At 56.3% G+C, this 62,461-nt stretch overlaps 1 protein-coding gene across 1 annotated transcript; it reads right to left on the bottom strand.

Annotated features, from left to right (window-relative positions):
* Positions 1–2,683: 2,683 nt before the first annotated feature.
* RET (ret proto-oncogene) lies at positions 2,684–58,207 on the bottom strand. The gene is made up of 20 exons (XM_058542895.1): positions 58,024–58,207; positions 31,469–31,732; positions 29,317–29,604; positions 26,860–27,101; positions 25,374–25,569; positions 23,910–24,109; positions 21,565–21,823; positions 20,686–20,811; positions 20,017–20,127; positions 19,307–19,429; positions 18,096–18,352; positions 15,215–15,362; positions 13,388–13,495; positions 12,061–12,275; positions 11,856–11,978; positions 9,627–9,697; positions 8,158–8,295; positions 6,935–7,034; positions 5,192–5,339; positions 2,684–3,840 (listed from the first exon to the last, which is right to left on the bottom strand). The coding sequence occupies exons 1-20, from the start codon at positions 58,088–58,090 to the stop codon at positions 3,683–3,685; spliced, it is 3,342 nt and encodes a 1,113-aa protein (XP_058398878.1). The 5' UTR covers positions 58,091–58,207; the 3' UTR covers positions 2,684–3,682.
* Between the last annotated feature and the right edge of the window lie 4,254 nt (positions 58,208–62,461).

Raw genomic sequence — 62,461 nt, 5'->3', positions numbered from 1 at the left:
TGACACTGACGTCCCTGTAGCTGCCGAGAAGGCCTCCTCGTCACAGCTCCCTGGCCTGGGCTCCCACTGAGAGATCTCAATTGGCCACGTCCTGTGATTTAGCACATCCCAGAAACATCTGCAAAAACATCTTGTCGCTTGACATAGCAATCAAAACCTGAGTTGCAAAGATTAACTGTGATTTCTTTCAGACGTTCACAACATGTGCCTCTTTAACTCTGAGGGTGAAGCTTATTCTCCTAGCTGTCACACAGCCACCCATCCGGCCCAGGCTGCAGGACACGGCAGTGTGCCCCAAACTGAAACGCTCTCTACATACAGGTTCTAGTTTCTCACGATCTCAGCTAAGAATCCTTCATGTGAGTTCCAGCTCCCTAAAGAGGTGGGCGACTTAACAAAGTTCTCACAAGGCCTCCAAGGCTGCCGCCGTGGAGAAGGGAGAGGGCCAGGGCAGGGAGCCTCGGTGGAGAGGGGCGTTTTCTGTCTGTGTGGGCGCAGGAGCAGAGGACAAGCTCTGCACACATTTTCATGCTGAAGATCAGAGGGGTGCGCACCCCCCGCTGCACATGTCCCTCACACCCACCCTTACTACCTCTTTTCCAGGGCCACAGAGGGAAGGATTTCTTAGGCACTTCCTAGAACCACCCTAAATACCACCAGCTAAATATCCTATGTGAATATGGTCGAAGGAGGAGAGGAAACCATTCACTGCTCTGCCGGGGGGAAATTATACTTTCCCTTCTAATTTTCTTTTGTATATAAAGTATTTGTCCAAGCCCTGTTCTCAGACATTACACTCAACTACATTTCCACCCAAATAAGCTGGCCTTATTGATGGGAAGGAATCCTTTGTGGAGGCTAGTGGAGAATGTGCTTTTTAAGAAGAATAAACCAAACACACCCACACAAACACTCCTAATGGAAGTTCTATGCTCTGGAAAAAGGGGCTTTTAGTATTTTACTATTAGCTTTTCTCAGCACGGGTTTCTAAACGTTCAGAGGGAGAGGCGGTAGCAAATAACTGACCCTAGAAATCACATTTATTTCCAGTCCCTGTGGTCCAGGTTGAAGGAGGAAGCCGAGAGCCGAAGCAGGCGCTGAGGGCCAGAAGCTGTGGCACCTCGGGCCTGGGACAGCCCCTGTGTGTGCAGATGCATAGGTATGCACCCAGGAAATGACACGGGCCCTCTGCATCCAATGCACAAGGCAACTGTAAATCAGAATTTATGTTGGTGACAACTTGTGTTTGCCAACTCACTCACCTGCTCCTTGCCAGGCATTTGAGGAGGAGCTCACAGAATTCCTACACAACCCAACAGGAAGACATAAACAGAAGTGTTTAGTATTTTAAGCTTCAGAGTGGTTCAGGGCAAAATTTTTCCTCCAACTTCTAATGGACCCTCAGTCATGACTATGTATTTTACATTCTCTCTCCCACAACAGTCCAACTCCAGCTTCAAGGAATGAGCAGCAAGCAAATTGCTAGAGAACTGCAAATACCTGAACTCGACCTTGGCTGCTGCTCTGGTCTAGGGAAGGAATTCCCCAGTGGCAGAACTAACTGAGTTTTTAACAGTTACTATGAATGTGCCTATTCACATACATATTGTGCAAGACAAATCAACAACATCACCAAAAGCCTCCCAGTCTTTTGGTCCCTATTACTTCCTCAGTGGTTACCACAACAGATTCCCTTGTGATATTTGAATCCTTGTATTGAAACTTCAAAATCAGAAGCCTGATGTTTCCAACTAGGAAGTTAAAAAGAGAAAAGAAGTTTACACATTTTATGATACGTGATTTTATTTACATAAATGAAATTATTTTATTAGTCACCTTGATTACAAAAACAAATTAACATGGTACGGTTTAATAAGCTTTCATAAATAGATTTTACAAATTTTAATAACTGACACATTGCTACTCAGTAATACTTAACACTTAGTAACTTCTGCATATATGCATATGAAAATTCTGTCTGCTAGGACTAATAACTATGAGTACTTTTATAACTCAGGAATACAGAGATTATTAGTCAAGGGTTAATTCCCCGTCACTGGGTCAGCCAGTTGGACCTGGAGTTCTCACCCTGCCGAGAACAAACCTGCTGTAGCAACTCACTTATTGGGTAGGCATTTTTAATAATTTGACAGAGTTTGTCCTTATTTCTGCATTTAATAAGACTATGATTAAGCACATCTGAAAACCAAAAGTTTACCACAACTAGATATTTTTAAAAGAACTTATCACAGTGTATCTGAAAAATGGCCCCAACCTAAAGCCACGTTACATCTCCAGTAAGTGTTTTTCCAGCTCTCTCTCCCGGTGTGTGTACACATTCACACACACACACACACACACACACACACACACACACACACCATGAGGCTCCGACACATCCTCAACCAAGCCTTCTTGGCTACAAAAATGCCATGATCTTACTGCTTTTGTGAAATGCCTGTAAAATACAGTATTTTAATGAGACTACTGTAAGTCCTTTCACAGTGCTTTAAGTCTGAAGACTAGGCAGTGTTTTGGTAACTGACCCTCTCCTGCAAAGTTACAGTGCTGAGACAGACAGAAGCGCTGCTGGGACTTCCCGAAAGCCACCCTCACCAGATGGGAGGAGTGCTGAGTGTCTGTGACCACAAACGAGCTCTGAAGAATGACAAGAAGGTTATGAGTCATGGTCAGACTCTAAGAAACAAAAACGTCTTGCTATAGCAGCATTAAGTTACAGACACAGGAAGAGCGGATACATGGACCTTTTCACACAAGCTCTATAAGAGCCAAAACATTGTCTTTTCCACATCAGAATTGTAAATCAGAGGTGTAGCAATCTTTGGTCATTGTCAATGCTACTTCTAACATAACTAGCTGAACTGCCCCTTTAAACTGAGCACTAGCTCCACCCTCTCCCAGTGTGTGAGATGAGCCACCACCTTTTGGCGCTGGACGTGTGTGGTGTACCAAAGGCAGGCGGGGGTGGGGGTCACAGCAGCTGAGTCTCTGCTGTCAACAATCCTCGGACTGGAGGCCACTCCACTCAAACGCCCCTTTTCTTTGCGCTGTTCTCACCTGTTCACTCAGTGAAGGGGACAAATGTGACTTGGGGCCCTCTCCCCTCACACCGCCGATCTACTAGCAAATATGGCATCCGATCTCTCCATTGTGCTAAATCGAAGAATTATCTTAATCATGATAGAAATCAAATGTCTTCCTAAGAAAAGGTTATGTGATTTTAAAAAACCGTTCCTAGGATCTCAAATGCTGAGCCAAGGCCTGTCGTGCAGTCCCCTCTTCCCCTCCAGCCCCGGCAGGGCTCTGACACCACTATGAGGCCTTGCTGGGCTGTCATTCTGTCGCTTTGGCCAGTTTTTTTCCTGCTGCCTTGTGTGTGTGTGCTTCATGTTTAAATCTTGTTGCCTTGATTGCTGGCAACCAGAAAAATTAAACAGTTCAGGTAGTGAGTCAGGGACCCACATGTGTGAGCACACAGTGTATGGTGGTCACTGATGAACACAGACCAACACTGGGCACTGCCGAGGGCTGAAGAGAAAGGAGTCCCTGATCGCTGGACTCAGAACTCTCGTCCAGGGCGCTACGTCTGCTAGGGGCCGGCAGACTTTCTGTTCTTGGCATGTTTTCCCCTTGTGAGTCCATTACCTTTCACAAAGAAATGTTAACTATCAAACGCGTCCATTAACTGTGCCGCTGAGGGTGAAATCATCCAGTTAGCATATACACTATCATTTGCATATCTCGGACACCCAGTGTTAGTGCCATCGGCTCTCGTGGGTGGTACAGGACTCTCTTCAGGCCAGTTCGGGTCTGACATGCCTAAAAATGAAAACAGATCATTTGTTCTGCACTGAAGAACCAAAACTTCATGTGCAGACAGTAAGGCCTTGGCAAAACTCCCTTTGAGGTTCAAACCAAACTTCTGGTTTCTGCGCCAATTACATGAATGGTTTCTTGCTCCAGGTTTCCAAAACACTGTTATATTTAGGGGAAATATCACATGCTCTCTTGGTAACTGTAATGTAACAGAAACTACCAATTTTGATTTTTATGAGCTTCAAACTCTCAAATATGATAAATATATTTGTTGACCTGTTTAACTCTTTTTCGAAGGCAGCATAAAGCATCAGCACATTGCTGTACTAAATGGCTTACTGCAGCAGGAAGCTTCTATAAAAAGTTCTCTAACTTAAAGAAGCCTACTTGTCTTCCGTCCAAGCCTACCACGGAGGAGAGGATCTTCCAAAAGAAGGGTGCACGCAGGCAAGCCCCACAGCGTCGACATGACACATGGCGTGTAGCCCTAGACCCAAAGCCAGCAAGGAATCCGTGACTCAGGAGGCATGCAAAAGGAACCAGCTCGGCTGAGAAAGGCTTGAAACTTCAAGATTTCAAAACAATCAGTGATAAAGTTAGGAAACAGAAAAAAATTTCAAGTATTTAATCGAAGACAAAAGAAGGAGTTTTGGCAAGAACCGTATTTACTGTCCATTGCAAGACCACAGCACCACAGACTATGTTCTTTCAAAAAGCATTTGCTCTAGCTTTTAGCACTGACTTCATAAGTGACAACCATCATGACAGTGTGTAATGCAAAGGATGTGAAAACAGCAGTCTGCGTGTCCTCCCTGACGGAGGACATGTGGCTGAGGCCAAGGCTGGACCAGCCACTGTTCCCCAGCACCGGTGGCCTCCAAGAGCCGCCTGCCCGCCCAGATGGGATCTAGGGGGACCACGGGCTGTGCTCTCAGTGCAGGCAGGGTGTGCTGACTACTCCTTTCTAAATTAAATGCCTCCCCAGATTGGGTAAATTTATCCCAGTAGTTAAATTAGAGGTACTATGACTTGCTACCCACCCCAGAAATGACTTATTCATCATTTTCTCAATATCCCCTGAGAGGTCTGCCCTGCTCTCTTTCTTCTCCATCATCTTAAATTGCTGGGCAGTGTGGTTATTACACTTATTTTCACATCCTTTTAAAAAAAACATTGTTGCAAAAATGCCTGAATGTAAACAGATGCAAAGTCAGACATTTACAAAGAAAAAGGTTCAGAGCAGACTTTGGTTTCATTCAGACCAGAAACACTCTTAAAAAGCATTACAGAGAGTAAGGATAGTGCAGAGAGGAACAATGTGGCTAGAATCTAGTAAATGCATGTGAAATTCTACCATAGAGTTTGTTTTCAATCCACGTGGAGGGGAGGGTGCGAGGGAGGGGAGCATTATTACAGTCCACCAGGGGCGTCTCCTCCTCCGAGAGGCCGTCGTCGTAGAGCAAGGAGTCAGATGGGGTGGATGCGGCCAGATCCAAGTAGTCCTGGAAGAGAGAGATGGCCGGTCACCACCCTGGCATAGGCCACTACTAGACATGCCTCCGGCCTCTCCTGACCCGAGGGCAGAAGACCTGGCTGAGGCCCATCCCACATCGGCCTACTGGCCTCTCAGGAAGACCTGAGCCCCTCGCCAGAGAGAAGCACTGAGCTCCCCTAGTCCCTGCCTCGCCTGGCCCTGCTCCACAGTCCTCATGGCTCCCCCTAGAAAGTCACCTCGTCGGGGGCAGAAATGTGCTCCTTCACCATCCTAGTCCTACCTCTGCAGCACTGAGTGAGGGCACCATGCTCAGCAGTGGGGAACGAGCCTGTTGACAAAACTCAAGGCTCTGGGAGAGCCAGCTGCAGCCCCATTACTCATGCAGGGGTGCTGAGAAGCATCCCCGATCTGCTGGACACTTTTCAGTTTTCTCCAAGGACCCCTGCCGTTTAGAACATCATGTCAGGACCCAGAAATATGAAGCCATTGATGTGGGTTCTGCACAGGATGCTGCTATAGGCTTCAGCTCCCAAGCGTGACGATTCTCAAGTGTGTACTACTTCCAGTGCCCTGGTTAAATGTGTAAGAGAACAGTGCCAACGTTTTTCTGGCTGTTTCTCAATACTATCCTAGGAAGGCCAGCTCTCTTGGCATCAGCTATTACTTTTTTTAGGACAACCCTGCATTCACAGGATTCAGAGGCTTTGCCCAAGCGATACACTGATGTTAGGTTTTATTACAAGCGGCCTAGACCATGTATCTTGCTTTTTGTGTTTGAAGAAATAACAACTTTTAGTAAATGTGTCAATGTAAGGACGAAACCCTGAGGGCAAGGTCTGTGCCTGTCTTGTTTACTTGTGTCCCCAACATCTAAGACAGAATACGGCATGCAGCAATTGCTCAATAAACATGAGTTAAAACTTTGTCAACTTTCTCATGTAGCTACAGGTTGTAAACTGTAGGCACGTGGCTGAATCTAGCCTCCCGGATGTGTTTTGTTTGGCTCACACCGAGCTTTTGGGAACTTAAATGAGTTGCTAAGATTAAAAACTGGAAACTTAACATAAATATCCCTTAAAATCCAGAAGACCTGGCACGCTGGCACTCATATTCCTATAGGTTACATGCGGCTATAGTGAGGGGTCCTCTAAAGGGAGCTGGTGTGCTCCTGTTTGCCACAGTCCCCACCACTCCCTAGTCCCTTCCCACTCCCAGCCGGGTCCCTCATTAGCATCTGAATTTAGGACACCCATTTCAACTCTACTTTCTCATGTTCCATTACTGAAAATGATTTTAGTTGGCTTTGGAATATTGTCCTCCTACACCTGTCTGTGGAGAGCTCTTCCTAAGCTGCAAACTAAGAATCCTGATTTCTTCATGGTTTGAAAAAAAGCCCCAGGGGCCTGGCTGAAGGAGAAGGGTTTAGTCGCTGGCTGCTCTCCGGGGCCAGCATGACCACCTCCCTCTGCACGGCTTTGCTCTACCCTTGCACTGGAAGCTCCATAGACCTAAAACCATTGCCTTGGGCGGAGGCTGGCATCCGCCCACCGCCACCTTCAGCCAGTGGGTGGCCAGCACCAGGAATCGGCTCCAGGTACTCACTCTGCTCTTAACCATCATCTTCTCCAGGTCTTTACTGATGTCGGCAAACACCGGCCTCTTGTCCGGCTCCTGCTTCCAGCACTGCAGCATCAGACCGTACCTGGTGGGAAGCGCAAACAGGAGGTTATGACCCAGCAAGGACCACCCAATCGTGGCCACCACACCCAGCACAGGGCCCTGAGCCCAGGAGGTCTCTTCCCAGACCCCAAAGCTGTTTCTGCATCGCTGACATCCTTCTCTGAGCTGGGGCAGGGTCTGAGGTGTCACTGGAAGCTCTGGGTGCCCGGTGCTGTGGTCCAGCATCCTGGAAGCTTCCCTTCTCTTGAGAGAGATTTGTTTTCACTTCCCTTTCAGGGACACTGGTAAATAGCTGACGGGATGCTGCGCCCACTGTGGTGGCTGAGGGGGAAATGCCAGTGCTTAAAACTCTTATGAAGGATGAACTGGGTGTGGAAACAAACAAAAACTTTTGCCAATCATACCTCTAGCACAGCTGCAGGGCCTCCAGGGCTGCTGTGCGGCTGCACGCTGGGCCAGCAGATTGTCAGCCCAGGCCACCCAGGGAGGCAGCACCCACTCACCCTTGCATTCCCCCATCTAGCCCTGAGCCTGGCACGTGGCAGGTGCACAACAGACGTTGCAGAATGAATGGACCAGCATGTCTCCGCCTGTGGATGGCCCCTTTCTCATGTGTTCTAAACCTGTCCTCCGAGAATCATCTGATGAACCAGAACCATCCAGAACCACTGTGTGTGAAGATTGATGCCCTCGAAGTCTAGGCTTCCTCTGCCTGCCTTTGTGCTTCCACTTGGGCACTCCCCAGCATGCGCCCCTTGGGCTATTCCGAATTACCTGCCCCTCCCCAAGCGTCCTGTGGGGACAGGTCTCTGGCCTGGGGCTCCAGCGGCTCCCTCAGTCTGAAGTGCCCTCTCATCCTTCATACCTGAGCCCTGCTCCCCCTCATCCTCTTAAGTCCCACTAGGAAGCCCACCCAGCCCCCAGTGGGGTCAGGGTCTCCAGTATCTGCCATCATGTCTAAGGGTGGTTCTCAGACTCCTGCCCCATCATGCTCTGCTCTGTCACTACCCACCACCCAGCTCACCCCGGGCCAGCACCCAGGGCCGCACAGGAGTGGGAAGGAAATGAGCACATGTGTCCCTTCCCCTCCAAAACCCAGTGTGTTCATGGCCGAGGGAGGCTGGGCCAAGGCAAAGCCTGCTCACATCTCCTCGCTGCAGTTGTCCGGCCTCTCCATCCGGTAGCCTGTCTTCAGGAGGTTGAAGAGCCGCTCCGGAGGGATCCCAGGGTAAGGGTTGCCCCCCAGGGTCACAATCTCCCACAGCAAGACACCAAAGGACCACCTGTGGGGAGCAAGGTGACCAGTGAGTGGCTGCACCCGGCTTGTGGCGCCCTCCGTGCAGCCCAGACGTCCGGCCCCCCAGGAGCTGCTGACTCCTTCAGTCCCCAGTACAGAGAGCAGCCCAGGCCCAAGTGCTCACGGGTTTCGGCCTAGGCCCCACTGCACAGATGGATGTGGAATGGAGGTGGGTAAGAGCATCTGCCTGCCCCACCCCCGCCCCTTTGATGCTGAAGCACTGCCAATCCACTGCCCGAGGTTGGCCCCCACACCCACAAGGGGCACGCAGCTGGCCTTGAGGTGACGTGCCAAAGCCCCAGAGATGGCACAGAGCAGCCAAACATGAGGCGAGGACCTAGGCCATGGGGCACAGGGCTTCCTGTGCAATTCCTTCACCTGTTCTGCGTGCTTGGGAATTTTCATAAAATCTTGGGAAAAAAAGCACTGCTACGGAAAAATATTTAACTGTGAGGGAAAATTTACTATGAAGTAGGCACAAAATTATATCACAAAACAGCATTATCATACAAGCCCACTTACAGTAATAAAAAACATCTAGCTGCACACTACGGAAAACACGAGAAGGCCGTGCCTGTGAGGGCCAGCACTAGTTACCTACAGGTGGTGGGATCCAAGTGACTTTTAATCTCTTCATTTTGCTTTTCTCTGCATTTTCCATTGTCTTACAGTCAACTTTTGTAATCAGAAAACAGTTGTTTAAAACTGTTTAAGAACTGCCTTTTCAACCCCTACGTCATTCAAGATATGCACGTCCGTTGATGGCAAAACACTCAGAAACAAGTCTGCTGTGTTTCTGAAAACTATCAAGTTTTGTACTTTGACCTGGAAGACTGAGTTTTGGTTCCTGTCTTTGAGCAGTTTGGGGCCCACCAGCCTAGCAACTCTCTCAAGGCCACTCCCGCCTGTGGGTGGGGCCCAGTCCCCCGGGGGACCTGCCTGAGCCCAGCCCATGCTCAGGCCCACAGGAGGGGAACTGTGTGGCTGGGCCTGTGTGTCACTAAGAAGCCAAGAGAGGAGAGGGAAGGAGAGAGGAGGGAAGGGGACAGGAAGACAGGGGAGGCGAGGGGGATCTGCGGCCACCCGCTCACTGCTCTCACGCATTCCACTGCGGCTCTCAGAACTACTGCCTGGGCCCCGGCCATCTGTTGAATGAATACACAAGGCCCCCTCAGCTCAGGGGGGTCACTGTGGATGGCTGGCATGAGCTGACAGGCACTCAGGGCTAGTGCTGTTCCCCAGCCAAGCTGCCCGAAAGGCACCATGGCTCCCGAAGCATATAATTTCCACCCCAGGAAAGGCAACACCCACACTTACACATCACTTTGGGTGGTGTAGATATGATCGAAAAGGGACTCAATTGCCATCCATTTGACTGGAATCCGACCCTAAAGAGGGAGTAAAAGAAAGGCATTAATGTTGCTCTGACACCCTGGGAACTGGGGGTAGGGGATGTGGAGGAGGGTAGGGCCATGTCCCACCCACTCCCAGCTCTGGGGGAATGCTGAGTAATGACGCCCAGAATGTTCCTGGGTACAGAACTGGCAGCACAGTCTCAGAGGGGCTGTAGCTCCAGCCTGGTCCTCCCAGGCAAGGCTGAGACGCTGAGGGAGTCAGCTGGCCTGCCCACAGCTACACAGGGCACGCTTGTCACACACCACATCCCTGCTGATAAGAAACCCAAGGAATTGAGACCAAGTCCAAGCCAGGTCGCCCTACGACAGCATCTGGGGATCCCTGGGGCACCCTGGGTAGTGCTGCCCAACATGTGGGCCAAGATCTCCCCTGACCTCTGAGGGCAAACGAATTTGGGAAACCAACATCTAGTGTTTCCATCCTGGGGACTTTTGACACACACTAACACACTAAAGGCTCTTCTGAGAAGCTCTGAGGCAAGAAATCTGTTTACACCCCTTGGGGCTGGTGTTTTCCTCTTATTTTATCCAGGGCCCTTTTGCATCCTCTGAAAGAGTGCCCTCCGCCACAGAGGTGCTGGCATCAGACCTAACAAATCCTTTCCAATGCAACTTGAGAATAGCTTTTCAATAGGTTGCGTCTTAAGGAACAAATCAATAAAAAAATGAGTGCATTGGGTTTTAATGCAATATTTATTGTAATTCCTTTTTCTTTAAAGCATTCCTTAGGATTTATATCCTTAAGAAGGTTAAGTTTGTGCATTCCGTTTTGGCAGCCCGGGGTTCGCAGGTTCAGTCCCAGGCGTGGACTGACACACTGCTTGTCAAGCCATGCTGTGGCGGCGTCCCATATAAAGTAGAGGAAGATGGGCACGGATGTTAGCCCAGGGCCAATCTTCCTCTTCAAAAAGAGGAGGATTGGCATCAGATGTTAGCTCAGGGCTAATCTTCCTCACAAAAAAAAAAAAAGAGGCGTGACTGTTTCTGGGGCGTGTGTCTGTAAGAACACTGCCTGTGGCCTGTGCTTTCCAGGGGCTGAGGTGGCCCTTATACTCGGACACCTTGTGCTTCTCTGCGCCGTGACACAGGGCCTTCTTGGAGGACAGTGCGCCCACAGGAAGGCTCTGTCCATGCCCCTCCATGGGAGAGGAGCAGCCCTCTCCACTTCCCTTTCTGCAGTTCTGAGATGTGCTGTCACCACAGAAACCCCAGAAGAAACGAAACATCGTCCTCACAGCCCTTGGCAACACATGGGCTTCTCCTGACTGCTCAGAGTAGAGCTGGAGCGTAAGTGGTTTCTTTTTGTGTTTTTCTTTGTCGAGCAGCATCTGTTCTGACTGCCGGGTCAGCTATGACTCCTGTGCGCTGGCCCTGTCTGGTCTGTCACAGGGAGGCTGCAGGAGAGGGACTGAGAGGGCAACAGAACTAAGAAGGTCAAGACCAATGCCACAGGGAACTGGACAATGCCAGGGAACCAGATGTCCCCAGAAAGGGCCCCTTTCTCTGCACCTACTGCAGAGAAAGCTTCAGAGAACCCTATGCCGCATCTCTGGACCCCATCTCCAGGGCATCCCTCTGTGCCTTCCAAACTCACACAGCCAGGGTTCCTAGGCCCCCAATCCTGGGGAACCCCCACCTGTAAAGCAGTTCATTCCCTTCTGCAAAGAATGATTGCCAAGCTTGGGTTTATGGCATTTTACTCTCCTCTGAGCAAAGAGCTAAAGTTACACAGAAAGGAAACAGTGACCTTTTACTCTGTAGAAGCAAGAGGAACAACCGCGGAGAAGAGAGTCGTTATTTCCGCAGCATTAGGTGACCTTCAAAAGTGATTGTTCTTAAACACAAGAGAGGCTGTGGGGCCCCAGCTCCCTGGCCAGTGGCTCTGGAAGGGCGGATGTGGCCCTCAGGAGGAGAAGGAACAGACCTGGGGATGAGTCCTGAACTGGCTCTCTGGGGACTCAAGATCAGGGAAGGATTTGGGGATGAGGGCTAGAAGTTTATACTCTAAAAATCTGCTGTATCCTCTCCAGAGGTTCTCGGAGTCCCCCCCCTCCCACCCCTGTGGGCACCCTGACTGCTGCCTCCGACCCAGCCCAGGAGCCTCGAGCCAGCACACCCCGGGACCTGGTACCTTGCTCCTCTTCACATAGGAATCCTCCTCATAAACATCTCGGGACAGGCCAAAATCTGAAATCTTCATCTTCCGCCCCTCAGCTACTAGGACATTTCTGGCTGCCAAGTCCCGATGGACAAGCTGCGAGAAAGACAACAGCAGGAACCCCTGACACCTGGGCCCCATTGCAGGCAGTAGGGGGCCGGGCTGGGGTGGCACATACTTTCATCTCGGCCAGGTACTGCATCCCTCGAGAGATCTGCCACGCGAAGGAAATGAGGTCGCCCATGGTCAGGGCCCGCTCCTCGGGGTTGTCCAGGTAGCTGGAGTTGCGGCTGCCTCCACTGCCCACGTAGCCGGGCCCTGCCTTGCGGCTCTCCCGGAGGAAGCCCCGCAGGGAGCCGTACTTGGCGTACTCCACGATGAGGAGCAGCGGCCCTGGGGGCAGACAGCAAGCTGTGGGCTGGCTGCCTGCGGGGTCCTGGGCAGGCAGAAGTCAGGCCAGCTCTGGGCGCTTCCTAGAGCATGGGGGAGGCTGCAGGGCCCCTGGGCAGGCTCTGCACCCTACTAGTAAGTGGGCAGATGGACACAGCCCTGCCCTGGGTGGCAAGTGCCTGGGTTCCAGGCAGCACAAGGACTTGTTTAAGTCCCGGCTCACTCTCACACCACTTGCTCTCCGTGTTGTGCTGCCTGTGCCAAAGCCGACCTTCTCCCGGGGTGCCCACAGCAGACTGCCATTGCGCTCAGTGCTGCCGGGAGAGGCACCCCTGCTGCTAGGATGTCATGCTTTTCTACATCCTTGGTCCTGCTGCAGCACGGGCTGGGGATGGCTGATGGAGGCAGAGAGTCTGGATCCGCACATGGCCATGGCCACCTGCTCCCTGCTCCTGCCGGCTCTCAGCAGCTCTCGGGCTGTAGTCCTGCTCTAGGCCCAGCCCTGAATCCTGCTGGTGCTGATCTGTGTCACTGCTGCTCTCTCTCTGCTTGCTCCCTATCTCCCTTGCACCCTCAATGCACACATGCACACACAACGCGTGCACATACAGCGAGAGGCCCCTGAGTAGCATGGTGGGTTTGGAAAATCAACAGACCAGGCTGTTTTCCTGTGTCCTGTGAGAAATGGTGACATGTCTTTGTCATGCAAGGCTGGAATTGGGGTCACCTGGAGATTATGGCACACTTAGTCCCCATTAGGTGCCCAGGAGGCACTGTCCATTTCTGGAGCCCCCCTGCCCTGGGGGCTCCACCTGGAGCGGGGTGCTGACAATCCGGATGTCACCAGAGACCTCTGAGCAGCCCCGGCAGGCCCAGGAAGTGCTCGGAGCAGAGGCCTCATGTGCGAACTCCTATAGTAGCCCCTCCCAACCCTTTCACTGACACAGGAGGATGCAACCTCCAGGCAGGGGCCAGAGCCAGACACCATGCTTCCAGGAGGATAGAGAACAGGGGCCAGAGAAGGAGAGGACAGGGAAGAGGGAGGAGGAAGAACGGAGCAGCCCAGAGCCCCCTGGCCTGTGCCCGGCAGCTGCCCATCCCTTGGCCGGCCTTACCATCCTGGCTGCAGGCCCCGTACAGCTTGATGACCTGCGGGTGGTTGACCTGCTTCAGGAGGTTGAACTCGGACAGCAGGTCCCGCAGCTCGCTTGGGGAGGCATTCTCTGAAATGCACAGAAACAGAGCAGGTTGCAACTGATCCCTCCTAGAAGCCCCTTCTGTGACCATGCTGAGTTACACGACCCCCACAAGGGGTCTGCACAGACCACAGTTATCTCCTTCACAGACACCCTGCCCAGTTTCAGATCGAGGCCCGCAAAGACTCTGTGTGATGGTTGACAGAGACCTTATCTGCCTCTGGGGAATAAGAACCCTGAAGAGCAAACTTCCAGGTGAGCAGGATCTTTCCACGGAAAGCCTCCCAGGGCTGGGCTGTGTGTGTATGTGGCATTATTTCCCTGCAACTGCCATGTTTTAAAGACAGTGGTGTGCAGAGACCCCCCCCCCAACACCATTAATCCTTCTGGGAAGGTAAGGGGACTCCTTGATGTCCCCAAACATCCGATAACCAAGCACTCAACAGTGGGGGGCGAGGCCTGGAGAAAGGGAAAGACCACGAGACTTCATTGAAGTCCTCTTGCAGCTGAGCACATGTCCTGAGGGCAGGAGGAGTTGTACTCGGGCTCCCACCAGGAGCCTGGGTGTGGAGGTGTCTGGAGTCAGAAGCTGTGGCTAAATAGCCCTCCTGGGTCAGCTGCCACAGAGCCCACTGCCCAGCTGTGCTACGCCACCTCCTCTGGCTGCAGACTTGTCTGGAAATGAGAAGACAGCTGGGAGATGGGGCACTGGGACCCCATGGACCACATGTGGGTGGCCCGGGGCCAGTCTCACTGTGTTCCCTTAGGGCCTGGGGTCTCATAGGCAAGGGGCAACCCCAGTCTGAGGTCCTGGGTAAGCATCCAGAAGCACTCTGCGCTGTGTGGCCCCGACTGCTGCACTAGAACCTGCGTGTGCACCAGCCAACTTGCCCCTACCGCACGACTGCTGGGCCCTCAGTCGGTCCACTTGGGCAGGAGCCCGGCAATGGCAGAGGCCACCCGCCCAGTCTCTGCTGAGAAACATGGGTGAGTGTGTGTGCGTGTGTGTGTGCACACGTGCCCACTCAGAGCCAAACTGTGGCATGACTGGTCACTTGTGACAAGACTTAGGTGGGACAGGCCCACTGGGGGCCACTGGGGATTGGGCAAGGCAGGGCCTAGGGGGCAGGGGCCAGTCCTTACAGGCAGCCTCCTCACAAGGACCCCAATGGATGCTTGGCTGAGAGGAATGAATGGGGCAGACTGGGGTGGAGAGAGCTGGCAGTTCAAAACCAAAAGGGCTTTTAATTTTTTATTTATTTATTTATTTTCCCCCAAAGCCCCAGTAGATAGTTGTATGTCATAGTTGCACATCCTTCTAGTTGCTCTACGTGGGACGCGGCCTCAGCATGGCTGGAGAAGTGGTGCGTCGGTGTGCGCCCGGGATCCGAACCCAGACCACCAGTAGCAGAGCACGTGCACTTAACTGCTAAGCCACGGGGCCAGCCCAAGGGCTTTTAATTTTTTAAAAACTCAGATCTTTACCCAACATTGGTATAGAAGTAGCACCACTCTAGAACCTTCTAAGGGAAGAAACTCCTTGCCCTGCTTCCCATCATCGTAGCCCACGTCATCCATGGTGGGGCTCCCCAGACTTTGGCCACTCAGAACAGCAATAGGAGGCTCTTCGGGAGGTGCAAGGCTGGCTGCCAGGCCCCTGGCTTTTGGGGTGGCTTCATCCACCCCTTGGAGATCCTGAAGGTGGACGTGACAAGAGCCACCTGTGCGCACCACCTGGACAGGTACCTTTCAGCATCTTCACAGCCACGGTCGTGTACCCAGCTTTGCCTTTCAGCCGGAAGGCCGTTGCCTCAACCACTTTTCCAAATTCACCTTCTCCAAGAGTTTTTCCAAGAACCAAGTTCTTCCGAGGAAATTCCCACTTTGGATCCTCCTACATTGGGGTTGAAGGAAGGGAGAGAAGAGGAGAGGGGAGAAAGATAGCAAGAGTAAGAGGCAAGGAAGAGGCAAGACCCATAAACGAGCCTCCGGTGGCCAAGCTCCAGTGTGCAGAGAACTGACTGTCATCTGAACCAGTAGGCGATGGTCACCCACGTCCACCAAGGGGAGAACCCCTAAGGTGCCACTACATGACGAGTCTCCTCAATGGGGAGGCAGGTGTTGCTAATGACTGGTCTGGACTCTGGATGCTCATACTCTTGGTAGTCCTTGGTCTACCGAACACGCGCTGGGCCACCCCAGGCCCCTGTCTTTGTCTCTCAGGGGCTTACTCAGCATCCACAGGTGCTCATGTGGGAGCACGGTCTCTTCACTGGAGTCAGGCCCAAGCCTCTGGGTGCTGTCTCCACTCTGGACACTAGGCCCATAAAGGGGCTGACTGGCCTGCAGCCCAGGCCCTGATATGCCCTCTCCAGAGATCCCCAGGACCCCCAAGAGGACCAAATTGGCCCCAGTGGCCCAAGTTGCCTCCTAGCCCAAGACCCTCAGCTACAGGTGGAAGTGTCCAGGGCAACTTCCCTGCACGGAAGCCCCTGGAAATGCACCACTGTGCTCCTTGGGACCCTCCACCTCGACGTGTGGAAGAGGCTGCTACTTGCACGGGGCCGGCTATCACCCTGAACCAGCACACACCTGCTCACCACTCTCCCCTCCACCTCCTGCCTTCCCATTGAAGTCCCATCCACACACCAGGCCCACTGAAGACCACTCTGGCGCCCGTTCCCAGAACCCCAGCTGGGCTCCGTGTTCTTGAACTCTGACTGGGGATGCCAAAGCCTGTCTGGAACCTCCCCTCCTATGCCAGCAGTGGGCATCCATTTCCCCAAGTCTCCTTGCAGCAGGGCATGGGTGGGGCTTTGGGGTGCTGCTCATGACGTGCCCTGCCAGGCTCACCCAACCCACAGGGATGACACCACTGGGGACCCGCTGCCCCCGGACGATCAGAGCCATGCTTTCTGATGTCTGGGTGCAGAGGCAGCCGCCTCTCAGCACCGTGGCCACGGGCGCTGTCCAGCTAGCTCCTAGGCGTCCTGGTGTTGTCTCAGGTTCCTCCAGAACCCACAGTCAGGGTCAGAGTTGACAACCTCGTCATCTCCACCCTGGGGTCCTCACCGCCACACTGCACTGGATAACTGTTTACTGCACACAGAGACGCACTAAGAATGTGTGAATATCACCGATTTGATCCTCTTAAAAATGTTAAAAATCATTCTCCCCACTTTATGTAAGAGAAAACTGAGACTGAGTGGTTGAGTAATGTGTCCAAGACCTCAGAGCTGCTCAGTGGGGCCCTCAGGCCTCAGGCTGGGCTCTGGCCGCTCTGCCCTCTAGGCCAGCAGCAACACGGGCCAAGGGTGGTACGTGTCCACCCGCCAGCATTGCTCTTCCTGTGCGCCTCACTGCAGACCACCAGGGTATATAAAGAATCAAATGGCTCATCCTAGAGCCCTGCTGTGAAGACTGACATACTGCTGGTGGTGAGGGTTGTAGACCCTCTGCCTGCTGAGGGATTGGAACTAGGAAAGCTGGGAGGGAGGCTACAGTGGCCACCACGTCTGGGAACTGCCTCCACGGCCCAGACCTTCACCGACGGGTGAGCACTCCTTGGGTGGCACCTCCTATGAACTCCAGCCTCCTCCTAGCCTGGGCTGGGGACTGCCCTGTGGCCCCTGGGCGCTGAGCTTCCTGCCTGGAGGTCTCTGCCCAGCTGCACACATTGCAGTGCTCCCTGCCCAGCCTCACGGGTGGAACTTCTGTTCTCACGCACCCTCAGCTCTGAGCACTTTCCTCTGTCCCTCCCAGAACCCAGCTTCCAACTCCTCAGGCAGTTCCCAGTGAGATCGCCAAAGGTAGAGAGGCCTGCCCAGGACGGGAGGCTCTGAGCAGCACAGGCTGACCACAGGCCCAGGCCCTCCCGTGGAGAAGGGGGCTCGGAAAGCCTGCTGGCTCTGGCTGGCACTCTCTGTCAGCCAGCTGGTCACAGAGCCGCTGGGCCTGGCTCCACCTCCACCGCAGGTGCCCCAGAGGCCCCTCAGCGCTCCCTCCCTCCATGCGACAGACTTCCCTCCCGCTGCTGCCATCCTGGCCAAGCCCCCACCTGCTGCCGTCTCTCACCTGGATGGGGACAGCACCTCATCACAAGGCTCCCACTTCTGCACCCCACACAGACTGCCCAGCAGAGTGGCCCACGCAAATGAAGGCAAAACATGGGCTTCTTCTACCCAACTCTCAACCCCCAGGGACCCCACTCTCTGAGAATAAAATCCACATTCTTCCTTAGGGCCTCCCCCTAGCCCTTGGGGTGTCTGTAGGACAGTTCCTCTGTCAGGTACGGCATGGCCTGCCCTCCTGGTATCCCCATGGCCCAAATCTCAGTCCATCTAAATCAGCACCCATCGGTCTCCACCCGCTAAATGGCCTCCACGCTCTCCGCCCCACCTGCCCTCTGCCCTCGCTGGAAGGCAGCCCCGGGAAGGCAGGGGGGTTGCTGGAACGCTTGCGGTGTCCTCCAGGTGGGCGAGGATGCATTAGCCTCTCATGGGCTGCAGGACACATGCAGCGGGAGCCCTGCGTGCCCCCTCCCCTCTGCACCTCCCAGCTGCCAGAGACCAGAGGCCAGCGCCACCTGCAGGGCCTCCGGGAGGGGCTGCCTCCCGTGGAAGCTCACCGGGATCTTGAAGGCGTCCACAGAAACTTGGTTCTCCATGGAGTCCAGCGAGGGCCGGCGGGCACCAGACGAGGAGTAGCTGACCGGGAAGGCCTGGGCGGGTCGGCGGAAGGTCATCTCGGCAGAGGCAATGGGCGGCTTGTGGGCGTTCTTGTGGTAGCGGTGGATGCAGAAGGTGGAGAGCAGCACGGAGACGATGAAGGAGAAGAGCACGGCAGCCGCGATCACCGTGCGGCACAGCTCGTCACACAGCAGGGCTGCGGGCAGGGGCGCGTGAGGGACCACATGCCAGGAGGGGCCCCCAGTGCAGCCAGTCCTCCAGCCTGCCAGGTTCACGGCAGCCTGGTAGTAGTGGCTGTAACAAATTTTGTGCAGCCAGCAAGTGCAGCTGGCGTGAAGGTATGAGAAAAACTGCCAACACTCCAACAGCACTGATGTGTGGCAAGTACTGTCAGGCACAGTTTCCCTATGCGAGATGGCTACCACCCTCTTACAGAAGGACCGAGAGGCACAGAAAGTTTAAGCAGCCTGCCTGAAGTCACACAGCAGAGGCAGTGCACCCACTGCACCGGCCGTGGAAGGCAGCACTACAGCCAGCGGCCCTGGAGGGCAGGCAGGAAGTGAAGTCCTTCCTCTGTGTTCCCCATGTCTTTTGTATTTTCTTCATTAAAAAGGGAGAGTGGAGGAACGTGGCTCAGGGCCATGCAACACCTCAAATACCAGAAAAGTGTCCCTGGGCTCAGGTAGGAGAGCTCCCCGTGAGCTCAGTGGAGCCCACGCCGCCCAGCACTTGCTGCCCCAGAAGAAGCTCCTGGAGGCTCTGGCGGGGGGAGAGGACCCAGTGTGACAGTGCTGTGAGTCCAGCAAAGGCCCTGCACAGGGACAATCTGAGCAGATGCTGAGTTACTTGTTGGAAGAACTAATTTTCCAGCCCAGTTTTTATAGTAGAACTTTGGGCCAGAAGGCACTCTATAGAAGATCCGACCCAGCTCCCTGGCTGCACAGATGCGGGAACCGAGGCCCAAAGGGAAGGAGGAGGGTCTCCCGGGTTTCACTCGCCTTCCTGCAATTTCCTCCTTGGCTCGCTGGGGCTCAGGGAGGTGTGGGGAGCCTTGCCCCGTGCATGGCCCCAGCCGGCGCCCCCCACCCGCTCACCCTGTCTGTCTTCCCCCCATCCTGCTCACCGTCTGTCTTCCCCCCATCCTGCTCACCCTGGCTGTCTTCGGGCTCGCAGAAACACTTCTTCTCCTCGGGGAAGCAGTTGCAGATGCCAAAGCCGGCTTTAATCCCCCGGCGCTCCCCTGGCTCGTGCCCACCAATGATGCTGCCGCCCCCTGGTGACAGAAACAGCCTCTCAGCAGCCCACTCAGCTCCCCAGGGTGACCTGACACGCGAGGACCACTCATACAGGAGTGCGAAAGGCCCCTCCTCGCCTGAGGTCAGCATGCTCAGGCCCAGGGAGGGCAGTGAGCTCAGAAGTCTGGGTCCCCTGGGCAGGAGTCTCAGCACAACCTGTCTCCAAGCCAGTTCCCAGGCTACAGCAGGTGGGAGGAGGAACCACAGGCTGCCCAGGGTCCTTGCTGAGGTCCACACACAGTTACTTTTCAGAAGCAGAGAAGGGGCAGCAGGGGCTGCAGGGAGCCAGTAGAATGGGGGGCAGGGAGCTGCCTCCATGTGAGTTGGCCAGAGTGACAATGGAGAGTGTAGGTCAGGGCACCAGGCTCCACAGTTCTGGGAGTGGGGGGCAGAGCCCTTTGTTCAAATGAAATGTTAGAAAAAAGTTTGGGACATAAAACCCAGGAGCTCGGCCAGTCTGGATGAAGTACAGGTGGGAGCCCAAGCGTCTCCCACTCCCTACCCCCACCCACCCCAAGGCGCGACCCGGCTCAAGTGGACCTTGCAGGCCCAGCAGGCTGCTTACGGAGGCAGTCCTGGGGGCAGATGTTGGCATCTCTGCTCTCCACAGCGTCACAGTGGCCGTCAGGGCAGGTCCTGATGCTGGGGGAGCAGGTGGAGAAGTTCCTGGTGATCCCTACGACACATAGTGGGCTGGTCACCGCCATGTGGGAGTGCCTGCCCTGGTCAGACTCCCAGAGCCACGAGGGTGGCACCCCAGTGCCTCCCGGGCCAACCCTGCCCCTCCAAGGAGCAAACCAAGCAGAGAAACCGTGAGAGGGACCCTTGTGGTGGGCACGGCTTAGAGTTGGCTGCTGTCCACACCCAAGCCAGCTGTGGCCCCTCCTTCCCCTGGGATACATCCTCTGGCCTGGGACCTCCCAGGTAGAGCCTCTCTGTCCCCTACACCTCCTAACTTTGGCCCAGACCTTCCCAAGCCCAAAGGAGTTCAGCCCCGGGCGCCTGTGGCCCCACGGTGATGAACAGCCTGACTGTCCTCATGCTGCCCACACTCTGTGCCCCTGCCCACTGTCTTCCGACACTGGGAGCCACAATGGGGGACAAGGCACTGGGGAACAGACTCTGAGGGGGGAAGGCCATCGCAGAGGCTAGAAGGGCCTGCACATCTCCACTCAGCCATCACCACCCCTCTCGATCGCCTGACCACAGGCCCCTGGCTCTGCACGGGGCCTACCTTTGCCGTCTCCCTGTCTCCACTCGCACCTGCCCATCAGAGCGCCCAGGCCACCACACTCCTCACACTCCGGTCGCCTCTTGCTGACTGCGCAGGACAGGGGACAGCCTGGCTCCTCAGCCATGTCTGGGGGTGGCAGAAAGCGGGTCACAGGGGCCCAGTTTGGGCCCAGTGTCCAGCCAGCACCCACGGACACGGGGCAGCACTGGCTGAGCTGCTCCCACGGGCAGAGCCTAGAGGGGCGAGGGTGACTCAGCACCAGGGAGCAGGGCAGCGATGGGGCCCGCTGGGGGAGGGTGTGGGCACCATAGTCACAGAGTGAGGGCAGCTACTGGACTGGGATAAGTATGGAGGGAGGATGTAAGGTGGCCAGACTCAGCCAGTGACACACAGGACGCCCAGTTAAATCTGAATTTTAAATAAAGAGTGAATACTCGCTTTGTGTCAGTCAGTCCCTAATATTGAGGGGACATGCTTGGAAGTTTGTCTTCTAAGAGAGCCTGCAAAGGTTGCACGGGACATACTGACACCAAGAAATTGCTTGTTGTTTACCTGAAATTCAAATTTAACCCTGGTCCTATATTTCATCTGGCAGCCCTGAAGCAAGTGCACGTGCAGAATGTGTGACAGTGGTGATGGGGAGTAGCGACATTTTCCTACACTGTCATTTTGGGCTAAGCTGTTTCCCACTTCCCCCTTGTCCTTCCAGCTCGACCATGTGGCGTGCACCGTGATTCTCATTTTACAGGGAAGGAGACCCAGACTCAGCGAAGCTGCCAGTAGATGCAGGGAGCAGGACCAGGCCCCTTCCGTGCGGGGGAAGCCCGCGGCCCCACCACACCCCGCCCATCCCGACCCTCACGGGGCCCTGGCACTCACACGTCCCCTCCACGGTGACAAGCAGTGGGGCCTGGGCCTGCCTGCGGGTCGGCCGGTCAGCGGCGACCACTGTGTACTGGAGCTGGGTACACTCGGGCCGCCGTAGGGCCTCCGTGTCATTCACGAACAGGGTCCCCGAGGTGTCCTCGGCCGAGGTGACCACCCCCAGGGCACTGCAGTTGGCGCTGGAGAGCTGCAGCTTATACTGCACGTGGATGCCGCTGAACTCCTGGCAGTTCTCCACACAGACTTTCCCAATCTAGGCGCGGGGCACAGGGAACGCCTTAGCTGGTGGCTGGACCCACCTGTGGTGGCGGCTGGAGGGGCTCCCGGGCAGCCCCAGTCCTGGAACAGTCCCCTACTAGGCCCAGGGATGGCAGCTCCTCCTGAACTCCCCATCCTCCATGCCCCGGAACCTGCAGACCCATCCACCTGCCTGGCCCTACCCAGGCCATCACGCCGCCATCCGCCCCTGCTCCTGGGAGCTGGAGGTGAAAGCAACTTAGGGCACTGAGGTTTGGTTTAGGGGCTGGCCCTGCAGGGATGTGCAGGCTAGCCCAGCTCATTCCTCATAAGCTTACTCATTCAGCACAAAGTCCACCTGGATCCCTCCTATGCACTTCCCTCGCTTCTTCTAGCCAGTTCTTCTAGCCAGTTTTGCTTTGGGGACCACTAGGTCCCATCCCACTAGGGTCCACCCCCTGCCCAGGTCACCCGCCTGGTCAGCCAGAGCGCTGCACCCGGCTCACATGATTCGTGCAGTGTGGTTGCCTCTTCCACATAGGATTCGGGGCCCTCCTGGGACTTGAGCTGGAGCCCCTGGGAAAGAGGGGATGCTTCTCCCCGGGATGCCAGGCTGGCGCTGCCATAGCTGGGGCCTGGAGCTGGGCAGTTGAACTCTCCTTTTTACCCCTCGGCCACTCGAGTTAGAGTTAGGGTTGCAGTGGCTTGAAACCACGAGCTCTGACTGGTCAAGGCTTGGGGCGGGGGAGGGGGCTGGGTGGGTTAGGGCGGGGCTCTGCCTACAGCTACACAGCAGGTCTTTCCTCAGCCCAGCTCAGGCCCAGGGCAGAGCCAGGCTCCTCTCAGCCCACACCTGACACCACAACAAAACCAGCCTCCTGGGTCTCCCAGCACCTCCCTGTACAAAGCGTGCTCACTTCCACTCTCATGTGATCCCCAAACGCCCAAGGTCACTATCTTCCATTTACAATCGTATAACTGGGGAGGCGGTGAGAGACCCTAGTGAGTCTGGGGCTGGACGGGAACTCAGGTCCCTGTGGTCTCCTGAGTCTGTTGCAGCACAGGCGACCCACCTCCAGAAATGTCTGCTCCCACTCAGCCGCCTTTGGAGACCCCTCAGGCTCCTCTGTCTCATCACCTCCCACCATCCTTGACTCTTGCCTTCATGAAAAGGGCCTGGGGGTGGGTGGCAGGTCAAGGAGCTTGGATATGTCTAAGGGTGGGGTCCTTTGTATGCTGGACCCGAGTGGCTGCCAGGAGTGGAGGGGGCATGGGAACCAACCACAGAAGCTGGTAAAACCTCTGGGACAATAAAAGAAGGCCCTAAACATGACGTTCTGAAGAGGATGTATCCACAGCTGCTCCACTAGGAGAGAGCAGTACGTTAAATTATATGCATGCTGTAATTACAAGTAAACTTTAAAAAGTGCCAAGAGAAACATTCTAGAAAGAACTGCACCAAAATGCTAAACACTAATTGTTATGGGAAGAAGGGATCACTCCTCTCTATCACTTATCTTCTTTGATGGATACTTATTACTTTTATTTTTTCCACTTCTAATCATATTTTCCAATGACAAATGCAAGATAAGCTCTAGGAAACTTACTTGCAGTTAAGTAAAAAGTAGAAGCGCTCCCGAACTCTCCCCACAGAGGGCGCCACTGTTAACTGCTGCCTGCATTTACAGGCTCGCAAATTCCCATCAATGAAGATTTGCCTTTGAACATATGGAGCCACGTGAGACCAATATTTCTGCAAACCACTTTTTCACCTAATCCACCAGGAACGTTTTTCCAAGTCAGCATATGTAGATTTACCTGGAGTTGCTCTTACATTAGCAGAAAACATGTTTTGAAGTTACCAAGAAGGGAGAGGGTAAAAAAGAGCCCACCAGCCCTGCCTGTGTGACTGTCCCACTCTCCCATGGCCCCAGCCTCCCAGGCCCTGTGCCTGGGGCTGCCCCTGGGCCACTCTGTGAACAGTTAGCCCAGGGAGGGGGTGTCACCCACCCCCAGCCCTGCTTGCTATCAACTAAACGGAGTGCCCCACCCTGGGTCCCCCAGGCCTCCACGCCCCTCCCCAGGCAAGCAGCGGGCCTCACCTGGGCAAAGCGGCGGGCCCGCCTGCTCACGGTGAAGGAGTAAGCGCTGGGCAAGTGCAGGCTGACGGGAAGCACAGACACATTGAAGTGGAGGAGGAGGACGCCCTCCCCCGGGCCCTGGAAGTCCGAGTCGTTGACCAGCACGGCCAGCTGCAGCTCGCGGCTCTCCGAGATGGGGAGGCTCCTGTTGAGAACCAGCCCTGCGGGTGGGGGCAAGATGATGATCCGGGCCCAGGACCACTCCCCACGCCACTGCATGCCTCCTCCCAGACGCATGCCCTGACCACACATGCACATGTGTGCAAACATATACCACTTTCACACCACAGATAACAGACCTGACAGGCAGGGCTTAGTTAGAACCACTGTTAAAACGTTAGCTGTTGTGCTGAGCTGGAAGTCCAGAGAACTCTTCTCAGCTGGGAGGTAATGTGTGTGTATGTGTGCGTGCGTTGTGTATGGGGTGTGTGTGTGTGGACTGCGTGTGTGTGTGGTGTGTATGGGGTGTGTGTGTGTAGGGTGTGGGCACACACGAGGTAAAGAACCTCCACCACTGAGGCCCTGGGAAGACTGTGCTGGCCCTCCAGCTCCCCCAGAGAACTCTTAACAGCAGCAGCCTTCAGTGGACCCCTGGACTCCACAGGCCTCCAGCACCTGGGAGCTTACACACTTCTGTGCACCTGCCATGTGCCAAGGCTATGGTTCCAGTTTAGTAGAGACAGAAGGATGGCGGGGACCCCTCTGGTACACACGGTGTATAGATCAGGCCAAGCAGAAAGGCATAAAGGCACCAGTGATCCTGAGTTCCCCCAGAAGCAGATCCTAAAACAAGGATCCAAGTGCAAGTGGGGTATTTGGAAGGTGATTCCAGAAAACATGGCAGGAGGGCCGGGGAGGGAGGCAAATCAGCTGATGAAGATGCCCCATCCTGCAAGTGAGCATGGTGGGCACCTGGAGTCTAGTAGCCCTGTGGGTGCATTCCAGGAACCAGACAGGACAGTCATCTCAGAATCCTCCTACTCGAGGGCACAGGGCTGCTATTGCATACCAACCCCTGTTAACGGAGAGTGGCTGGCGGAGGAGCAATAATCTCCAGGCACTCAGACACCTGGGGGGTGGCAAAGCAGGTGCCAGGGGCCAGAGGAAGGCCTCAGGCGATGACATAGGTGTTTGCAGTGGGCAGTGAGCCCTGGCGTGGTCAGCAGGGGGAGGTGTGCTGGGGTCTTGCAAGGGTCGGCCACAGGGTAGTTCAGAGAGAGAAGACAGCCTGTGAAATCCCACCAAGGTGGCCACGGTGAGCCCAGCAGAGACAAGGGAGGGCTGGGTGGAGGGGAGGAAGGGGCGGCTGCCTTGGGCTCAGAGGGCCAGGACAGGTGTCTGTGTGTGCAGGGTGCTGCCCTGCCAACAAGAGTGGGCTGCCAGTTCCCTGGGGAGCCCAGCCAGGCCACACTTGGCCCCTCTTACTGTAGTCATGCACGGTAGCCCGCACAAAGCTGCCGTTGGCCTGGACCAGGGTCTCATTGGGTGAGTGCTCTACACGGAAGGTCTGGAGGGCCCAGGCGTCTCCAGGAAGCAGCATGCTTGTGTACCGCCTCAGGAGCTCCGCGGATGCTGGCACCACATCCGCATCGAAGACACGTAGCGTGGCCACCACAGTGCCCTGCAGAGAACAAGGGGTGCCAGTCAGAGCTGGTGAGAGAGACCCCTCAGAGCCCCCGCAGGCCAAGACCATAAGAGGGCACATGCCCCACAGGTGGACCAGGTGTGCACAGTCAGAGCCGGCTCTAGGGACAGACTGACCTGGTTTGAGTTTCTATGGGGCCCCTTCCAGCCTGGTGCAGTCACCCTCCCTGGGCTGCTGTGCCTCATCTGAGCAACAGGGGTGACAGGCATCTAGAGACTTCCCGTCAGGATGGATTAGAGCAGGTGCCCTGGCGCTCTGCTGGCAGGCCTCATCTAGGTCTCCACAGAGCAGAGTACCCCCACTCTCCCCTGAGGAAGCTGGGCCTCACTGGGTGGAGGGGTTAGCTTGGTGTCACAGCGATAGACGGCAGAGCCAGGACCCCCGCCAGGTGTATACCAGAATGCTCTCCTCCAAGCATCTTCTGTACACCAGGCCAGAAGGGTCATGAGGAAGGCTCTGAGCAGAGTCAGAGGGTACCTCTGCTCTCTCTACTAACCAGGCTCCCTGCTGTCACTCCAAAGCGGCCCTGCCAAGCTCACGCGACATTTTCCCACAAGATGTGCTTTTCTCCCGTCCACCCGTCCACCAAACCTGCTCCTGGAATGCCCAGAAAAGCACGCAAAGACAACAAGCTACACGTACCCCACCTTCCCACTGCGCCCGCTGGCCTGCCGGCTGCAGGACTGCCCGATGCCCAGCAGGTGGCAGTCACACTCCGCTCCCCCTGGGAGCACCAGAGAGGGGCGGGGCCGGGAGGGGCGGGGCGGCGCAGGGAGATCCCCACCGGATCCTGCTTTTCTTCACTCCCAAGCACCGTGCCGGATGTCAAGGGCCCTTCCTTGAGGGGCTGACACCCGGGGGAAGGGAGTGCCCTCCCTGAAGATGTCCTCTCCCCTCCTCGAGGCGGCGCGCCGCGCCCTCCCAGCAGCACAGATGCGCCCCTAGACGCACCTGTGGTCAGACAAAGGCTGGGCACCCAGGGCCCCGGCCTCCCAGGTCAGGGGTCAGCTGGGTGCCAGCGGGGCTCGCCTCCTCTCTCCTTCTCAGCTGCCTTGGAGGCAGACAAAAAACCCCGATAGACAGACGGACGGACAAATGAAAGACGAATAACTAGACGGATGGTCGGCCACATGGCTGGATGGCTGGATGGCTGGACGGCTGGACGGCCAGCTGAATAGACCAAGCAATAAATGGAGGATGGAGAGGAAGACACCGACCACTCAGACGGAGGAACGACAACAGACAAACACATGGGCGAATAGGCACCTCCTTTCGCTTGAACTCCACCACGGCGCTAGCGGTGTCGATGCCCTCAAGGAAGGTGGGCGCCGAGTCGTCCTCGTCGTACACGGTCACGGGGAAGGGCACCATCACCTCCTCCTCACGCGCGCCGATGCGCACCGTGCATTCGGCCACCAGCTCGTACTTCTCCCGCCGCTCGCGGTCCAGGGCCCAGCGCGTGCTCACTTCCAGGCTGTCCGGGGCGCAGCGGAAGGGCAGACTCTCACCTGCGCACCAAGCGGACCAGGCACCCCGGCGTGACCCCGGGCCGGGGACAGGGTCAGCTGCCCTCCTCAGGGGCCCACCAGGAGTGGCGGCGTGGGAGGGGACTCGGGGAATAGAGCGGGGGTGCATGCTGGCCGCGGGGCCCGCTCTCCCCCCAACTCCTTGGCTCCGCGGGGGCACAGCACTCCACAGTTGCAGTGATGAGGGTACTGAGCTTTCCTGTGGCTGCAGCCGTCACTCGTGCTGATGGGGCAGAGCGGGGACCAGGAGGCCTGCATCGGGTCCTCAACCTGACCACCTGGGGAGGGCTGGTGGCCCCTTCGCCCACCTTATCTCTGCTGTGGGGTGGGGTGGCACCAGCTCAGCCAGGCTGCAGGCCCGGAGATTCAGTTCCAAGCATTTGCTGGTTTTTGAAAAAATAATGTTAGGATTTTTTTTTTTTTAAATATGGAAGCAATAGGTGTTCATTTTAGAGAATGGGACAAATAAAGGCACAATTCTACCACTTGAAAACAAACATGGTGGACACTGGTGTATGATTTTATGTTCACACACAAATATTTCTGACTGCTGGTTCAAATCCCTGCTTTCCATCTCCTGGCTGTGTGGCCCCAGGCTGGTTGCTCTGTCTCTCTGTGCCTCCGCGTCCTCACTAGAGGATGGGAGGATGAAGGCTGAAGGGCCTGTTCCTCACCAGGCACTGCTGTAGGTTCAGCGACTCTCATATCTTCCCACAACCCTGTGAGCGGAGGACCAGTAACCAACACGCTTCACCCCAAGCCTCTCCTAGAATTCATCCTCCAGATATAACCCAGAAAAGGAGAAATGCTGAAGGCCTGAAGGTCAGCAATGACCACCCTCACAGCCAACCGCGGGACATCACACGTCTCTCACATCCCACATGTTACACGTGAATCACACGTGTGGGAAACACTTATCATATACTGTTTCCCTCTATTGTTTATGGTTACAAAAACACGCTCAACAATATTTAATTATGTAATTTTTAGTGAAAAAGGGCAGCGTGCTAAACCGTATGCTTTGCCGGCAATCTTGCACAAAGACACCTGTCCCCGCTGCAGGGCAAATGAAAGGGTGCTGGTGAGTGTGACTTCTCACTTTCTGGAGATTTCCTTCAGCATCATTGCCGTGTGCGCGCGATAAACCTGGTGTGAATCCATGTTCTACTTACTAGCAGTCCAGCTAGAAAATGTCCCTTTTGAGTCCCAGTTCCTTGCCTTTAAATGGTTTAATGGCACTTGACATGTGGCCGCTCAGCTGCCTTCTCTCATCCCTCCCTCTGCCCACGCCTGTGCTCTTGGCCTCCCCAGGACCATCTTGAGGCAGGGCCATCTCGTGACAAGGTCGGCTGTCCTTGCAGCTGGTCAGGCAGAATCCTGGAACCATGCTTGGTCCCCTCTTTCCCTCAACACCCTACATCCAACTTGTCAGGAATCTTCCCTCAAAACATGCCCAGAAGCCGCCTGCTTCTTGTTGCCCCGTGGCTTCCACCCTCGGCCCATTCCTTATCCTCTCGCTCAGGGATTTCTCAGTAGCCTCCTAAGCATTTCCCTGCTTCCACCCTAAACTGCCCCACCCCAAATCATTCCCAACACAGCAGCCAGACTAATCCTTTAAAGGTAAGTCAGGAACTGTCGACGCCCCCCCGAAAAGCCTTCCGTGACTCCCCGGTTCCTCAATGGGAAGCCCTGCTCCTCCTCAGGAGCTTCTCTGTTCTCATCAGCCTCCACCCTCCCTGTCGCTCACTGCGCTCCGGCTACGGGGTCCCCCCTTGGTGCTCTGGAAGGAGCTAGCCCTGCTTGCCTGACGCCCTCCCACCTTTGCTCTAGTGCCCTCTTCCCCAGCCACCCAACTGAAGACAGTGGTCTCCACCGCTCCATGCCCTCTCGGCTTTTCTTCCCCGCTGGCCCCTTCAGAGGCCGCCTGATTTCCTTAGCACTTGCGTGGTCTCCATCTCCCACGGGAATGGAAGCTCCAGGCAGGCAGGATTTTGGCCTGATTTGTTCACTCTCACATCCTTGGTCTCTAGAACAGAACCTGGTCCATGGCAGCCACACAAGAGATATTTCTGGAATGTTAAATGAACGGATGGTGTGGTGGTGAAGAGTAAACCGGATGGCTCATGTCGAGGGCTTGCAGCACCGTGCCTGGCACACAGCAGGCACCAAGGAATGGCCCGGTGAGGCCAGCACTCACCTCCCAGCAGCCTGTAGGCCACGCTGACGTTGGGGCAGAGGAACTGCATGGGCAGCAGGCGGAACTGGTGGAAGGTGCCAGGAGGCCTGTTCTCCCGAATGCGGAAGGAGAGGCCTGTCTCAGGGAAGCAGAGCTCCCGGGGTTTGAGGGAGCCACAGGCTGGGAAGGAGGTGTTGATGAAGGAGAAGTACACACGGGCACAGCCCGGCCACTGGCACTCGCCCTCCCGCTGGGACGCGGGTGACAGGAAGACCTGGAGGTAGACTGTGAGCAGGGGGAAGCCACCGTCTGCAGAGAGAGAAGAGGTCAGGCGGGTGGGGCATCAGCCACCCCTGCCAGGTGCTGGGGAATGGAACGGAGAGAGGGCAGGAGCTCCAGGGCTGCTGTGAAGCCTAGTCCTCACCGTGGTCCACAGGGCTCCACTGTGCTCTCTGTCCCGGCCTGCCACCTCCCGCTTGCCCCTGAGTGCCCCAGACCTGGGGTCTGTCTCTGCCTCAGGGCCCTGTGGTTCTGCTCCCTCTGCCTGGAGGTGCCTCCCAGGCCCACCTCTCTTGTCATTCAGGTCTCAGCTCAAATAGCCTCCTCAGTGCCCTGAGTGCTGGGTCTAAGGCTCCCCTAGGTCCCCCACCAGCCTCTATCACATCACTGCCCCCCTCAGAGGGGAGCCTGGAGCCCCGGCTCTAACACCAGGCCGAGAGCTTCCCCAGAACCAGCTCCTACCGCATGTGGAGACCAGCGGCCCACACCCTCCACACCCTCCCCAGGCACTTTCATCATGACACCTCTGCAGAGACACACCCCATGGACAGATTTCCCTGGCACCTAGAGGGGGGACTTCCAGGAAATTCCATCATGGAGGACCACAGCGACTCCCCCTCCAGCGGGGTCTGGAGGGGTGGGGCTCTTCCTGCGCCCTCTATCTCAGCCCTAGGGTAGCGGCTGCTCCTCACACCTGCTCTTCCTGTATTCATTAGAGTTCTCCTTGCTTCTCACTAGCCTGTCCTTCCAGTACTACTGGGTGTGCGATCACCATTGCTCCAATCCCGTTGTACTTAATAATTCTCTATGCAAACTTTCCTGTTCAAGTTACTATGTGGTTTCTCTCCTGACTGGACCCGACAGGTGCATGAGGCCACTCTCCAAGCACAAAGAGAACAGGCCTCGTATGAAACGCAGACCCTCAGCAATTCCACTCTGGCCTCCCCTCCAAGGACTTTAGTTCTTCAGGTTCCCCACTGGGGCTCGGGATGAAGATGAATCAACCGTGTGTGTGGAACCAAGACCCATCTTAGCTGCCACGTCCTCCAGGAACCATCTGGGGTGACCTGGTGGGGCGCCCCATCATGTGACCCTGGCTTTACTTGGTAGATAGGTGCAGTCATTCTGCCCCTGCGGGGCAGTGCTGCCCACTCTTTGTTCACAGGCACACTGCTTGCCTCTCACCCTCTCACCTCTCACAAGGGGGCTCAGGGCTGGTTTGAGGGTCCAGTGAAGCCATGTCTCTGGAGGAGGTGCTCAGAGGTGGGGAGTACTACTGCATGTGCGATCACCATGTCATGCCACAAGGCAGAACTCTGCTCCATGCCCCCTCCCTGGTCCCCTAGGACCAAGGTCACAGGTAGCCTTCGCTCCGGCTCTGACCTCTGCTCTAAGGAGCTGGCCAGGTCTTCCTTCTGCTCTACTCTCCTCCCTGGAGGGAGGCCCAAGTCCCCACAGGTGCCAAGGGCAGCTTGCTGCTGATGGGAAGACAGGCTTTCTGTGGGAACTGCTGCTTCTCCAGCAAGTTCCAGATCATTTGCTAAACCAAAACTTTGATTTAGCAATCAGCCCCTCTTAACCCCTCTCTCACAACACTAAATAAATCCTTGTTAACCCAACTGGAAAAGGCATCAGGGTCCAGCAAGGAGAGAGCACCCAAATCCTTCACATGGGTTCTCCAAAATCCCAAGAAGGCCCAAGGGTCATCAGTGTCCCCCACACTCGTCCTGGCTCCCTCACCAGGCTGGACACAGAGGCAGCCCAGCCTCATCTCACTGCTTCCACTCTCACATAGCAGGAGTCCTGGAGAAGCTGCCCTCTGGGCCTCGGTGTGAGGGGGCTTGTGGCGGGATAAGATGAGGGGTGGGGCGTGGGGTCTGGGCTGCTCCCTTACTGCGGACGCTGAGCTTCTCCCAGGAGCCGTGGTCCAGGCTCCGGTTAAGGTAGAGGAGACCCGTGTCCTCTTGGATGCGGATCCAGTCATTCTCATGCAGTCGTGTGCGGTAGGTGCCGTAGAGGTGCTGGCCCAGGTGGAAACTGGGCACCTCCTCTGGGACGTCACGCAGCGCGTGGACGTAGAGCAGGGGCGTGCCGGCCGGCTGGTCCACGTACAGCTTCTCCCAGTAAGCATCCCTTGAGAAGTAGAGTCCCAGGGGGGCTGCAGGAAGCAAGGAAGTGCGTGAGGGAGGGAGGGGTGGTGACCGAGCCGGAGCCTGAGCAGGCCTCCCAGGCAGACCACCCTCCCCAGTGGCTTTATTTCACACTTTGATAAAAGCTTCTTCGTGGACCAAAAAAAAAATTCACTAATTTAAAATTGTGACCTTAGTAGGACTTTCTCATCTGTAGTCCTAAGAACCTCAACACACAATTATTTGTATAGCTAAACGCTAGCTGGAAAATACACTGCCTTAAAATAGAAAAAGAAAAAGGAGGAAGAGGAGGCAGTATACAACAGCTGGAAAACCAATCTCAGTTACCTGTTTGATAAGCACGTGACTACACAGAGCTGGGAGTTCCCCCAGGCTTCTGAACACAGTACCTGGAGCCCGAGTTTTCAAGCGGGCAACACGTTGCCAGACAAGCAGAGCAGGCAGTAGTCGCCAAAAACGAAAAAGGTACTTTATAAGAAAGTAACAAATCTTTATTTGAAGTTAAACACACTCCTACCATATGATCCAGAAATTCCACTCCATTTATCCAAGAGAAATGAAAACATACGTCCATCAAATGACTTATTCATAAATGGCAGGGGTATTCATAGCTGAGAACTGGAAACAGCCCAGATGCCCTTCAGGGGAGGAACAGATAAGCAAATTGTGGTCTCTCACACCGTGGAGTCCTATGCAGCAATAAAAAGGGATGAACCGTTGATACACACAACAACCTGGATGGATCTCACAGACATCATGCCAAGTGGAAGAAGCCAGGCACAAAAGAATACACGTGGCATGATTCTAGACTGATTTTAGGTGACAGAAACCAGACCAGTTGCCTATTGGGGGTGGGGGTGGCACAGACTGGGAAGGGCAGGAGGGAACATTCTGGAGATAGGGGTGTGGGTCACATGGGCACATCCATTTGTCAACCATGTGCAGCCAAGATTTGTGTATTTCAAACTAGGTAAATTTTGCCTAAAAAACAGATCACCGACGAGCCGTGGGTAGAGACGTAAATGCCATGAGGAAGGGGATGCTGACCATGGCTGTGCTGGGCAAGCCCACGTGGGAAGTCATCCTACTGCTCTGATGACTGTGTGTATGTTCAACATTTTTCATAATAAAAAGTTTTTAAGAATAGTAAGAATTTTTTAAAAGATGGATAAATAGGCAAACAGTGCTTAAAACCATAAAAAAATCTACAAATAAACTCTATAATGCACACAAAATACCAACACACAAGGCAAACATTAGGAATCCTGCACTTGTGTGTAACCAATTTCTCTTTTCAATCAGTTTGTCTTCACCTACATCCCACTTCCCTCACGGCTGGCAGGGTGAGCGGCCGGTCCAGTCTGCACCAGCAGAGGACAGCCCTGGGGCTGCCTGGGTCCTCGAGGACATACTTTGGTGTGGGAAACAATCAAGTGCCAACTGCAGTCAGACCAAGAGAACAAGTAAGACCTTTGGGATCCCGAAGTGGTAAAACAGTAAGAGAACTGGAAGGCTGCTTGCACTGAGGAATGTTTCCCAAGGACAACCTCAAAGGCAGCCAGGCTGCGAACGCCAACTTGGAGAGAAGTGTGCCTTTGGTCCTGCCTGCCCTAGGGTGGACGCTGACCTGCCAGACAGGCCTGGCCACCAAGGAGGGAGGAGGAGAGAGAGGGAGGGAGAGATAGAGAAGGAGGGAGGGAAGGAGGAAGGAAGGGAAGCAGGGAGAGAAGGAGGAAAGGAGGGAGGGAGGGGAGAGAGAGAGACAAAGGGAAGGAGGGAGAGAGAGAGAGAGAGGGAGAGAGAGGAAGGAAGGGAGAAAGGGAAGAAGAGGAGAGAGCAGGAGAGAAATGGGGTGGGGGGGGGTGGGGAGAGAAGCTCTGGTCAAAGCCGAAGGCCTGGCCCAGCACACACAAGTTAAATGCAGAGATGGTGGGAAGGGGGCCACAGGTATGTTGTTGACCTTCCAGACCATTGTTCTGAAAGCCCCTCCCTATGAGAGCTGTCCTTGGAGTGGGACTTAGAATTACTGGGTCCCTGCTGGTGTAGTTCCTGGAGGGGCAGGCTAGGACCTCCAAGGAGCCAGGCTCTGTGCCATGGCCTTCCTGCTGTGCAGCCTCTTGGGGGAGGGATCCACCCCAAAGTGTCACACTGTCTGCTATCCTAGGGGGAGGCAGCTATTGGAATCCCATGAAGAAGTCACATTGGGGAATTCTGGGGAGGAGCGCTGAGACCCCACCCTGGGGTCTCACTGGCAAAGACCACAGGCAGGAGCTGCCCACGCATGGCTGAATGCCACCTTCCTCTCCCTACACCCTCCCCATCAGAAGGACACAGGCACCCCCGAGACGCTGCACTCAGGGCTGATCTGTTTGGGATTTAGCAGCTGACCCTAGCAGGGATGGTGGGCAGGTCAGAGGGCTGTGTCGGCCCCAAAGGGCCACAAGGCTGGCCTCTTGCTGCTCTTGTTAAAGGGCAGCAGATGGCACGGCTCTGAGCAGGCCTTGGGCGAGCGGGGCTGAGTGACAGGCCGTGGCTCACAGGTCCCCGTGGGCCCAGCACAGCTAGGATCCACTCTGCAGGCTTGTTCTTCCTGGGAGAAGTACCTACACTCCTCACAGTTTCGGGGCCCAGAGAGGACCCTACCAACATCGCTCATCAGGGAGACTCTTGAGACAAAGACAGGTGTCTCCCCACCCACAGGGAGGGGAGGGACAGCTGCAGAGAGATCTCTGATGGGGTTTGGCAGCCTCTTCCCACCAGGAATGTGCTGGAGCCCCCACCTGCAGAATAACTTTGGGCCTTCTCTCCTTAGTGGGCCACCCAGCCTCCCTTGCAGAAATCAGAAATCAGAGGGGCTCCCAGCCCATGGCATTGCCCCACCCTACCCAACATGGCACCAAGCACAGCAGAGTCCGGGAAAGCAGGCTCAGAAGGGGGATCAGAGCCAGGCACAGCACTGCTGCCCCACAAGGGCCTCGATCACTAGCAGCAGTCAAGTTTCCTTCTCCTCCAACATTCCATGAAGGTTCTGAGTCAGAGGGTCCAGCGGGAGCTCTGGTGGGGGGCTGGGGAAGCTGATGCTCATTGCCCTATAGACAGGAAGACCGACTCCTTTCCCTCCACCACCACCCGCCCCCAAGACCCTCTCAGAGGAGCTGGACCACTGCAGCCTGGGCTGCCTCTCACAGGTGGGGTGTAGGGTGAGCACAGCCCCACTGCACGGCTCTGGGAGGCTCCTGCCTCCAACAGAGCCCAAGGCCAAGCCCCCAGGCATACACACTGATCCTCTGTCCTCTCCACAGCCCCAGATAAGGAGCTGTTGGGACCATCGCTTTGCAAACACAGACGCTGAGGCAGAAAGAAATAAAGTCATTCCATTTGCTTGAGGGCACACACACAGACAAAAGTACTGGAATTCGTAAAGGAGCTTTTCCAGAGGCACATCCTTCACCAGCCCACTTAGCCTGTGTCACAGTGCGTGAGCTCCGCAGCAGTGTGCCTTTGATGCTCAGCTGACTTAGCCTGGGTGAGGCTCTGCTCCCCCACCAAGTCCTGAGGGATCAGGAACCCCAGCTAGCAGTGGAAGGCAGCCCTGAAGCGTCTCTGGAAGCTTGCCTTTCTGGTCACGAAGAGACTGTAACTCCTAGAGACCTCAAACGGTGGTGGCGGGGGCAGCCCAGGCTTGTGACATCACACCCATAGGGAGAGGCCTTAGCCAGTACCAGCACCGCCAACCTCCTCCCCACCCTGGCGGAAGGTCGAGCACCAACCACCAGTGATCTGAGATGCTGCCAGTGGGCCCAACTCCCAGAGCCGCGGGAACTCTGCTGGTGTGGGCAGGGCGGGAGAGGGTCCACAAGCCGGCACCCAGACCAGGGCAGCCTGTGTCTTCCAGAGCCTGCCAGGCCCCCAGCTCTCCTCAGTGTGCCTGACCCCTTCACAGTGAGGTGGGGTCTGCGTTCTCACCCCCAGAGTCCCAGTGAGGGGATGATGTGTGACGACCGAGCTCTTGTCATGAGAGGCAATACAGCTTCTGCTGGCTTGTTCTCTCGGGACACACATCCGGGCCCTGGTCAGCCATGTAAGACCAGGCTGCCCTTGGGGCCACCAGCCAGGAGGACCTTGTGGGGTGGCTCTGGTGATACTTGGGGGCTTCAGAAGAGCAAACAGGTATTGTCTGGGGGGAGATGCTTTGCCCAGAGCGCCCCACCTGCCAGTAGGTAGGAGCAGATCCAGAAGGAGGCTCCTCCTCTGGGGGGCCTCCTACAATGCACACACTTTTAGTGCTCCAGGCGCTGAGAGGTGGATGGGCCCAGGCTCCTAAGAGCCCCCACCTCCAAGCTGGTCTAGTCCCCACCACACAGAACACATGTGCAAAGAGAATGGGCCCTGCCCACTCTCGTCTCACGGAGCCCAGCCCTATAGGATCCATGTGGGGCCCAGTCTGTTGCTGCCAAAAGGGATTTGTGGGTCAGGCAATGATTATGAGCAGAAACAGATTTAAATGCACTTAAAATGCCTCCGAGGTGGTCCCTGCAGCAGGGCATGGCCGCCTTAATGCTCCTCCTTGTCACAAACACTTTTAGATAAAAAAACACATGGTCCAAGGGGGGGAACTGAGGAGGTGGGTGAAGGACCGGCCTCAGGCGGGTGCAGCCTGGGCAGTTCCAAAGGGCCCTATGCTTGGTTTAATGCTGTCACTGTCTTGAAATTCTTCATAATTCTAGAACAAGGGGCCCCCATTTTTATCCTATACTGGGCCCCACAAATGATGTAGCCAATCCCAGTGGATGAATGAGGAGAGCCTGGGGTGGGCCATGGGTGTCCAGTTTCACAGGGCTGTGCAGCCTCTGCAGTAGACTGGCCTCCACTGGGCCTCAGTTTCTCCAACTGTGAACCAGAGGAGGGCATGCTGGGGAGGGGTGGAGCAGCCAGTGCAGTGCAGACAGGCTTCACCTCTGCATAGGTATGTATTGTATGAAGCTCTCACTTCAGATTTACAACTGCTGTGTACAGATCCCTTCACCACCCCATTTCACAGTCAAGAACACTGAGGCTGGGAGGTGAGAAGCCTTACCGATGCCAACCGGCTGGAGGTTCTGCATCTTGGGTTTTGGTACAATGGCTAACAAAGTGGTGACAGGAGTCAGGTTAAGGGCAGACACTGAGCCCACCAGGAAGCCACATCCCCTCACTGCTGGCACTTTTCTGCCCGGAATGGCTGCCCAGCCGTAGGCTCAGACCTGCCTCTGGTGAGAGCCACCACTGGCAATTTGGGTAGGTCAACACAGCAGGACTTGCAAAGGCTTTCCCACCCATGCCTTTCACCTCTGAATGCCACAGGGGGACATAATCCTTCCCCCACACCTAGTGTCACATTTCTGCCTGGACAGGCTTGGCCAGCGTCATCTCCCAGTGGCAGCTTGTGGTTCTGGTTCCTTAGGATGTCGGGTGCCCTGGCACCACGCCGAGGGGTGAGGAGCTGGCCTTTCCTCGCACAGGATGCACAGGTCCTGCACTGCTCGTGGCACACCTGCCAAAGACCCAAGTTACTGCTTACATTCGGAGAGACCCCAGGAAGCTTCACAGCCCGTGTGCGTGTGTGCGCATGGGCACACGCATGCATGGGCATGCAGGAGATGGAAACAGACACCGAGGCACACCGGCCCAAGCCCCATCTGCTCCCACCCTGCCCAACTCCAGCAGGGAAAAGAGGAGGAACTAAGGTTTAAGGGGGTGAAGTGCTGTCCTGCTCTCAGCAGGGCCTCCTCCGACAGCTCCTGTACAGGTAAACCCATTGTGGTGGCTACCGCTTCACCGCTGGGCACGATGGTTTCATCCGGGGCATGCAGTCACCCAGCCAGGATTTGGCTTCCCCCTTTACCTTCTCATAGCCTGGCAAGGCAGTTTCCCACTCTCCGTCCTTGGTTGGGATGTTTAATTTATTCACATTCAGATGCAGATGGAACCAGGCCTGAGTCCCCTCCTGCCTCTCCTTCATTCAGCCCTTCACAAGAGCACACATGCGTACACACTCCATCAAGTGCACACATTCTTGCGCACACACGGGACTCTTTGAGCGCTCTCCTATGAGTGAGCAGGAAGCTGAGCTTTGTCGGTGGAGGATGCTGCAGGCGGACAAAGGCTTTGCTCCTGCTTCTGGTGTCACACCTTGCTTTCTCTGGCTCCTGCTGCCCAGGCAGGAGTGTGGGGACACCCTGCATCCGCCCCAACTGCATGCTTAAAGCAACCCATGCCTGAGCCCAGCGATCACCTTCCCGAAGCCCCCCAGACACAGACCCCTCTGTGTGCCCATCCACAGCCTGGGTTCCCCTGTGCCCTGGAGGGTTACCTCCTGCTGGCCTCTTGGCTATGAGCCAGCCTTAGCCAGGGCAACCCAGCCAACTTCTCCATGCACAGTGGGCTGCAACCCAGCTCCTCCAGCATGCCCTGACTCCAGCCCGGGGAGGGGGCTCCTTCCCTGGGTGCCCTCCCTCAGCTCTCAGAGCTCCCTAAGCCTCACTGTTCTCTCATCGCAGCTTAGTAACTCTTATGTTAACTTCTCCTACTTCAATTGCTGTGTGGGTGCTGTCTCCTGATTGGACCCAGACTGATACACATATCTCTCTCTCTCTCTCACACACACATGGTTTCACATTCACACATTCTCTCACACTGTTGCACACTCACTGTCCCCACACACACATTCCCTTGCTCACTTAGTGCAGACCCACTGAGCCTGGCCCTGGCCCTGACCGTGGCCTCACCTTCGCCAGCTCTCCACGGTCCTGGCCAGCACTGGATCTCAGCTCACCTGAGCTTCTTTCAACCTCCTTGCTGCCCTCTGTGGCGGATGTGCAGTCATCTGACCATGCCAGTCCTGATTGGACAGGCACTTCTTGGCCAGGAGCCTTGGTCTCTCACCCCACCTCTGGGCCTGTCCTCCTGACCACTCTGAGCATCAGTGAGTCACACTCACTGTGATCTCTCTGCCACGGAAATGCAGAGCCCCAAACAACTAAAAATGTCCTAGGCCTGCAACATGAGAGCCGGAATCTGGGGTTCTCAAGAAAGAAAACAAGCTGAGGGGCCGGCCCCGTGGCTTAGCAGTTAAGTGCGCGCACTCCGCTACTGGCGGCCTGGGGTTCGGATCCCGGGCGCGCACCGACGCACTGCTTGTCCGGCCATGCTGAGGCCGCGTCCCACATACAGCAACTAGAAGGATGTGCAGCTATGATATACAACTATCTACTGGGGCTTTGGGGAGAAAAAGGGGAAAAAAAAAGGAGGAGGATTGGCAATAGATGTTAGCTCAGGGCTGGTCTTCCTCAGCAAAAAGAGGAGGATTGGCATGGATATTATCTCAGGGCTGATCCTCCTCACAAAAAAAAAAAAAAAAGAAAGAAAAAGAAAACAAGTTGAGAAGTGGTACAATCCGAGAACGGTGTGCGGTTGGCAGCAACGCCTGCATCTGTGTGCAGGACAGGCCCTTCCCGCAGAATCCACTCACCGGGCAGCCCTGGCTCCTGCCCTTGACGAGCGCCAGACCGTGCAAATGACAGTTTTATTATGACCCAGCAGAATTTCCTTAACAGACGATTTCCTAATGCCATCATCTTCGTTGGAAATGGAAAACAGACCCCACGACTCCTCCCGGGGGCAGCACCTCCCCCTGCAGGCCAGCTGTCCCTGTGGGGGGTCCCTCCAGCCCCAACCCAGGGCCCAGACCCCAGTGCTTGGCACCATCACTCTCTCAGGATGTGGCCTGTCCACCCCACGGCCCCTCCTCCCATATCCCATTCACGTTTTCTCTTTATTCTAGTTGAATGTTTGATACATACAAAGAAGACAATTTGCACAACATTTACGTTGAAAGTAAACACTACAACCACCACCTATGATCCCACGGCCAACCTAACCGGACACAGCCATGCTGCCGCCCTCCCACGTCCCCACCTTCCATTCCATCCCACTCACAGCAAACATGAACCTAGGTCTTGTGTTCCTCTTCCTTTTTTCCCAAACACTTTACCTCCATCTTGCAGGAACTTTTGTGGGGTAGAGAATTCTGGAGGCCGCTTATTTCTTCTCAATCATTCAGAGACACAATTGCACTGTCTTTTTGCTTCTGCTGCTGCTGCTGAGAACTCTGCTCATTCTAATTGTCACTCCTTGGATTTCCCTCTTCTCTCTGGCTGCTTTTAGGACCTCCTGTCTGGTGTTCTCCAGTTTCATGACGATTTCAAAGCTTGCTCACCTCCTGTGCCGGTTTCCTCCCCCTCGGCCTATCCTCTAGGTGTTGGGAGCTCCCCGTCCGTCCTGGCTCCATATTCCCCCTAGCAAACGGCAGCCGCTCCCATGGCTTTAATTGCTGCCTCTGTGCTGAGGACTGCAACATTTGCCAGCCCTGATCTCGTCCTGAGTGCCACATGCATATGGATGGACCACCTTGCTCCATCTACCCTATCTCAGTCTAACTTAGAGGACGACCCAGCCTTGCCCACCCAGCCTGCTCCTCCCACTCTTCCCACCCCAGTCAAGGCACCACCCAGCTCACTGTTCAGGCCATACACCTCAGACTCACCCTGAGCCCTTCTGTCTTCCACCCTTCACACCAGCCCAGAGACTGCCCTCTGCTGCCCCCCAGCCCAAGCTGACCTGCTCCCTCACCTCCCTCACCTGGACGACACCACGCTCAACCAGTCTCCCTGTGCCCACTCTTGACCCCCCAGGCCACTTGCCTCAGAGCAGCCAAGGTCAGCTGGATCGTGTCACCCTCTGTCTGAAGCTCTGCATTAGCTGTCCACTGCCTGCAGAATAAAACACGGCTCCTCACCAGGGGTGAGGCCCCATCTGCACCCCTAACTCACCTCCTCCCCACTCTCCTGGGCACCCGCCTTCCAGCCACATGGGCCAATTCACTGTATATGAGCTGAAAGAATGAACTAATGAGTGAGCCAATAAATGAAGGAACAAGCTAATAAAAATGGTTTCATGAACAGGGGTGTGAAATGGCTGGGCACATTGGGGAAGTGGTCAGAATTTGGGATAGGAGATGGGGAGCAGGACAGGAGAGGGGTGGGGCAGGGAAGTGGGTGAGATCAGACTGGGCTAAGATACTCTGGCTTGTCTGATGGGCGCTGGGACCACAGATGGACGGTCAGCAGCAGGATGACAAGGCTCGTGTGGGGCACGCAGGGCCCTCTAGTGCACCGGCCACCTTGGTGAGGCCGGCAGTTGGTGTTGAGCAAATAGCCGTCAGGCTGAGAACAAAACCACTGACCCCAGCTCAGGAAACAATTACTGGTGACTGAGAAACACTGCCCATTGATACATGTTAGCAGAACATGTGTGCTCACTCACACACACACACACGTGTGCACGCACAGGCAGGGTCACCCTGCAGTATGCTTCACAGCCCCTGCAATCGCTATGCTCTGTCCCAGCTGGAGGCTGCTTTTGCAAGGGATTGTAATGTAATTTTGCTTTTAGGAAAAAAAGCACAGATCAGAGGCGGCTCTAGTGTAAATAACAAATTGGGGGGGGCGGTGTATAAAGGGGATCGCAGTTCCCAGTTTTTAAATTAATTGTGGTAAAATACACATAACATTTACCATCTTAATCATTCTTGAGTGTACAGTTCAGTGGCATCAAATATTTTGCAATGATCACCACCATCCATCTCCAGAACTCTTTCATCTTACAAAACTGAACGATTCAACGCCAACTCCCTATTCCTCCCTCCAGCCCCTGGCAACCACCATTCTGCTCTCTGTCTCTATGATTCTGACTACTCTAGGTACTGCATATGAGTGGAATCATATAGTATTTGTCTTTTTATCACTGGCTTAATTGCACTTACCATAATGTTCTCAGGGTTCATCCATGTTGTAGCATATGTTAATTTCCTCCTTTTTTAAGATTGAATCATATTCCACTGTATGGATATGCCACATTTTGTTTATCCATTCCTATGTCAATGGACATTTGGGTTGCTTCCACCTTTTGTCTATCATGTATAGTGCTGCTATGAATGTGAGTATACAAATATCTCTTTGAGATTCTGATTTCAATTCTTTCGAACATATACCCAGAAGTGAAATTGCTGGATCATATGCTAGCTCTATTTTTAATTTTTTGAGGAACTTCCATACTGTTTTCTGTTGTGGCTGCACCATTTTACATTCCCACCAACAGTGCACCAGGGTTCCAATTTCTCTATATTCTTGTCAACACTTGTGATTTTCTGTTTTTTTGATAGTGGCCATCCTAATGGGTGTGAAGTGGTATCTCACTGTGGTTTTGATTTGCATTTCCCTGATGACGAGTGATGTGGAGCAGCATCTTTTCACGTGCTTATTGGCTAGTTGTATATCTTCTTTGAAGAAATGTCTATTCAAGTCCTTTGCCCATTTTCGAATTGGGCTTTTTGTTATTGTGGTGAGTTGTAGGAATTCTTTATGTATTCTGGATATTAACCCTTTATCAGATATATGATTTGAAAATATTTTTTCCCATTTCACAGGTTGCCTTTTCACTGTGTTGATTGTGCCCACTGACGCACCAAAGTTTTTAATTTTGATGTAGTCCAGTTTATCTATTTTTCCTTCTGTTGCTCGTGCTTTTGGTGTCATTTTTTTATGTTTTGAAAATATGCTTCAGTTTTAAAGATGTGCCCACAGCTCTATCTTTAGCCAGAACCAGGCGGTACAGAACCGTAGGTTCTTGGCCTCATCTGGCATCCCACCACTGCTGCCCCAGCTGCCTGCCACGGGCCAGGTAAACACCTGGGCACTGTTGGTTTCTGCTACAGTTCCGGCCTCGGCTGCCAGTTACTCACAGGACCACAGTGCCTAGGCACAGGAGAGACATGAATGGCTGGGGAGCTCGCCATCCCACGGGTGAGGGCACACAGGTGCCAGGGTCCCAGGGGGTCTCCGCTCCCCAAAGGCACCAACACTGGGGATCCTGGCTTTGGGCCTTGTGCTCACTCCACCCAGCCTTGCCCAGGGCTCCTGGGTGCACGGTCCTCCCACGTCCTCTCTCCAAGGTGAGCCCCCACTCAGCTCAGCCCTTTCTCCCATGCCCCACCCCCAACCTCATTGACCTTTGCTCTCTTAACTCTGAGAGCACTTACCTGAAGCTAACAGAAGCAGAGGCTGACACTCCCCAGGCACCAGGCCCTGCTCTCAGCACAGTGGCACCTGCTCCACCTCATTGCACCTGCACCATCACAACCTCCCAGGGGCTACTCTCATTAGCCCAATTTTGTGGGTGAGGAAGCTGAGACCAGAGAGCTCAGGGACCTGGCCAGCCCCGCTGAGGGGTCAGGAGAGGTAGGGCAGGCCTGAGCTCAGGTGTGAGCTGTGGTTGGAGGGGCTGCTTCCTCAGCCACCCTGCCTGTGAGCACAGAGGAGGGCCCAGCAGGCGGCCGCTGTGGCCCTGAACAGAGGGGCTGACCAGGTGCTCGGTGCCTCCCCAGGTGGGGGGTATGTCCACACAACTGGGGGTGGGCTCCCTGACAGCCCTGGCACACGGCAGGAGTACCCCAGCCAGGGCCTCCCAGGCCCACCTCTCAACAATGCCCCCCAGGATCCTTGGGAGCACCCTACAGAAACAAGGGGTGCCCATTACCCCTGCTGCCTGCCTGCCTCTGGAAAAGTGACAGCAAATGCTTTCTCAGTGCTTTGGCAGACCCCGAGCCAGGCAGGAAAGACAGACACAGGCCGACTGCCACCAGGCCACTCACAGTCTTGGGCTCACAGGCCAGCCAGCCCCTTCCCTGAGAGTAATCCTGGCTTTTGGATCTTGAGGTTGGAAACACTGAGATGCCCACCACCCGCCGGCAGGAATGTCAGGAAAGCCAACTTGGGGGGAGGGACATGTGCACCTTCCCTAGTGTCACCCCTGACCAAGGGACACAGTAGCAGTGAGGGGTGAGCCTGGTCAGCGCCAGGCCAGCAGGGCAGGCCTATGTTGTCACACACCTTCCTGCTGAGGGGATGTGGGCTGCCCCATCTAAAAGGGCCCCAATCCTGGGTGGAGAAGTGTCCCTGGAGGAGGCTGGGGCCTGAAGTGGGGGGCTCAGGACAGTGGGGAAGGAGACAAATCCTAAGGAGAGAGAGTATCCCAGGCCTCTGGATGCACTGCAAGGGCACAGGGACACCTCCCCAAAGCATCCTCCCCAAGCGGATGGTTCCAAGATGGCTGGGGCTGGGGGCTGGGCAGGGCACTGTGGGCACCAAGGACGCCCTGAGGGATGGAGGCCAGCTCTGGGAGAGGGGACCCAGGCCTCAGGAGCCATGCCTACCTGTGCATGTGGCATGCACAGGGAGAGTGTGGTGAGTGTGGGAAGCCAGTGTGTTCTGTGGTGTGGGAGGCACGTCTGTTATACGTGTGGTGCAGTGTGTGGGGTGGTACCTTGTTGGTTCAGCATGGCCCTGCTGTGTTTATTGGCTGCTCTGGCATGGTTTAAAAATAATCCTATCCTATCCCTCAGGGGCTCAGGGAGAACTAAACCGCCCCTTTTGAAAAAATATCTGAACTGAGCGAGAGGCAGGAGGGCTGGGGTGAGCTGGGAGGGCCCAGGCTAGATGCTGCAGATCGGCAACTGGAGGCCAGAGGGGGAAGGGGTGGTCCTAGGGAGGCCAGCCACTGAGCAGGAGACAGTGCCCTGGCAGGACACAGGGACAAGAGGAGGGCGGTCTGAGGGGCACTGGCCGGCTGGGGCGGGCTTGGCCTTGAAGGCAGAGGAGAGTAAAAGCAGGGGCAGTTCTGGCTGAGAGACAGTGTCAGCAAAGAGCTGGGGGTGGGGGGAACACGGCTGGAGACAGGAAGTCCAGCTCTGCGGGGCCAAGAGGTCATGAATTTGGAAAGCCTGGCAGAAGAGACAGGTTGAGCCAGCTTGTGAACGCTGGGCAAAAGACTGTGGACTTGATCTAGGGCAACAGAAAGCACTGTGTTTGTGTAGGGGAGGTGTGGGGACACCAGTCTGGGTGACTGACATAAGTTCTGTGCCTCAGTTTTCTCCTCTGTATCTAAGGATAATAAGAGTACTCACCTCAGCATTGTTGGGAGGCTAAAATGACTTAATGCACGTGAAGCACTCACAACAGTGGCTAGCACCCAGTAAAGTTCAGTGAAGGTGGCTACACCACTGCAACCATCACCACCATTCCCCAACCCCCGTCACTACCCCCATCACCACCACCTACACCATCATCTACACTATCACCACCACCACCTACACCATCATCTACACTATCACCACCACCACCTACACCATCATCTACACTATCACCACCACCACCTATACCATCATCCCTATCACCATCATCACCACCTTCACCACCACCACCACCACCACATCACCACCACCTACACCAACACCACTAGCATAATCACCATCTTCACCACAACCATCATCACCGCCATCATCACTTTCACCCCACCACCCTTCACTACCACCATCCCCACAATCACCACCTACACCATCACCGCCACCTACATCACCACCACCACCATCACTATCACCATCATCACCACTTTCACCACCAGCATCATCATTCCCACCATCGCTTTACCAACCATCCTGAGGCTTCCAAATGAAAGCGGCTTTGCCACGTTGGACCCACACAAGCCAGGTGAGGAAAGCTGGGCTGTAAAGGCCCACAGGGCCGGCAGGGGACCTGTCTTGCTCACTGTCGTATCCCGAGAACCTCGCCTGATGCCTGGCACAGAGCAGGTGTGAGGGGAAGGCCTGGGGCAGGCTCTAGTGATCTGACACTCCACAGGGCCTCACTGTGAGAGCCAGCTGCCTCTGCTCATGCATCCTTGGCTCAGCTCAGTTGCGCTTACTCACAAGCCAACGCCTCCTTTGGAGGAAATCTGACAGCTTGTCCCAGTCCTGATGCCCTGAATTTAAGCCTCTGTCTGCAAAACCATCAAGAAAACTCTGACCTCTGCCGGTGTGCCCAACAGATGGAAAGCTTAGTGCACACACTGTGGACTCGAATGCCAGGGCCAGCTACTTTGCTGGGGCCCACTGAGGACACTAGATACCATCACAGCAGTGCAGTCTCAGTTCCAGTCTGAAATTCCTCCTCCCCCAAATGCTGCCAGTAGCCCTCAGCGGGCAGCCTGTGCCACAGTGGTCACAAGGCCGAGTGGCCTTCCTGGTCTGGTCTGGGCATACAGCAAGGGCAAGCTAGATGGGCCCAGCACATGGGAAGGAGCGAGTGGCCATCCTGGTACACACTGGGTCCTGGGCTTCCCAGGGTGAGCTTTTAGGGCTCTTCATGCTCCTGAAGGTTTTATCTAGCATAGAGCCTAGGGCTTGTACCTGCCTGTCTGGGGGGAGGCTTCACACACAGCACAGCTCTCAAGGTCCTTCCCACCGTCATCCCTCCAGCCTGAACCCACTCTGTGGTCCATGGCGGGGGAGGGCAGGGGACCCAATGTGGGATTCAGTGTCTCCCCTGACACCTGTCCTCTTGGGTCCTGGCTGGGCAGGGTGGCCAGTGGCCAGGAAGAGCAGCTGGATGAAGGAGGAGAGACCCAGGGACCAGCCCTCGCTGTCTGTAGGAACCACTCACCCTACATACACAGGCACATCCCTCCACCCACCTTTGCGAAAAGCTCTTCCTTGCACACCTCACCTGAGCTCTTGCTGTGGGCCAGAGACACAACTCTCCCCATTCAACACTGGGAAACAGAAGCCCAGAATTCACCTCTAGCACTCATGGTGGAACTGCAACCAGGACCCAGGTCTCCTGACATCCCCACGTCACCCATGTGGCCCTCTGCTGAGGTTTGGGGGAGTGAGGTGAACAACTGACAGCTGCAGCCTGGCAGCATGGGAGCCAGCAGCCCAGACTCAGCCTCTATACACAGGCCCCGCCTTCTGCTCCGGGGGCCCTGGGCCCCGGGCTGCATCCAGCATGTACCCGCGGCCACTGCCCATACTTCCACACCCATCCCAACCAGCTGCAGTGGCCTCGCTGAGATGATGGACACTCCCTGCCCAAATGTGATTTCCCAGCTGCTGCCCAGTTAATCACCAGCCTCGCTGGCAGTTCCTTCCGGCTTCTGTGCTAAGGAAACTGCCAATTAGGTTACAATTAATTTCTTACCCGGGGCAAAGCCTGGCTGGAAAAAGACTGGCCACCCAAGTGGCCTGCCGATGACCGTGTGTGGGTCACCAGGCCCCCTTGGCCCCAGGGCTCTTGTGCCCTCTGCCCCAGCTGACTACAACTGCAGGTGTGCTGGCCCTGGCCTGGGGGTGACGGGCCAGGACGTCATCGGCTTTAACCCTGGTGCCTCTGCCGGGGTAACTGTCCCCCATGTACCCAGTAGGGCACCGTGACTCAGACTTAAACACATGTGTCACCCCACCCATCTTGAGCTCTTTGAACAGAGATGGTCCTGCCCATTTTTGACCCCAGCACCCTTCTCGCCTAAGTTCAACATTAACCGAGAGCCTTCTGTGGTGCATTCTTCGTGAGGGGCCCTAGCCTAAGTGCTTCACACGCATCGTCCACTTAATCAACACAACTGCCAGAGGTAGGGACAATTAGGACTCCTGTCTTACAGGGGGGAAACCGAGGCAGAGAGAGGCTAAGTACTTTGCCATAAGGCCACACAGACAGTGAGGCAGGAAGAGGGTCCCTCCTGGGCCACTGTGTGTGGCCACTGGGCTCCTCTGCTTGGTGACGGCTATGCACACACATGCAGAGAAGCCAGGGCACTGTGACCCAGGATCCCTGGCCACCCACCCATCTGCTTGCAGGCTAGGCCGAAAATGCTGCCATAAATAACCATCCATGGCCTCCTTCAGCTTCCTCTAAAAGGTAGGTGCCCCTAAAAGCTTCCTTGCATAAATTCGCTCTTCAACATTTCAGTGAAATGAGGTAAAGGCTCAGGAAGGTATGACCAGGTGGAATTTTGCTCAGGCAGCACCCACCTGACAGGGACAGATGAAGCATTGGTTGCCATGTGTGGCGGGAGCACCTGCCAGGTGCCCACTGATGCTAGGGGCCTGACATGCCCAACCCCTCTGGACACAGAAGTGAGCCTCGAGGGGTCCTTCTCTCCCCTTGTTGGGTCCTAGTACCACCAAACACTTGAGAAGGTGGGTCAGGCAAAGTCCGGTACAGAAAAGTGCTTCTGCACGAGGATGGTGACCCATGACTTGTACCTCCTGGGAGGGGGTCAGGGCAGTCCCAGGAGAGCAGCAACCACATGGGGCCACCCACCTGGGGTGACCAGGACAAAGGCATCTCCGTGAGCCCACGGCTCAGAGCCTGTCGGTCAGAGCTGGGCCTCGCCGGGCCCCGCTGCAGCCTGAGGGGGTCTGGAAGGCCAGCCTGCGGTCTGGCTGCACCTCCTTGTCAAGTTTAAGAGGAACAGAGTGGGGCAGACTTGGCCATCTCAAGGGAGCCCCTTTTACTCGGGTGCTCAGGGACTCAGCCGAGCTGGCCTGCCCTCCTGGCCCTGGTGTGCACTCCCTCCTGCGTGGGGCGGGCTCAGCATGTCACAGTGCTGTTGGGAGCCCCCTGTGCCTCTCCCCGCAGCTTCAGGCCTGCTGTCCTCTCTTCTCCTTACTCCTGCTGCGTGTGCGGGGAGGCGCAGCCAGGGCAGATGCAGGCAGGACCCCCAGGCAGGGCCACTACAGTCCCTGAAGCAGAAGCTGGGCTCTCCCTGGGGAGTGTGGGGGACCTCAAAGAAGGCCTGAGGGTCTGCGCTGCCTGGAGGGTGGAGGGAAGAGAGCTGGGGAAGCCTCAGAGAGAGGCAGGTTCTGGCACAGCGTGGACGTGGGGCCAGACTAGTCAGCAAGTCACGAAGGCCCCACTGCAGCCCAGGCAGACTGGTGCGGGGCACACGTGCCCCTCGCATTTGGATGCTGTTATCAAGCCTGACCTCAAGCTGGACCGGACCGCAAAGACCTCCAATTCAAGAGTAAAAAGGAACCCAACTCCAGGGCTAGAGCAGCCGTGTGGAGAAAGGGTCATGGCAACCAAGTCTTCAACTGATGCCTCCCCAACCAGTGACAACTTATGCCTCCCTCCGGGCCTCAGTGTCCCTATCTGTAAAAATGAGAGGGTTGCACCTGATGCTGAGGCTCCTTTCAGATTAAATTCTGATTCCCCTATGAGTTGATGTGATGTCTGCCCAGGAGCATTCACGGAATGACCTTCCTGACCAGGGGCCAAGAGGCAGGACAGTGGGCATGAAGGAAATTGGGGTGGGCTTTGGCCTAGGTGACCCCTGGGGAGTGAGGGACGTAGGGCCGGAACAGGATTAGGACCACACATGTCCTCCTTGGCCACTGATGATAAGGCAAGAAGACAGCAGCCTAGACCCAAAGGAGAGATTTCAGCGTGATGTGAGGAAGCAGAAAGACAAGGGCAGAGCCCTGCCTGAACCCACGGTCCTTCATGGCCTTGCTGTGTGACTGGCTCAGCTCTCGGCCTCTCTGGTCTGTTCCCAGCTGTGAATAGGGAGAGGAACTCCTCCCTGGAAGCGCTGCTGGGACAGCTCAGGGACAGAGCACCTGCTGACTGAAGCTAGTTCTCCTTTCTCCCTCCCTCAACTCTGGAATCGGATCTGCCTGGGCCCACAAAGGCTTCCAGCTACCCCTCAGTCAAGGCCTTCCCACCCCATGCTGGCCCCCAGCACTCGTGTAGCTTCGTGCGGGGACGGGGGGGCCCTGCCTCTGCACATACCACTGTCCCAGGAAAATGGCTTCATGGGACTGGCAGCATGACATCACACAGCCACAATTATGGTAATCAACTTACACCAGATCTGCCTGGTTATTTTTAGAGTCTGGACTGAGGTTTAGCAAGACAGGGCAGCCCTGGGCTCCCCTGCTGCTGAGTCCCGCCTTGTCAGGTGGGCCAGGTGGGTGGCTGGTTCCTGGCACCCCTCCTCCCCTGTCCTTCACAGTGCAGTCCCTGGGCATCGGTGTCTCACACACAAGTTATGACACCATCGCTCTGGGACGTTGGAGCTCAATGTGGCTTTAGGGTCCAGGTCTTCTGAGAATGTCCTCAGGGTCCCAGTGGGGTCATGGTGACTCAGCCCCCACAGGAGGACATCAGATGAATCCACATCCTCCTCAAAAGGGATCTGGGGCTCAGACACTGACAGAAATGCCACTGGATGAAACCGCTTCTCAGCAATACTTGGTGGAGATTTGATAAAGCAAAGTACACCCAACACAGAGAGACATTCCACCCAATTAAACATGGGCAAAGGACCTGAACAGACATTTCTCCAAAGAAGATGCAAATGGCCAATAGGCACATGAAAAGATGTTCAACATCACTAATTACTAGGAAAACGCAAATCAAAACCACAAAATGAAAAATCACTTTGTACCAACTAGGGTGACTATAATTAAAAAAAGAAAAGAAAAGAACCAGTGTTGATGAGGATGTGGTAAAATGGGACCCTCACACACCACTGGTGGGAATGTAAAATGGTTCAGCTGCTGTGGAAAACAGCTTGGCAATTCCTCAAAAAATAAAACGTAGAATCACCATATGGCCCAGCAATTCCACTCCTAGCAATATACCTAAGAGAACTAAAAACAGGGACTCCAACAGATACTTGCACGTGAATGTTCATGGCAGCATTATTCACAATAGCCAAAAGGTGGAAACAACCCAAATGTCCATAAACAGATGAATGGGTAAATAAACATGGTCTATACGTACAATGAAATATTACTCACCCTTAAAAAGAAATGAAGTACTGACACATGCTACAACATAGATGCACCTCGAAAACATTATGTTACCGGAAAAACGCCAGACACAAAGGCCCATTTATACGAAATATCCAAAATGGACAAATCCATAGAGACAGGATGCAGAGTGGGGCTGGGGTTGGGGAAGAGACAGCATTGCCTAATGGGTACGGGGTTTCCTTTTGTGGTGATGAAAATGATTTGGAATTACACGGAGGTGATGCTTATGCAACACTGTGAATGTACTACACGCCACTGAATCCTTCACTTCAAAACAGTTGATTTCACGTTATGTGAATTTTACCTCAAGAAAAAGTAAATTGTAATTATTTGCCACGCCATCCTGCCTCACCCCCAGCTGCTAGGCCTGACACAAGGCCCTGCTGTGCTGCCTCAGCAGGGGCACAAGTCTGGAGAGCGGACTCCGAGGAGCGTGTGCAGGTGCCCCGGCGTGCACCTCCTCACCTGCCGTGCTCTCCTCTGCACTCCAGGCCTCTCTTGCAGAGAGAGGGCCGTCTGACGGGATTCCAGCCCGTGGAACATGGGCAGAGAGCCCCGGGCCCCTCCAGGCCTGGCTGCTCAGAGCTCAGCACACCTCCCTGTGCACACAGCGGGGCATGGAGTGGCTGACGGCAGGCGCCACGAGCCGGAGACAGACAGACTGCGTTGGGTTACTGAGACTGTGGGGGTTTCTGTTATCAAGCACAGTCCCGCCTGCCCTCGTAGATACAGGTGGGTGTGAGGCTGTGAAGCAAAGAAGATTTGAGTGGGTCCTCGGTGAAGACTTTTCAAGGCTCTGTGGAGTCACGTCTGCGGTCCTGCTGCACGAGTGGCCTGCAAAGACCACCTGCAGGCTGCCCACTTGACAAGGCTCAACGCCTCCCGGTGGCAAAGCCCATCCCCACAGCACTAAGTGCGTGTTAACCCTGCTTCCATAGGCAAGGAGAGGCGGGCGGCTGCGCAGGGACCTGCCCAGAGCCACTTCATGGCTAAGTGGCGGCTGGAACGGAGCCCTACTCCCCGAGTCCACCCTTTCTCCTCTCCAGAAAGGAGAGAACGGAAAGCAGTGGACGCCCCACAGGCAATGATGGGCAAGGAGAAAGCCCCTGGCTTCTATCTTTCACCGTTTCTCTGTTTCTGTGTCCTGGCCTCTTTACTGGCAAGAAAAGTTGGAGGAAGGAACTCCATGGTCTCTCTCCCTCCACTCAGACGCCCACCACCACTCTGTGTACCCCTGGCTCATCCCCCACACTCACCCACCCTGAGTCCTGGCATACAGAGCGCATCCTCCCCAGCATTTTCCAGGCCACTAACTCAATTTTAGGAAATGACATTTTTTCTTTCTCCCTTTCTAGAAGAGTGAGAATCATCAGAATTTTCTGGTGCTCACACAGGCATATGGGGGGCACTGGAACCAGTCTGATGACCATGATCTTGCCAGCGGTTTGCTGACTTATTTTAGCAGCAGAACCCTTTCTCCAATCAGAGCGTAGGCTGGCGCTCTGGGGGAAGAGGCTGGGCTCAAAGCCTCACCCCCCCTGCCTCCCCCTCCCCGGCCACACTGCCCCTCAGGCACTTCTCTGGAGACCCGGGCCCTGCAGAACCCAGACATCAGCACCGTATGTCACAAAGGAGCGGGGAGGCTCCAGACTGCAACGAGGAGCAGCTGCTGCAACTCGAATCTGGGTGGAGGGGGCTGGGGCCCCAGGACCTGGGCCTGCAGGGGCATAGGCGTCTCCCCTGAGCAGGTCCCAGAAATGGACGCAGCCTGCTGCAGAGCCCCAGCCCTGGCCCCACTGGGCATCACTGATGTCATGGAGAGCCTGCACCTGCCGGCCCAGCAGGTGGGCACACACCTGTCCAGGTGCACAGGTGACCTTTCTGCACGGTGCCCTGGCTGCTACACTTTGTGGAGCCACCCACAAGGCTAAAGCAAACAGAAGTGTTTGCTCAGGGCTGGCCACCTGCTCTCCTTGAGGGCCCATGTGGTGCCTGAACTGCTACCCTCAGGTCCCACTGGCGTCATCCGCCCCACAACCACACTTTCTAGGGGGCGTCGGCTCCAACAGGGGACAAGCTAAGGGAACAGCGGCACCCTGCTGCCACCTCTCACTCCACACTTGCCAGGGTCTCAGACAATAGCTCAGGGGTCCACTGGCTTCACAGGCTCCAGCCTCGGGGGCAGAGGGGGTCCCAGAGGCTCCCACAATTACATGCTGTGAGGCCAGAGCTCTATGGAAGCCCAGGCCTCATCTGGCCGCAGAGCTCAGGGAAGGTGGACGGTACGAGGACCACTAGGGAGGGAGGACAGAAGGAGGGCCTAGTCTGCAGGGGCTCCCAAGTATCCTGGAGCCTCGGCCCCAAGAAGGCCCTGTCCTCTATGGTCCTCGGAGATGAGGTGGAGCCCTGCCTCAGGAGTCACAGCCTCCTCTAAGCCTCCAAATACCAGTGGCCCTGGGCTGCTGCTCTGGGGTGAGGAAGGGAAAGGCAAGTGGGCTCTGGGAGGCCTGAGCCTTATCACCCCTTCAAGGCTCCCCAGGAACACGTTCCCAGGCCCCCAGAGGGACACCCTGGTCCTGACCTTTTTGAGTTGTACTCACTGCCCGGCCTTCTAGGGGCCAAAGCACCCCCACCCCATAAAGCATGGAAGAGGGCCCTTGCAGACCCAGGGAAGGCAAATGAGAGGGAGGGAGGGAAGGGGAGGGAGACAGAAGACCCCTTACTGCCATCACCCCCCTTCAGCCCACACCCACGGACAAGAGGGCCACTTCCCTGCCTGGCTGCCCACTGCCTCCTGCCCCCACCACCAGCCCCTTAGCCTGCCTCCTGCCTGCACCTCCATCTGAAGTTACACACACACACTTGACATAAATGACGGCTTAGTGCTTCCTTTACTGCCTGTCCCTCCCTGCAGAGTGACAGCTCTGAGGTCAAAGGGTCCTCTGTTGTCTCCCCAAGTGCATCCTCAGCCCTGGAGAAGCTCCCCAGGCAGCAGGTAGTCCCTGGGGGAGTGTTTGTGGGCAGAAAACTATTACTGTTACTGTTACTATTAAGTCACTCACTCAGAAAAACAATTGCAGAAACAAGGAGAGGGAGGAGGAGGAGGACAGCGACACGAGGGGCCTGAGCTGAGTGGCCGCCAAGGTCAGGAGCCCAAGCACAACCCCCACACCAGGAAGTGTCCTCCCTGACACCCACGGGAAGGGGGAGGGGGTTCCACAGTGGACATGTAGCCACTTCCACAGGATGGAAGGATGAGCTCCTGCGGGGGGAGCACTTCTCCAGCTCTGCCTTTTGTCCTGGGTGCTGGGTCTCTGGAGCCCTGGGGAGGGGAAGCGGGACCTGTCCTGGATGAGGAGACACAGCTGCACTCACGACCCTGAAGCCCAGCTCCCACCCCGCCGCACAGTGGCTTCTGTCATGTGCTGGGTCCCCAGGCAGAGGGTGCGTGCAAGGGCCACACCAGAGCACGCACGCCCCTCTCCTGGGGCGGCTATGACAGGGCCATGCCTGGTGGTGCCCCCACACCCACACGACTCCCGGATATCAGCTAAAGCAGCAGTCCCACACAGAGGAGCTCCTGTTCAGGAGTCTGAGCACAGCGCCACACTTCACTCCCATACCTGGGCCGGGCTGTCCCCTGGAGCCCAGAGCAGGTGAGTCACCGATGAGTCAGTGGGCTCAGGGCCACCTTTCCCTCCCAGGACTCCTCCTCAGCCCCACTCCTGGTCCCCACCACCGCTGGCCCAGAGAAGGGGCTTGCTGAAAGCCAGAGGACCAGGAGTGAGGAGTCACTAAGTCCTCTCTACAGGCTATGGGAGCCTCAGTTTCCTCACCTGTGAAATGGGAAAACAAGACCACGACTCTTGGGGTTTCAGAAGGATACAGTGAGCTAGCAGATAGGCAATGCTCAGCACTGGACCGCAGGCTGTGAGCCCCCTTTGGGGTGGCGGCTGCTGGCATCAGCCGTATCCAGTTAAGACCAGGGGACGGAGGAGTCCTCTCTGAGGTCGCAGAGCAGGGGAAGGCCTCAGGGGAGGTGGCAGCTTCCGGGCCCTCCTTTCCCCTTGGCACCCCAGGTTCTGTTTTAACAGATACCATAATTTTTAATTAGTTTTCTCCTCCCCTGGCTAAAAGGCCATTAGCTCCCCATTAGGTGAATGCATCCCATTTTCTTCACACCACCAAGGAAACAGTGACTTACTTAGCCGTCCCTAAAGCAATTGTGCAGAATAAAGGCAATTTAGCAATGGGCTCAATAAACTTCCCCATTTGCTCTCTGCTCGCAGACCCCACCCCTAGGAGCCCACCAGCTGGCCCAGTCCCTCTGTCCCTGGGTAAGTTGGGCCCTGTGGGGACCCAGGGCAGCCAGTGTGGGATGCAGGCAGCTCCCAGAGGCCAGAGGGCTTAGCGGGCTGGAGTGGACGAGAAAGACAGCAGGGCCCAGGTGAGCCTGGGGAAGAAGGCCATGTCCTCCACTACTCCCCAGCCAAAAAGGGGGTTGGAGAGACAAAAGAGAAAGCAAGAAGTAGGTGGAGCAGTGGAGCAGCCTTCCCAGTCAGGGGCTGCTCTGGCACCTGCTGGTCCAGGCAGAAGTGGCCACCTAGACCCCACTGCAGAGAGGGCCTGTCAAGTCATGGCAAGTTTTCCCTTCTTTGGTACCTGGGAGTGAAAGGCCCAGGGGGTCCGCAGGCAGAGAGGGCAGGTCCTTCCTTGCAGCCAGAGGTGTTGGGCAAAATGGGACCCAAGAAGCCAGGCCAGGGAGACGAGAGACGTGAGACCTGCTGAGAGCTGCAGGGAGTCAGGGAGACGGTGCCAGGTGAGGGGTCAGCCTGAGACACGCAGGGGGAGCCCCAGGAGCTGGGATTCCAATTCCTCATCCAGGCAACAGGGATGGCTGTACCTGGGCTGAGCAGCAAAACTCTTCTAAGAACAACTTTTAGATGGAGGTTCCCTTGCTCTGGTTCCAGGACACCTGGGGCTGATGGGTCTGCCCTGAGTGTATGAGGTGGTGAGGGGCAGGTGTCTCTGTGTGCCTGAGTGGCAGGGAGAGACGCTGAGATCCTGGGGTGGGGGTGGGGGTGGGGTGGAGTGTGAGGGGCCAGGTCACGCTGAGGGAGTGGGTGTGTGTCCACAGGCCTCATGATCACATATCCTTGAGGAAGGGCACGAGTGTGTCCTGGTGATGATCGAGTGTGAGTGTGAGCATAGATGTGAGGGTGTGTATGTGTGCGTGCACAGATACCAGGGTGTGAGGGAGAAGGAGTCCTGTCCTACTCTGGGAGCCTGTGTTTCCACTGGCACCTTTTTCTGAAGGTTTGTGTGGTCACACACAGTGAGAGTGTGCACACGGGGATGGGCGGGGACATGGGGTCTGTTTATGTCCCATGGCCTTGCTCTGGGCATCCCTGGGCCCTCCAGCCCACCCCTGCCAGCCCTGAGGCAGCTGCTTCTGCCCCTGCGCTCTGGTCTCACCCACTGCCTCTTCATCTGGGTCACGTCCCTGCCATCTCACCTGGCACAGAAGGGAGCTTCCTGTCTTGGGGAGGTGTCTGGCCCAGCAGGGGACCGCCTTCATCCTCTGGAGACCCAGCCCATCCCCCAGGCAACAGGCCCTGCCACTGGAGCACTGCGTCCACAAGAGGGCGCCCCCAGGCCGAGCTGCGCCCAGTCTGGGAGGGTCGGGGTGCAGCAGCCGGGCTTAGCAGTGGCAGTCTGGAGCAGCGCACCGAGAGCAAGGCTCACCAGCTCCAGGGTTGCTGCTTTTGGTAAAGGGCCCCCCAAGGCCTCTCCAAAGACCCCAGCTGCCTCTCCCTGGATGCTGCAGGACCACCTCTCCAATCTCAGTGCCACCAATCATGGTTTCTTTGTCATCACAAGGGAAGGGTGGATGGGTGGGGGCTCACTTTCCCTGGGTTGGAGAGCCTGTCTTCTGCCACCCAACACCATGGGCCAGGGGTGTGGAAAAGCCACCTGCATTCCTGCCAAGGGCCACAGGCCAACCCTCAATTCAGCCTCCCACAGCCTCACTGGGCCCCCAGGCTAAGTGCAAGGCAGTGGAAGGGTAGGGGGAAATCCTCTGTAGGCTGCTGAGGCCAGCACAGGCTGCCCAGCACCACAGGCTTCGGGCTCACACCTGACCACACGCCCACAACTACAAAGTTGCAACCCAGAGTTACAAGAGACTTTCAGAACACCTTGTTTGTGTTTACTTCTGCCCTGCCTTCAGCCTCCCGCCTGTCTTCCCCCTGCAGCACTGTGACCCGGGAGTCCCAATACTGGAAACAGACTCTCTCTGTCTATTCCTCCCCAGGGCAAGGAAAGGGTCTCTCTCCTGTCCTCCCTAGGACGGACTGAGGACCCCATTCTGGCTTCAGTAGGTGCTCCTTGAGCCCCGGATCCAGCCACACTAACGAAGACTTGGGCAGGCCTGTGAATCCAGAGTCTGGGCAGGACCGGGGGCTAGAGGCAGGGGACCACAACTCTCAGGTGACCAAAGGCCATAGGGAGAGAAAGCCCTTTGTAAGCAGTGGGGGAGGGTGGCCTGGCTCCTTCCCCACAGAGGGAAACTTGGTGCACACATAGTACTGCAGGAGGGGAGCAAGTCAGGGCGGGTTTGAGGGACCGTGGTGTAGCCAAGGCGTCAGAGATTCTACTGCCTTGGGGTTCATCCTGTCAGGGTTTGGGGGTGCGGGCAGTGACCAGCTTTTGCAAGGCCACATCTAATGCTCCCAGCACCGACGCTGGCGGCACACAGCCCTACCCGACCCCAAGCAGGTCAAAAGCTCTTGGTAAAGGTTGGCCCAGAGCCGTCATATGGTCCTACAGGCCGCAGCTTCAGGTGCCCCTGCCCGGCAGCGGCGCGCGACTCTAAAGCTGCCGGGTGTAATTTGGCCCATGGAGGGCCCTCAGCCGGCTGCGCCGGGCCAGTCTGAGCGGGCCCTCGAGGGCAGGCTCCCCAGAAACCACAGGCTTTAGGTTTTTTAAAGACTAGTGCGGCAAAAAATGCACAAGAGACAAGCAACCTTTTATAAAAGGGCAGATCCTCTTCGCACCCCGCGGCGGGCCAGGGTATCAGAGCTGAAGGACGAACGCGAGCGCGGACGTGGAGCGCGAAAAGGAAACCAGACGGGGCACTCTTCTGCAGAAATAGAACTCCTCGCGCAAGTCGCAGGCTTTCTAGGGCTACCTCACCCGTCCTCCCCTACCTGCGCCCAAATGGCGACAAGATCCGTCCAGTTCGCTCCAGGACGCGGCTGCGGCGTGAGGCGCGACCAGGCTGGGACGCGCAGTTGCGGCTCGGGCCCTGGGCACCGATTCCGGCCGCCCAGCGCGTCCCGCGTCCCGCTCCGGCCCGAGACCCGCCCTGCCCGGCTCCGAGGCGCCCTGCCCGCCGCACCACCTCGCTCCCTGCCGAGCCCGGGCGGCTGGCAACTGCGCAGCCCGCTGCCCGCGGCACACAGAATGCGTTTCCGAACGCGTCCACTCCGCTGCTCGGCTCCAACTTCGCCCTGGCTGTTGCGGGCACCAGCCGCCGGCAAGACTTACCTTCGCCGAGTAGCGGCAGCAACAGCAGCAACCGCAGCCCCGCGGCGCCGGCCGTCGCCTTCCCCATCGCCCGTGCGCGCCGGGGCCGCAGCCAGAGGGATGGTGGCTTGGGCTGGCTGGTCTCGGCGGCGGGGTGCGGCGCTCAGCCTGGCCGCCCCATGCCCGCCCGGGACGCGGCGGACGCGGCAGACACTGCGGGCGCGGAGCGTCGGGGCGCGGACTCCGGGGCGCTCTCCGTTGCTCTGCGCCGGGCTCGGGTCGCGGGACTGAGGCGGGGCGGGCGCGGACTGCGCCGGAGGAGCGGGCAGGGGCGGGGCGGGGCGGTGAGGGGGACGGCGGGAGGGCCGGGCGGCAGGCCGGGCGGGGCCAGGGTGCGGGCGGGGTGCGGGGTAGGGGCGGGGCTCGAGGGTACCCGGTCCGGCTGCACCGGTTGCGGGTCCGGCGGGGCGCGGGTAGGAGACGAGCGCTGGACGCGGGATGCGGGCTGGGCGGGGCGCGAGTAGGAACGAGGTGCCGGACGCGGGATGCGGGCCTGCCACCCGCAGCCCCAATCCTTGCACCTCCGCACGCACAGCCACTCTTTCTCATCCTGTGCACCCGCTCGCGGTTCTTGCGCTTCGCCCTTCCCAGCCGCCCAGACAGGGCAGGGAAACCTCGCCGGGATGCGGAGTCTGGGCGGACTGGCTGGGTGTGCGCCCGAGAGGACATGGAGACTAGGCGGGTACCCCGCCTCCAGGTTCTTGGCACGGCGCGGAGCGCATCCTCCGCCATTTCTCAGAGGGAGGGAGGAGCGGTGGGAGCGCGGCCTGCCCTGGGACCCGAGGCGGGAAGAGCGGAAGAGCCGGGGCAAGGGAAGGGAGGCCGGAGCGCTTTCTGCGCACCCCTGGGGCGAGCCTGGCGCGTGGCTTACGTACGATGTTGGCGGTCGCGCTGGGGGAGAGGGTAGGAAGGCTGGTTTGTGAGCCCTCTCTTTAGGGCTGGTCGAACCAAAGGGGGCAGGAAACTTGGTGCCTGGCACGCCTTTCAGAGAGACCTGGCGCTGGTGGCCTAATGGGGTGCTTGGAGGATGGGTACCCTTTCCCCCTTCCAAATAGAACTCTTAGGAAGAGGGACTGATTGGGTAGGAGAGAGTAGCAGGGAGGAACTGGAGCCCCAAAGAATTTAATTTTTGCCGAAAGAAATGATGCCCATAAACACATGCAATCCTAAGGAGGAGAAGGCTCTGGACCTCTAACTTGGAGGGTCCTGGGGTGAGCTTGGAAGTGTGTTCCAGACCTCTGTGGGAAAAGTCTGCTGTTCTCCTCCTATCCTCTAGCTGCCTTTTGAGGTCTGGCCTCCACCAAGGTGCAGAGGAATGGAAACCCATGGGGCCTTGGGGTGGGATGGTCCAGTGTACCTTGGCCTGGGGTGTCCTCTTCCTCCTGTGCACAGAGCCCCGCCCTCTTGCCTGGCTGGGCTCAGAGCTGAACAAGAGATCTGCAAAGTGAAGTCACCCTCGCGGGGAGGAGGAGGAGCTGCCAAGACAGAGGCTGGCGGTGGGGTCTGCCAGCCAAGATGTCCAGAGCGGGCCTGCTGGCAAGAGGCCAGGGCACAGTGCTCCCAGCTCAGGAGAGCCACCCTGTGGCCACCAGACCTTCTGTTGCCTGCCGCACACCCTCAGGGCCTCCAGCCCTCTGATTTATGGGGCTGGATTTGGCCATGGAGGTGCAGATAGGGCCTACCTCAGGTGCTAATGGCTACCAAGGCTGCTGAGTAGGAAGGGAGAGGCTGAGGGGGACTTTTTGGTTACAAACAGGCTCCTGTGGCTGCCACTACTGCATTCAGGAGAATGCAGAAGGAAAAGGGGTAGCCTGGCCCACTCTTCCAACCAGCCCCGCCCCCGTGCCTCACAGGGACCACCATGGCCAGACCTTGGCTGACACTGGACAGGCTGGATGTCTGGCTGGGCTCTACATGACCCACTGAGGTGGCGCTCCTGCCTGGGTCTCCTCAGGCCTTTCCACCCTCTCTCCACTACCACCCTTGGGGCCTTGAGTGGACACCTGACACCATGGTGGGGGCATTGCCCTCTTCTTAGAAAAAGATGTGGGGGGGCCTCACATGTATACCCCTGCACACACATGTATATGCACACATGCATACACTCATGTTCACATGCGTGGGCATGGGTGCATACCCCCCCACACTGTGCATGCCCAGGGACTGACCAGAGGGGCATCCAATAGAGGGCAGAGGTGAGGCTCTGGGCTTGCTGGCCTCAGGACTGCAGGGAAGGGAGTGACTCAGCCCTGCCTGGGCCTGGGCGTTGGCTCAGGATCCAGAATATCAGAGCAGCAGGAAGGAGCTTCCTCACCCAGCAGAGAGGAAATGGATGTGGCCTCCCTGAGGTCCCACAGGGGAGGTCAGAGGGTAGATCCCAGCTGTGCCAGTCTGTGAGTCCCCAGGAAGCCCCTCCCCTTTCTTCTCTGCATCCCAAGGAGACAGGAGTCTGCAGGAGGTTCCTGCTTCCTGTCTTGGCTTCCCCTAGTCATCTCTGTCTGAGCCTCAGTTTCCCCAACTGTAAACATCCCCCTCTCAGAAGGAAGAGTGAGAGTAAAAAGAGGGAGCACATGTGAGGGTGGAGCTCAGTGCCAGCACACAGTAGGTGCTCAATAAATCATAGCTACAGGTGCTGAGAGCTCTCTGGGAGTTGGGGGAGGGGGCGCATCACAGTGTGGTCAGTGCCCCCCACCCCTGCCTGCAGGCGCCCTTGGAGTATTGCCAGGGCAGCTTTTATCCATACGTAGATTCCTGGGCCCACCTGCGTAAAAATCTACATTTTTTAAAAAAGTTCCCTGAGAGGTTCTGATATGGGATTCTGCTTTGCTGTGAGTCAGACCTGAGTTTGAAATTTGTCACTTATAGTCATGTGACATTGCACAAGTCATTTTACCTCTCTGAGCCTCAGTTTTGTCATCTGTAAAATGGGGGCCAAAATAGTGTGTCCCTCCCTCAGGTGGCTGTGAGGAGTGACTAAAATAGTTTGCAAAGCCCCGCCCCCAGCGCAAGATAGGGTGCTCCCTGCAGCATTCCTTGCCTCTGAGCACGTGAGGCCCGCCTGGAGCCCCTTGGATCTGGCCCCAAAGCACAGCACAGGGCGGGGAGGGTGGAGGTCAGCCCAGCACAGACACGGATCCCAGCACGGATCCAAGCCACACAGCCTTGCCCAGGTGGGGAGGAGCTGCTGCTGGGGGTAAGAAGTAGGGCAGGATGCTCTGTGACCATGGATCCCGATGGCTGAGGGGACTCAGGGAGAAGGCAGCTGTTGGGAGTGGAGGCTGAGTGTAGGGACGGGAAACCCTGGCCCTGGGGGCCTTTCAGGGAGGAGCACAGGGCAGTCCTGGGGGCACTGGAAAGCCAGGCAGCATTCTGGGGACTGCTGACCAAGGCTTCTCAGGCCCCTGCCTGGGGCCAGACATGGTCAGAGCCCGTGTGGGAAGGGGTCGAAGTGCCCCCTGCAGGCAGTGTGATGCAGAGGCTGGAGGCAGACTTGGTGCCTCAGTTTCCCCTCTGTAATGGGGGTAATAATAGTTACCACTGCACTCTGCTATCCCAGTGGGGTGTTGAGGTGAAGGAGGGTCTATTGCTGCCCCTGGTTTTCCCTCCTCTAGGTACAACTGCAAGGAAAGCCAATGCCCACCAGTTGGCTGGGACACCCACAGCGGGGCTCCCTGCCCACCCACCCCGAGGTCAAATATGCTCTCCTGTAACATACTCACAGCACACCAGGCCTGGGCCTGCAGGGTGCGGCCCAGGGACACTCTTCACCTAACTCTGTGGAGGCCCCACCTGCCTGCCTCGTACCCACAGCTGGTGGTCACAGACAGGGCCTCAGCCCGGCTGGTGAGAGGACCCTCCCTCCGGCATGACAGGGAGCTGGGTGCCTGGGGCCTGAGCCCGGCACCTTGGAGTGCAAGGTGCATGGATCCTGCATGTCCTATGAGGCTCAGACAAAGCCCACCTCCACCCAGAGGGTCTGATCTTAACTCTTTGCCCCAACTCACCTTTTCAAGGCCCCCCAACAGACTTGTTTTCTTTTCTGCATTTCGTCCCCCATCCTCTTCCCCTTCCCCCACTCCCCCTCCTCCCTTTCCTCCTCTGTTCTCCCCTTCCCCTTTCTTCCCCTCCTCCTCTCTCCCCTTCTCTGGGAGGAATCTCACCTCCATTCCTTTCACCCAGCCCGAGAACCAGGCCAGCTGCTTCGCTGGGGTTCAATTCTTCATCCGGAACGTGGGAATAATAACAGCAATTGCCTTGCTGTGTTGTGACGCTAAACCCAAGTGAAGATGGACAGGTCAGCACAGTGCTGGCCCAGCAGACAATGGGTATTTTCCTCACTCTTCTTCCAAGGTCCTCTCAAGTCCAGGGAGCAGCTGTCTGGGTGGCAATCAGGGGGCAG

Source organism: Diceros bicornis, chromosome 6 (genome assembly GCF_020826845.1).
Source record: "Diceros bicornis minor isolate mBicDic1 chromosome 6, mDicBic1.mat.cur, whole genome shotgun sequence".
Classification (NCBI taxonomy): Eukaryota; Metazoa; Chordata; class Mammalia; order Perissodactyla; family Rhinocerotidae; genus Diceros; species Diceros bicornis.
The sequence above is the reverse complement of the archived record's forward strand: the minus strand, read 5'-3'. Positions and strand labels throughout refer to the sequence as shown.

What these genes read in the sequence shown, in the direction of transcription:
- RET (XM_058542895.1), bottom strand. Translation starts at nt 58,090, where the DNA reads ATGGGGAAGGCGACGGCCGGCGCCGCGGGGCTGCGGTTGCTGCTGTTG. An exon ending in GGCTACCGTGCATGACTACA is followed by an intron (nt 24,110 to 25,373) that starts GTAAGAGGGGCC and finishes CCCCACCCGCAG; the next exon opens with GGCTGGTTCTCAACAGGAGC. An exon ending in CCTATGTGAAGAGGAGCAAG is followed by an intron (nt 9,698 to 11,855) that starts GTACCAGGTCCC and finishes CTCCCTCTTTAG; the next exon opens with GGTCGGATTCCAGTCAAATG.